The sequence below is a fragment of the Bos indicus x Bos taurus genome, chromosome 5 (assembly GCF_003369695.1).
Source record: "Bos indicus x Bos taurus breed Angus x Brahman F1 hybrid chromosome 5, Bos_hybrid_MaternalHap_v2.0, whole genome shotgun sequence".
NCBI classification, from domain to species: Eukaryota; Metazoa; Chordata; class Mammalia; order Artiodactyla; family Bovidae; genus Bos; species Bos indicus x Bos taurus.
The window spans coordinates 61942353-62014441 of record NC_040080.1 but is presented as its reverse complement, the minus strand read 5'-3'; the positions used below and the strand labels follow the sequence as shown (position 1 = coordinate 62014441).

At 38.2% G+C, this 72089-nt stretch overlaps 1 protein-coding gene and 2 pseudogenes across 1 annotated transcript; all 3 read right to left on the bottom strand.

Moving 5' to 3' along the window:
- Positions 1 to 13559: 13559 nt before the first annotated feature.
- LOC113893716 lies at positions 13560 to 14510 on the bottom strand (annotated as a pseudogene).
- A 29296-nt stretch (positions 14511 to 43806) lies between these two features.
- LOC113893715 (olfactory receptor 6C2-like) lies at positions 43807 to 44745 on the bottom strand. Its single transcript, XM_027543589.1, has one exon. The coding sequence runs from the start codon at positions 44743 to 44745 to the stop codon at positions 43807 to 43809; it is 939 nt and encodes a 312-aa protein (XP_027399390.1).
- Positions 44746 to 69384: 24639 nt separating this feature from the next.
- LOC113893714 lies at positions 69385 to 70327 on the bottom strand (annotated as a pseudogene).
- Positions 70328 to 72089: the final 1762 nt, after the last annotated feature.

Genomic DNA, 72089 nt, shown 5'->3' with positions numbered 1-72089 from the left:
ACAAAAACACTTGCTCCTTGGAAGAAAAGCTATGACCAACCTAGACAGCACATTAAAAAGCAGAGACATTACTTTGCCAACAAGCATCCATCTAGTCAAAGCTATGTTTTTTCCAGTAGTCATGTATGGATGTGAGAGTTGCACTGTGAAGAAAGCTGAGCGCCAAAGAATTGATGCTTTTGAACTGTGGTGTTGGAGAAGACTCTTGAGAGTCCCTTGGACTGCAAGGAGATCCAACCATTCCATCCTAAAGGGAATCAGTCCTGAATATTCATTGGAAAGACTGATGCTGAAGCTGAAACTGCAATACTTTGGTCACATGATGCAAAGAACTGACTCATTGGAAAAGACCCTGATGCTGGGAAAGATTGAAGGCAGGATGAGAAGGGGACAACAGAGAATGAAGTGGTTGGATGGTATCACCAATGTGATGGACATGAGTTTGAGCAAGCTCTAGGAGTTGGTGTTGGGCAGGGAAGTCTGGCGTGTTGCAGTCCATGGGGTTGCAAAGAGTTAGACACCGCTGAGCAATTGAACTGAACTTACCTTGACTCATTTAAAAGCCATATTTTAAAAAATTCTTAAATTGAATTTTGTCATTATCAAATAAGCTTAAGATGCTCCAAGAGAACTTATTCTTTAAAAGTGTAATGTACATAATTATTTTGTAAGGTGATTCTTTGAAAAATCAATTTTAGACATATTAAAAAATAATACTTTCCAGTTTTTAAATTGAAAGATCGTGGATTAATAATTTCAGTTGTGTAGCAAAGTGATCTATACATATATTTTTTTCTTTTTTGTTTCTTTCCCCTTATAGATTATTTATGTTTATTTTCCCTTATACATGCATGCTAAGTTGCTTCAGTCACGTCCAACTGTTTGTTATCACATGGACTACAGCCCACCACACTCCTCTGTTCATGGGATTCTCTAGGTAAGAATACTGGACTGGGTTGCCATGCCCTCCTCAAGGGTATGTTTCTGATCCGGGGATTGAACCCACCTCTATTAATGTCTCCTACCTTGGCAGATGAGTTCTATATCACTAGCACCACCTGTGAAGACACATTTTCCCTTACAGATTATTTCAAAATATTGAGATAATATATAGCATTCATTCCCTATGCTATACAGTAATCCTTGTTAATTATCTATTTTATTTGTAATGGTGTATATATGTTAATGAAAACTCAATTTATCTCTTCCTCTCTTTTCTCTTTGGTAACTGTGTTTGTTTTCTATGTGTGTGTGTCTATTTATATTATGTTAGTAAGTTTATTTGTATACTTTTTAAAGAAAATTTTGTGTATAAGCAATATTATATATTTGTCTTTATCTGTGTGGCTTACTTCACTTACTATGATAATTTCCAGGTCCATTCATGTTGCTACAAATGACACATTTCATTCTTTTTTATAGGTCAGTAATAGTCCATTGTATATATGTACCACTTATTCTTTATCCATTCATCTTTCAGCAGACATTTATGTTGCTTCCAGGTCTTACTGTAAACAGTGTTGTGATGAATATTGTGGTATATGTATGTATCTTTTCCAAGTACAGTTTTCTTTCCATATAGGCCCAAGAGTGAAAATGTAGGATCATATGGTAGGTCTATTTTTAGCTATTTAAGGAAACTTCATACTATTTTCCCTAGTGACTGCACCAGTTTATATTCCCACCAATTGTGTAGGAGAGTTCATTTTTTCCCCACATCCTCTCCACATTTATTATTTGTATTGTTTTTGATGATGGCCATTCTGATCGACATGAGGTGATATCTCGTAGTCTTGATTTGCATTTCTTTAATAGTTAGTGGTGTTGAATATCTTTTCATGTACCTGTTTTGGTCATCTGTATGTCTTTTTTAGAGAAGTATTTATTTAGATCTTCTGCCTATATTTTTACTGTTTTTTTTTTTCTTTTGATTTTGAGGTGTTTGAGGGGGTTGCATACATTGTCACAACATTTGCAAATATTTTCTCTTATTCCTTAAGTTGGATTTTCCTTTTGCTTATGATTTCCTTTGCTCTGGAAAAGCAAGTTTAATTAGGTTCCCTTAATTTATTTCTGTTTTTATTTCCATTACTCTAGGAAACAGATCTAAAAAGACCTGGCTGTGATTTATATTAAAGACTGTTCTGCCTATGTTTTCATCAAGGAATTTTATAGTATCCAGTTTTACATGTAGATCTTTAATCCATTTTGCTTTTATTTTTATGTGTAGTGTTCTAATTTCATTCTTTTACATTCAGTTGTTTTCCCAGTATCACTTATTGAAGAGACAGTTGTTTCTCCATTTTATAGTCTTGCCTCCTTTGTTATAGATTAGTGTCAGTAGCTGTACGGGTTAATGCTATAATTTTTACTTGAGTTCTTTAAAGCTTTCATAAAGGCAGCATCAATTTGTTTTACTTCCACACAAAATGTATTTCTCTTCTTTCAGTGAAACTCTGGATCAACCCATGGGACTGATTTGCATATGGAAACAATAGGTAGAACTCAGCAGAGGATGCAGTATTAAACTTCTCAGTATATTGAATAATTTTGTAAGTAATATGTGTGCTTAGTCACTCATTCCTGTTCAACTCTTTGTGACCCCATGGGCTGCAGCCCACCAGGCTCCTCTGTCCATGGGGATTTTCTAGGCAAGAATACTGAAGTGGGTTGTCATGCCCTCCTCCAGGGGATCTTCCCAAGCCAGGGATTAAAGGCAGGTCACTCACATTGCAGGCAGTTTCTTTACCAGCTGAGCTACCTGGGAAACCCTCCTTTCACTGTGTCTCTTTGCAAATTCCTCCCACATTCTCTATTTTGTCTTCTGTTTATGCGCCGCCTCACTGATCTTTTCCCCTCACGTTTTCATTTCTCCTCATTCTTCCTCTAGCTCTCTTTCTCTGCATCCTCCTCACTTCCTTGTCAGCAACTTTGCCGACCTCCCCTTTGGAATCTTCACTTCTGCAAAGCCCCAGATCCCTGAGTAGGGGAGGTGACTTGCTTTTGGGAGTTCTTCAGTCCTAAATCCCATCCTTCTGAAAAGTGTATTCTTAGGGGACAAGGAAGCCTGGCGAGCTGCAGTTTCAAGGGGTCGCAAAGAGTCAGACACAACTTAGCAACTGAACATCAGGGGGATATTGGGCCTTTTATCAAGGCGGTGGTGGGGTGGGGCGATTTCTCAGGAAGACAGCACAGTCTGCAGAATCCCAGGGCCCAGGAGAGAAGCCAGGACCCTGTGGGCCAAAAGCAATGAGGCGCAAAGTCTTTGAATCGATCTCAAAAGTCCATCTAAACAGCGGGATGTGGGAGGGGTGGTCAGTGAAGGATTCTACAGGAAAACACAGCAGGCAGGTCTAATGGCCTGAAGGCCTAAAATTCATGGGCGGGGTAGGCCTCAGAAAGATTTTAATCAAAAACGAACCGTGGACTCCGACCCAAAAGCCAAGTGGTCAAGCTTCTGGAACTCTCACCCGGATGCAGGAATTTACCACAGGTAGAAGGCGTGGGTGCAGGAATTGTAACTCAGCAGCAACCTCAAGATGCCAGGAGTGTAGGTCTGTGGACTCACACATGCCTGAGTAAACTTAGACTCTGCTAGTCTCTTCAGCATTAAATGATGGAAGCTTATCAAAAAGACAGAGCAGGCTTAAAGGGGTTTCAGTTGAACATATCTGGAACAAACTGGAAATCATAAGGTAAAGGAATGCTTTAAAACTCTTAGACTAAGATGAAAAATATATGATGTAAAATGAATAAATATATAAAGGACGACAAAACAATTTTTCTTACAGTCATCTGTGAACTAACTAGAATAAATGTAATGAGGAAGTTAGAAAATCTCAATAGATGTGAAAATGAGTAATTAAATGCTCCATGGAATAGGATATATATAGTCATTCTCAAATTATTACTTACCTTTAAAATGAAAAGAATCCCTGGCAAGGCTGGAAGATGATGCTTATCAGGATGGCTACTCTTCAAAATATAAAAAAAATGATGACTGTTGGTAAGGTGTGAAGAAATATGACATTTGTGCACTGTTGGTGGGATTGTGAAAATGGTGGGATTGCCTCTGGGGAAAAGAGTATAAAGTGTTCTCAAAAAAATAGGACTACCAAATGATCTAGCAGTTATACTTCTGGGCAGATATCCAAAAGAATCTTTACAAGAGATATTTGCAGATTTGTGATCTCCAAAGAAGATTTAGCTTCAGTCCCAGAGAGCAGAATTGATCACTCAAGAGCTTTTGTGTATCAGAGTTTTATTAAAATATAAAAAGGGACAGAGAAAGCTTCTGACATAGACGTCAGATGGGGGGGGGGGGAGTGGAGAATGCCCCCGCTAGTCTAAGTGTGGGAGTAATACACTTTTCAGTAGGTCATTACAATAAATCAAAAGAATGTCTCAAGGTTGTAAAGATCTTAAGAGACTCCCACAATTTATATTTTAAGATAAAAGGATTAGAACTTAACAATAGAAAGACAAGAGACTCTCATAGTTTATATTTTAAGATAACAGGATTATAACTTAATAATAGAAAGATTTTACCAGACCCACTCCCATAATATACATTGTAAGATAACAGGATTCATCAAAAGGTTTTCAGAAAGGAGAAACTGTCCTCAAGGAGGATAATTTGTTGTTGTATAAAAATAGATTTAAGGGCCTAGATCTGACAGAGAGAGTGCCTGATGAACTATGGAATGAGGTTCATGACATTGTACAGGAGACAGGGATCAAGACCATCTCCATCGAAAAGAAATGCAAAAAAGCAAAATGGCTGTCTGGGAAGGCCTTACAAATAGCTGTGAAAAGAAGAGAAGCGAAAAGCAAAGGAGAAAAGGAAAGATATAAACATCTGAATGCAGAGTTCCAAAGAATAACAAGAAGAGATAAGAAAGCCTTCCTCAGTGATCAATGCAAAGAAATAGAGGAATACAACAGAATGGGAAAGACTAGGAATCTCTTCAAGAAAATCAGAGATACCAAAGGAACATTTCAGGCAAAGATGGGCTCGAAAAAGAGCAGAAATGGTATGGACCTGACAGAAGCAGAAGATATTAAGAAGAGGTGGCAAGAATACACAGAAGAACTGTACAAAAAAGATCTTCATGACCCAGATAATCATGATGGTGTGATCACTCACCTACAGCCAGACGTCCTGGAATGTGAAGTCAAGTGGGCCGTAGAAAGCATCACTACAAACAAAGCTAGTGGAAGTGATGGAATTCCAGTTGAGCTATTTCAAATCCTGAGAGATGATGCTGTGAAAGTGTTGCACTCAATATGCCAGCAAATTTGGAAAACTCAACAGTGGCCACAGGACTGGAAAAAGTCAGTTTTCATTCCAATCCCAAAGAAAGGCAATGCCAAAGAATGCTCAAACTACCACACAATTGCACTCATCTCACATGATAGTAAAGTAATGCTCAAAATTCTCCAAGCCAGGCTTCAGCGATACATGAACCGTGAACTTCCTGATGTTCAAGCTGGTTTTAGAAAAGACAGAGGAACAAGAGATCAAATTGCCAACATCCACTGGATCATGGAAAAAGCAAGAGAGTTCCAGAAAAAACATCTATTTATGCTTTATTGATTATGCCAAAGCGTTTGACTGTGTAGATCACAATAAACTGTGGAAAATTCTGAAAGAGATGGGAATACCAGAACACCTGATCTGCCTCTTGAGAAATCTGTATGCAGGTCAAGAAGCAACAGTTAGAACTGGACATGGAACAACAGACTGGTTCCAAATAGGAAAAGGAGTACGTCAAAGCTGCATATTGTCACCCTGCTTATTTAACTTATATGCAGAGTACATCATGAGAAACGCTGGACTGGAAGAAGCACAAGCTGGAATCAAGATTGCTGGGAGAAATATCAATAACCTCAGATATGCAGATGACACCACTCTTATGGCAGAAAGTGAAGAGGAACTCAAAAGCCTCTTGATGAAAGTGAAAGTGGAGAGTGAAAAACTTGGCTTAAAGCTCCACATTCAGAAAACGAAGATCATGGCATCTGGTCCCACCACTTCATGGCAAATAGATGGGGAAACAGTGGAAACAGTGTCAGACTTTATTTTTTGGGGCTCCAAAATCACTGCAGATGGTGATTGCAGCCATGAAATTAAAAGACACTTACTCCTTGGAAGGAAAGTTATGACCAACCTGGATAGCATATTCAAAAGCAGAGACATTACTTTGCCAACAAAGGTCCGTCTAGTCAAGGCTATGGTTTTTCCAGTGGTCATGTATGGATGTGAGAGTTGGACTGTGAAGAAGGCTGAGTGCCAAAGAATTGATGCTTTTGAACTGTGGTGTTGGAGAAGACTCTTGAGAGTCTCTTGGACTGCAAGGAGATCCAACCAGTGCATTCTGAAGGAGATCAGCCCTGGGATTACTTTGGAAGGAATGATGCTAAAGCTGAAACTCCAGTACTTTGGCCACCTCATGTGAAGTGTTGACTCATTGGAGAAGACCCTGATGCCGGGAGGGATTGGGGGTGGGAGGAGAAGGGGACGACGGAGGATGAGATGGCTGGATAGCATCACTGACTAGATGGACGTGAGTCTGAGTAAACTCCGGGAGTTGGTGATGGACAGGGAGACCTGGCATGCTGCGATTCATGGGGTTGCAAAAAGTCGGACACGACTGAGCGACTGAACTGAAGTGAACTGAATCTTTACTAAAGTGAAAGAAGTGAAGTCGCTCAGTCGTGTCTGACTCTTTGCATCCCCATGGACTGTAGCCTATCAGACTCCTCTCTCCACAGGATTTTCCAGGCAAGAGTGCTGGAGTGGATTGCCATTTCCTTCTCCAGTGGATCTTCCCAACCCTGGAATCGAATCCTGGTCTCCCGCATTGCAGGCAGAGGCTTTACCATCTGAGCCACCATGGAAGTCATAATCCTTCCTAAGGAATGTAGAAAAAAAGTGTATCGTTTTCTCTCCTTGATAATTTCAGACTCCTATCTGCTCCTTGAGAGTCCCCGACCCCCTTCTCCTCCTTGGGGGACCCTGGACTTCTTATTAACCTGTCTAGGAATGGAGACGTTTGGATGGCATCACTGACTCTATGGACATGAGTTTGAGTAAGCTCTGGAAGTTGGTGATGGACAGGGAAGCCTGGCATGCTGCAGTTCATGGAGTCGTAAAGAATTCGACACTACTGAGGGACTGAACTGAATTGAGGAATTGACTCTCTAAATACTTACAGTAGAGGTATTCAATTTTCCCAGAGGTGGAAACAACCCATACATTTGCTAACAAACTAATACATAAACAAAATGTGGTAAATGCATACAGTGGACTATTATTCAGGCTAAAAAGGAAATCCTGTCACAAGCACAGTATAAAGAAACTTTGAGGACATTATGCTAAGTGAAGTAAACAAAACCACACCTACTGTATAATTCTACTTATATGAGGTATCTAAAAAATTCAAATTCATGGAAAAAGAAAGTAGAATGGTTATCAGGGCCTGGGGAAAAGGAGAAAAGGGCAGTTGTTTAATGGAAGTAGACCTTCAAATTTGAAAAACATAAAATACTGGAGATTTGTTTCACAGTGTGATTATACTTAACGGTATTGAACCATACATTTATAAATGGTCAGAATGCTAACTTGATGTTATGTGTTTTTTATCTCAATAAGGAAATAAATATATAGTTTTTTTAATTTTAATATTTTTTTATTTTTATTTTATTTTTAAACTTTACATAATTGTATTAGTTTTGCCAAATATCAAAATGAATCCGCCACAGTCATACATGTGTTCCCCATCCTGAACCCCCCTCCCTCCTCCCTCCCCATACCATCCTTCTGGGTCATCCCAGTGCACCATTCCCAAGCATCCAGTATCGTGCATCGAACCTGGACTGGCATCTCCTTTCAAACATGATATTTTACATGTTTCAATGCCATTCTCCCAAATCTTCCCACCCTCTCCCTCTCCCACAGAGTCCGTAAGACTGTTCTATACATCAGTGTCTCTTTTGCTGCCTCGCACACAGGGTTATTGTTACCATCTTTCTAAATTCCATATATATGCGTTAGTATACTGTATTGGTGTTTTTCCTTCTGGCTTACTTCACTCTGTATAATAGGCTCCAGTTTCATCCACCTCATTAGAACTGATTCAAATGTTTTCTTTTTAATGGCTGAGTAATACTCCATTGTGTATATGTACCATAGCTTTCTTATCTATTCATCTGCTGATGAACATCTAGGTTGCTTCCATGTCCTGGCTATTATAAACATGCAAACTAGTACAGCCACTATGGAGAACAGTGTGGAGATTCCTTAAAAAACTGGAAATAGAACTGCCTTATGATCCAGCAATCCCACTGCTGGGCATACACACTGAGGAAACCAGAAGGGAAAGAGACACGTGTACCCCAGTGTTCATCATAGCACTGTTTATAATAGTTTTTTTTTTTTTTTTTTAAACTGGGCTTTTACGGAAGTTCTTTTAGAAAAGGTCAAGGTATTTAAAACTGGAACAAATGTTGAAAATGGAGCTTCTTGGTAATAAATCTATATTGTTAGCTAAGAAATTTCTCAAAACATTAAAATGATCTGACTTTCATGAAACTGTATAAAAAAAGAAAGAACAGTAAAACTAATATTAAAACTGCAACTTGAAACATTATGAGTACTGAGAATTAAAGGGTTTTATTTCTTTCTATGAAAAGTTTCCATAGCACTTTAGTTATGAGTCAAATTTAAGTTTAAAATTCAAGTAAATGACACCTATGTTATTTACTTATATATCATTATTGACCAAAGTTAGAGTCATTGTAAACTTTTTTTATTGTAAAATTTTGTTCTTTATTATTTTCTGGGGGATTTATTAAACTATAGCTCATTAAAATCTAATTTGAAAAGCAGCACTATGATCATTTACTACCTGGGATCCACTAGCATACTAAGAATAAAATAGACAGGGAATTGTAAAATACAATATTTGAATTTACAGGGAAGTGTCATGTTTATGGAAGGTAGATAGCAAAAACAACTGATCCTCCTTCTATCCACAGTCACTGCAATGTGTTCTTTAATTCCTTCCATCAATAAATAATTCTACTTGTCTCTCTGAGTCTTGGCTGGTCCTGTGACTAGTTCGGTGAATAGAATGTGGTAGAAGGGATATTGAGCCTAAGACTCTGGAACCTTGCATGTTTCCATTCTCTTCCTTGGAGTTCAATGTTCTTACATGAGATCAGATAAAGCACCATCTGGAAGAAAGCTCAATTATTTAAGGTAGTAGTAATTAAACTGTTAGAGTTGTGAATGAGGTCTAACTAGAATGCAAGACCCAGTCATTCATAACGACAATCCTATGAACAAACCCAGCCAAGAACAACTGATGTCTGCTCAAACTGGCAGAAACACCCAGTTGGTCCAGAAACTCAAGTTTTAAACCACTGATTTGGGAATGATTTGTTATTGCATGATAACTAACTATAGAAAGTGACAGGTGCACATGAGGGTTCCACAGAGAGGGCTAGGGAGGGATACAGGGAAGGAAGTCTTTGTAGGAGGCGATGCCTTGAATACAGGTCGAGAAATGAAAGTCAAAAACGTTCCAGTCTGGACCATTGAGGTTTATGGTGAAAAATGTGAAAGATAGTAAGGTATAAAATAAACAAATGTAGAACATCTTTCTTAGAAATATTAGTGTGCCGGGAGCCGGCGTGAGGAACTCCAGCCTTGGCAAAGGTCATGAGGAAGGAGGCTCGGCAAAAGCAAAGGCGGGATTGAGCCTCAGGAGTCCCCCTGGATATTCTCGAGCATCTACCCCCCAAAACCAGAGTCTGCCTACTTTACTGCTTTGTGCCCTCACCTCTGACTTCACTGGGGGCTGTCCCTGACCACCATCTCGCTCTCTCTGATAAAGAGTTAGCTTACAGCTCCAGTTAATAAAAGTCCTGGGCATTAGGAGTGTTTAAATCCAAACCCCTCAGATAGCTCTCTAACTCGCCTGACAAGTTTACTCGGACTCCTACAGCTATGCATACAATTGTTTACAGTCTCCCAGCCTGGAGAGGCTCGGGAAACTTAAGATATTCAAATAGCTTAGAGCCTCTCAGAGAGTTAGAAACTGTCAGAATAAAACTAGTAAAAGATTTCATTGATGAGCCAATGCTTGCTGCCAAGTTTCCACATCCCCTGCATTGTATCCTTGAATGTGTATTAATTAATATAGTTGGCATGTAGAAAAAATAAGTAGTGGCCTTGGTGTTAGCAACTTTAGACCCTTTAAGGTAATGAATTCTTTCCTTTGTTGTAAACCCACTGCACCTCTGCCCTATAGGAATACAACTTTATCTAACACCTTCGGAGGATGGCGCCAAACCTTAAAATAATTACTCTTAGAGAAAATAAGTCTTACAGTTGACAAACCTTTGTCAAAAGTCATAAAATGTTAATAGGCCTTCTGGCCAGCAGATGATGTAAATCACCTAAACCATTTGTATACAATAAATTTGCAGGAAAGAAACCCTGGTTTCAATAAGGATCAAAGACTGCTGACTGCATGATTTCACATCCCCTATTATCCTCTATGTACAACTTATGGTATAAAAGCCCCTGTTGAAAATAAAGCTACGGGCCTTGCTCACCGAAGCTTGGTCTCCCTGTGTCATTCTTTCTTGTTTCCTTTTCCTCCTTTTCTCTTCTGTTCTTCCTTCATACCAAAATAATTTGGAGCACAGGGATCCTCTGCGACCACTTATTTGCCTGGGCTTCTAAGACCCACTCGAGAAGGTGCCTAAGGTGGGGCACCTTCCGCTATTCAAGAGGGCGCCTGCAGCCTCTGTGGTCAGAGCAAGTTTGGTGTCATGAACTTTATTGATTTACCGCATAAACCAGTTATTATTGAGCATCTGATAAATCTCTCAGCCTTTGCTATCCCTTAATCGCCGACGCCGTCATCCTGAGGGAATCCCTGGATCCAACCGGGGCTGGACTCCAGCATTAGTGAAGGTCATACCTTCTGTTTTTTTTGATGTTACAGATAATCTTTGAGGAGACAATATGCCTTCTTATTGAATTCCTTGTCCATAACCCAGGGCTTCCTTGTATTTTGCTAGTTTAACTTTCTCAATGTCTTGGAGAAATTTGCTGAGATTTGCTGGCTTCTGTTGGCTTAATTTAGCTATATTTAGAAATTTCATTGTATTATGTATTTCAGCACTAGTTGTGCTGTATGAGCATATTGTTGCTGGTAACTCACTAGGTCATGTCCGACTCTATGCAACCCTGTGGACTGCGACATGTCAGGCTTCCCAGTCCTTCACAGGGAGGCCTGGCATGTTGCAGTCCATGGGTTGAAAAGAGTCAGGCACAACTGGGTGACTGAACAACAACCACCACCACCACAACAAAGGAAACTAGGTGCAAAGTCTAGCTTCTGCCATGAAGAGGGCAGAAAAGTGAACAGTTACACTGTTCAAAAGTGAACAGTTGCCTTCAGAGTTAGGAGGCATTAAAGAAAAAAAAAATGTTCAGGCCTGCTCACTGTTCTGTTTATATTCTTTGTTCTCAGGAAATGAAGACATAAAAACTCATTCTGCTTTTTTCCTTTTCACTGCAACACTGTCAGTGAATATTCACGGTTGATTTCCTTTAGAATTGACTGGCTTGATCTCCTTGCAGTCCAAGGGACTCTCAAGAGTTTTCTCCATTACCACAGTTTGAAACCATCAATTCTTCGGCACTCAACCTTTTTTATTGTCTGTCTCTCACATCTATACATGACTACTGGAAAAACCATAGCTTTGACTATATGGATCTTTTGTAGGCAAAGTAATGTCTCTGCTTTTTAATATGATGTCTAGGTTTGTCATTGCTTTTCTTCCAAGGAGCTTGTGTCTTTTAATTCTATGGCTGCAGTCACAGCTTGCAGTTATTTTTGGAGCACAAGGAAATAAAACCTGTCACTGTTTCATTCCCCCATTTACTTGCCATGAAGTGGTGGGATTGGCTGCCATGAACTGAGTGTTCTGAATGTTGAATTTTAAACCAGCTTTTTTACTGTTCTCTTTCATCCTCATCACGACCCGTGGTGGATTCATGTTGATGTATGGCAAAACCAAGACAATATTGTAAAGTAATTAACCTCCAATTAAAATAAATAAATTTAATAAAAAAAAAAAAAGGATAACCAACAAGGACCTACCGTTAGCATGGGGAACTTTGTTTAATTTAGTGACAATTTACTGCTACTGTTAGCACAGGAGACTTTGCTCTATTTAGTGACAACCTAAATAGGAAAAGAACTTGACTAGAAGTATATACATGTACATGCATAACTGAGTCACTTTGGTTATACCTGAAACTACCACAACACTGTTAATCAACTCTATTCCAATATAAAATAAAAAGTTTTTTAAAGGGAAAAAAAAGAGGCTGTTTATATCTTTAGTTCCTCTTTACTTTCTGCCATAAGGGTGGTGTCATCTGCATATCGGAAGTTATTGATATTTCTCTTGGCAGTCTTGATTCCATCCTATGAGTCATCCAGCCTGGCATTTTGCATGATGTACACTACATAGAAGTTTAATAAGCAGGGTGACAATATACAGCTAGATACACTCTTTTCCAAATTTGAACCATATGGATGGTTTTATTATCTCAGCAGATTTTCAGATCACTGCCACCTGGGTGATAAGTTAATGTAGAGGCTGTGCTCTTCACTTTAGAGATAATCCAATGAATCTAAACCTATATATTTGGGCTTTAAAGTTCCTTTTCCAAAGTCGATGTGGATCTCCAGGGATCTAAACTCATGTTTTTTCCTCTCCAGGGTTAAAACTCATTCGTTTTTTTGCTCAAAATAATTAATCATTTTCTTGAATATTTAATTCCTGCTTGAGGAGAGTAACTGTAATGATCTAAACACTTTTTGTATATTTGCATTGAAAAAAAAAAAAGGATACTATTACTCCATTATTTCCATATGAGCTCAAGAATTCAATATTTCCACATAAGATTTAATAGATTTAATAGTTCTTTTATTGATCAGAGCCAGGTTAGAGTTTAGGTAAGGACCTTTTTGGGTTTCCCAAGTGGTGCTAGTGGTAAATAACCCACTTGCTAATGCAGATAGACAAAGAGACATGGGTTCTATTCCTGGGTCAGGAGGTCCTCTGGAGGTGGGCAAGGCAACCCACTCCAGTATTTTTGCCTGGAGAATCCCATGGACAAAGGAGTCTGGTGGAATACAGTCCATAGGTCACAAAGAAGTGGACATGACTGAAGTGACTTAACACACACACAAGGGCTTTTTCTTGGAAATCTAATTTCATATTCTCTTGATAAGAGATATAATGTAGGAGAAAATTTATTTTCAACAATAATTGATATGCCTCAATTTGTTTATTTTAATAAGAACTGAAATTATGATTTGAGGGCTGAAATTTCATAATAACAGAGTATAAGCCTGTTAGTATGAACAGACAATAGACTAGTGTACTAGTCTAACAAATGAAAATTGTGGCCTTCTGGGCCACTATTCTTTTTAAATTTATATTTTACACATAGTTTCAACATATCTTTACTTTCTTGAGATCAGTGAAATTCTTGTGATTAAGTCGTAAAAGCTTCTTTCACTTGTTTGTTTCTCAGGCTATAAATAGATGGGTTTAACATGGGGGCAACTGAAATCATAAGCACTAACACATACTCATTAATTGCCATTTCATCTTTTGCTGAGGGTTTGACATAGATGAAAATACAACTGCCATAGGTGATAGAAACCACAAACAAGGGAGAAGAGCAGGTAGAAAAGGCGTTCATCTTTTGCTGGGAGGAAGGGAACTTTAGGATGGCATTGATGATGTATATGTAGGACATAACGACACACAGAAATATCATGATGTTAATCAACACAGCAAGGGTAACAACCATCTGTTCTATGAACCATGTGTCTGAACAAGAGATCTTCAGCATAGCAGAAGCATCACAGAGAAAATGATCAATGACATTAGAATCACAGAATTCCAGGTTTAAGCCCAGGCAGAGTGGTGGAAATATGACCAGCCAACCTGCTATCCAACAACAGATAACAAGCCAAACACAGACTCTACTGTTCATGATGGTTGAATCATGATGGTTGAATAATGTAAAGGTTTGCAGATGGCCACATAGTGGTCATAAGACATGATGGTGAGGAGAAAAAATTCTGTTCCTCCAAAAGGAAAATAAAAAACAGTTGACTAACACAAGCATTGTAGGAAATAGTCTTGTCCCCAGTTGATAAGCTGTATAAGAATCTGGGAATGCACATCGTAGTGAATAAAGTTTCTAAAAAGGAGAAATGTTTGAGGAAAAAGTACATGGCAGTTTTAAGGTGAGAATCTATTAAAGTGAGTATAATGATGGTCAGGTTCCCAGTGACACTCAGTAAGTAGGAGACAACCAGAAATGTAAAAATCAGAACCTGCATTGGAGGGTCATCTGTCAGTCCCAGAAGTATGAATATAGACAATGATGTATGGTTTCTCATCATTGACTTGTACTTCTCAAACTCATCACAAAGTCAATGACACTGAACTGAAAAACTTGTATGAAATTATGAGGCTATGGCCATGGGGTAGGAAAAAATCCAATCAATGCAATGAATAGTCATTTTCTTCTTTAACTTGATAATGATTGGTCAAAATTGTGGTGTTCTCAGCTCTTTTGATGGAGAAGGAAATGGCAACCCACTCCAGTGTTCTTGCCTGGAGAATCACAGGGACGGGGGAGCCTGGTGGGCTTCCATCTATGGGGTGGCACAGAGTCGGACATGACTGAAGCGACTTAGCAGCAGCAGCAGCAGCAGCAGCTCTTTTGATGTACATATATAAATCCTCAAGATCATATTTTTCTGAAATAAATTTACTACAGTTCATACTTTTATACTCCATTCATGCACTCAGATCTCTGTTTTTCAGTTCATCTAAATTCTGCCCTATATTCTCTGAAATGTATTTGTCTATAGAATTAGAAAGCATTGTCTATGTGATACGATTTTGTGAGTATTATAATGTTCTTTGGTCCTAATAATTCTTCATTATTTCCAAGTTTGAATGAACTCACAAGCTGTTTGAGGAGTGGCTTCCTCTTAAATGCAAATAAATGACTGAGTTTGACATTTATACAGAGCATATCAGCCACACATGGAGTATTTCAATGTTTGCTGATATTGCAATGACTAAAATGTTATTTCACTTTATTTTGCTTTGGTGTGAGAATCGCCATCCAAATAACATCATTACTTACCAGTTTTCCTATTTATCTTAAAGGTTCTAATCAGTACCCGACTTTTCTTCCATTTTCACTCCGATAGAACAGTGTTCGACTAGAACTACATAAGCAACCACCTGCAGTATTGGGTAAAGAAATTAGTATAAGCAGAAAATAAAGAAGACCTGAAAAGTTTAATCTCAATTGTTTGTGCTTCCAAGGTCACAAAAGACAAGGGGATACAGTATGTGACACAGGTTGGAGGAGACCAAGGACACATGACCTTTTCTTAACAAATAGTAACTTGAATTGCGTCCTGCAACATAAAAATGTCAGTTCAAAAACTAGGAAAATCCAAATAAAATCTGTAGTTAATTATTTTAAATTTATTTTATATTATTATTATTATTTCTTTTCCAGCTATTCTTTTGCTCCTCTGTGACCGTCCAAGGACTTCCCTCATAGCTCAGTTGGTAAAGAATCTGCCTGCAATGCAGGAAACTCGGGTTAGATTCCTAGGTCGGGAAGATCCCCTGGAGAAGGAAACGGCAACCCGCTCCAGTATTGTTGCCTGGAGAATCTCATGGACAGAGGAGCCTGGCAGGTTACAGTCCATGGGTTGCAAGAGTCGGACACGACTTAGAGACTAAGGAGAGAGAGAGACAGACCCTCCAAGCCAGAGCCACAAGTGCACTCCTCCCAGCGCCACTGGGGATTGGTGATGAGGTTGGCTGCACCGCGCATGCTCAGTCTGATGTGCCAGGATAGCGAGCCAGGAGCCAGTGTGCGACTCGGTCGGCAGGGGGAGCCAAGAGCGCGCGAGGGATCTGCTGTGGTGGTGGTGACACCGTGTATCCCTGTCCCCTGACCTGGCCACGACCTGGATCCATCTGTCCTTAAATCTCTCTTTTAATTATTAGTGCTAGTATTATTAATATTTAATTACTAATTATTAGTATACAGTGTTAATTCCTTAGTGTTAATAATTCCATTGTGATTATTAGGAATTTACATTTTGGGAGAGCTGGTTGAAGGTTATTTGGGTACAGTTCACTATTTTTTCTACACTTGTATGAGTACAAAATTATATTATAATTAAAAGTTTACCAAATTTTAGAAATAAAAAAGATAGAAAACCAAAACAGTAAACGGCAGTTGCTGAGCACTTTACCTCTGGCAGTATGCTGGGGCATATGGTCACATGAATTATTTGTATGGTATACATGTCTTCTCCTCCAGTCCCTTCTGCCGCTTCAGCTGTATTTTTGTGGTGATATCCATTTTATCATATCTATGCGTATATAAGATACCATTTGAAATAAAAGTTGGCAGTTACATTTAGGGTTTAATGTTAATCAGCAGTACCTCAATTGCGTGGATTCTGTGTATACTTAAAAGCCAAAATTATGGCTTCAGCTAATAGTGCATGCAGTTTTTGACCCACTGATAGTACACTCATGTGATGAAGATGTCCATGTTCAGAAAGGAATGTTACCTGTGGAACAGCTCTTCAGAGTGCTTCCACCAGAGTGGGGCATTCACTTTCCACAAACTGAAACAATATCTCTGCCAGTTTGAGAGGAGTCTGTATCCTGATACAACTCTGTTCATTACCAGCTTCCCACTCCTGTTTTTCCCTTCACTAGCCTGATACTTGTAGGTTTATCAAGTTTCAGCTTAGTGTCAGTTGCTATGAAACACTTTCTTGAAACTTCATCTTGTATGATCTTGGCTTCTATTTTTTGTCCCTCTAGCTCACTATGCTTATCTCTTTCTTACCAGTAAATATGTGAATGTAATGTTTGAGACTGGGTAATGTTTTCTTTATCGAGATACCACAGCAGCTAGCCTTATTCAGAGTTTATTAAGAGCTCAATAAATATGTTTATTGTAAAATTCATGAATTCTATATGTACTCTTCTGACTCAGAAAAAGTCAGTTTTCTCATGTGGTGAAATTTTCATTCCCATTTACGGTACATTCTTTAATGAAAGTATGCAATCGTGCATGGGGGTCAATTAGATTCCTTTGTGTTTTAAACTTTTTGAGGTATAAATGATATAAAAAATGCCCACTCTTAATATATATACCATATATAATCTCTCTTGTTTATTTTCCTTCACTTTAAAAATGAGGGCTTTTAAATATTAAAATCATTCTTTGTTTCCTGGCAATACAAAAAAATGCTACCTTTCATATTTAGTCCTAGACCAAAAAAAAAAAAAGTCGTTACAATTCTTTTGATCTGACCAAATGTATTATATACTTGGTCTTCTCTCTCATTACTTACATAGCAGCTAAATCAAATATTCCTTGTCTCTCAGTTATTGTCAGGATACTTTGTCACTTTCTTCCATTGCTGAATCAAAAGGCATTTGCCCTTAGAGGCTTCACTTAAATGAATATTTGGAGTTTCACTTGGTTACTATAAAATATTCCATTCCTAATCTTTATGAAAGGCAGATATCAGCTCCCACTTAGTACCTAGTCCCACTGTTTATCCTAAAGTGCATATAGAAAAACAGAATAAGAGAAGTACAGGGAATGTTTTGCCTAAAAGTTAGCCTCCCCACCTCAATACCAGGTTAAAGGTCACACAGGGACAGCACAGAGTTTCCAGTGGTGGGACAGGAATGAATTGTCTGTAGCCCAGGCACCTCCCCTCAGTTTTGTCAGAATGACTCCAGGTACCTGACTCTCCCAAGCACCTCAGGAAGCCTGTGTGTCCTGAGGAAAGAGATTAATCTTTTTGTCCAAAAATGCCACTTTTTTTTTCAGTCATTCATATTTCTATTCAGTCATTCATTCATGTCATATTAACAACACTCATGATACAGATAGAGATGTTAAAATTGAGTTTTCATTAAAATGTGAAAGACTTTTAGAGGAAGGGGTCATTGAGTTATAAAGCATAAACAAATGAGTCACTTAATAGAGATATAGGTCACCTATTTTATATACAATTTTTATTTCAAATGAGGATGAAGTTATGGCAGAGAACACATGGGAGTGTCCCTCTAATATCCACTGCATTCAGATGATCTTCATCATATTCATACATGAAAGCAGCTAATCAATGACTGTCTTGTACTTGCCACTCATACTGTGAAGCCACACTTCATAAGTGGTTGTTGAAACCTTTCACATAATTTTAAAGTGACAAATCATATAAGTTATGCTGGTATACATACATTGCTCAGAAGAAAGCATCATTCTAGAGTTCAGAAAATAGAAAATTAAAAAAAAAAACAAAACACATCTCTGATACTTGTAGCCTCAGATGTTTGCTGAATCCCAAAGTTGCAAAGAGTGAAAAAAGTCCTCCAGGAAGGCCTTTTAATGGAGAGAGGAAGGTGGACTCTGACCATTCGTAGGAGCAAATACAAAACTCATAGCGGTCTCCATAGTTGGAGCGTTTCACTAAGTCATCCTCCACTCACACAAGATGAAGATTTTCTCAAGAGAAAGCCTGTCTCCCCCTGAGCCCAGGGAGTTTTTACCCTGGAACTACAGAGCTAACAGTAGTTTAAATGGTTAGGAAAGAATCTTTTTCTGTAGTTGGGAAAATAGATATTCAATTGTTTCTGGCAGAAGAACATATTTCTAAACTGAGAGAATTTCCCTTAAAAAAATATTGAGCAAATTTTCAATTATGTGCAACAAACAAACATGTCCTTGGATTTATTTTATCATTATCAATGAATCTCTGGTGTAGTAGACTTTGGGGATAGAGGAGGAAATACAGATCTGGGGAAAATGTCCTCAGAGAGGCAGGTGTAAGTAACATTAGCACCAGAAGCAGTGCAGGTATGCAATAATAAGTATCAGATTACAAGACAAAAGGCAACCATGTGTTATTTTATTTCAACAGTATGTTAGGCATTTGTAATATGATACAGACAATTTATCCATTTATTAATCCTATAAAGCTGTACTTAATGTTTAGTGTCAGTATAAATATTCACATAATAATAGAGAAAAATATTTTATCAAAAGAAAAAGCAAAGTGATAACTTACATTGAACATTTTCAGAAATACCTCCCAGGTATTTATATCTAATTTTTTTACTTTACAATATTGTATTGGTTTTGCCATACATCAACATGAATCCACCATGGGTGTACACATGTTCCCAAGGCTGAACCCCCCCTCCCACCTCCCTCCCCATACCATCCCTCTGGGTCATCCCAGTGCACCAGCCCCAAGCATCCTGTATCCTGCATCAAACCTGGGCTGGCAATTCGTTTCTTATATGATGTTATACATGTTTCAATGCCATTCTCCCAAATCATACTCCGACCCCCCCCCCCCGCCCCGCTCTCCCACAGAGTCCAAAAGACTGTTCTATACATCTATGTCTCTTTTGCTGTCTCGCATACAGGGTTGTTGTTGCCATCTTTTAAATTCCAAATATATGCATTAGTATACTGTATTGGTGATTTTCTTTCTGGTTTACTTCACTCTATATAATAGGCTCCAGTTTCACCCACCTCATTAGCACTGATTCAAATGTATTCTTTTTAATGGCTGAGTGATATTCCACTGTGTATAAGTACCACAGCTTTCTTATCCATTCATCTGCTGATGGACATCTAGGTTGCTTCCATGTCCTGGCTATTATAAACAGTGCTGCAATGAACATTGGGGTACACATGTCTCTTTCAATTCTGGTTTCCTTGGTGTGTATGCTCAGCAATGGGATTTCTGGGGCGTATGGCAGTTCTATTTCCAGTTTTTTAAGGAATCTCCACACGGTTCTCCATAGTGGCTGTACTAGTTTGCATTCCCACCAACAGTGTAAGAGGGTTCCCTTTTCTCCACATCCTCTCCAGCATTTATTGCTTGTAGACTTTTGGATCACAGCAATTCTGACTGGTGTGAAATGGTACCTCATTGTGGTTGTGATTTGCATTTCTCGGATAATGAGTGATGTTGAGCATCTTTTCATGTTTTTGTTAGCCATTTGTATGTCTTCTTTGGAGAAATGTCTATTTAGTTCTTTGGCCCATTTTTTGATTGGGTCATTTATTTTTCTGGAATTGAGCTGCAGGAGTTGCTTGTACATATTTGAGATTAGTTGTTTGTCAGTTGCTTCATTTGCTATTATTTTCTTCCATTCTGAAGGCTGTCTTTTCACCTTGCTTATAGTTTCCTTTGTTGTGCAGAAGCTTTTAATTTTAATTAGGTCCCATTTGTTTATTTTTGTTTTTATTTCCAACACTCTGGGAGGTGGGTCATAGAGGATCCTGCTGTGATGTATGTCGGAGAGTGTTTTGCCTATGGTCTCCTCTAGGAGTTTTATAGTTTCTGGTCTTACATTGAGATTTTTAATCCATTTTGAGTTTATTTTTGTGTATGGTGTTAGAAAGTGTTCTAGTTTCATTCTTTTACAAGTGGTTGACCAGTTTTCCCAGCACCACTTGTTAAAGAGATTGTCTTTTCTCCATTGTATATTCTTGCCTCCTTTGTTAAAGATAAGGTGTCCATAGGTGCATGGGTTTATCTCTGGGTTTTTAATTTTCTTCCATTGATTTATGTTTCTGTCTTTGTGCCAGGACCATCCTGTCCTGATGACTGTGGCTTTGTAATAGAGCCTGAAGTCAGGCAGGTTGATTCCTCCAGTTTCATTTTTATTTCTCAAGATTGCTTTGGCTATTCGAGGTTTTTTGTATTTCCATACAAATTGTGACATTATTTGTTCTAGCTCTGTGAAAAATACTGTGGTTGCTTGATAGAGATTGCATTGAATCTATAGATTGCTTTGGGTAGTATACTCATTTTCACTATATTGATTCTTCCCATCCATGAACATGGTATATTTCTCCATCTATTAGTGTCCTCTTTGATTTCTTTCACCAGTGTTTTATAGTTTTCTATATATAAATCTTTTGTTTATTTAGGTAGATATATTCTTAAGTATTTTATTTGTTTCTTTGCAATGGTGAATGGGATTGTTTCCTTTATTTATCTTTCTAATTTCTCATTATTAGTGTATAGGAATGCATGGGATTTCTGTGTGTTGATTTTATATCCTGCAACTTTACTATATTTATTGATTAGCTCTAGTAATTTTCTGGTGGAATCTTTAGGGTTTTCTGTGTAGAGGATCATGTCATCTGCAAACAGTGAGAGTTTTACATCTTCTTTTCCAATTTGGATTCCTTTTATTTCTTTTTCTGCTCTGATTGCTGTGGTCAAAACTTCCAAAACTATGTTGAATAGTAGTGGTCAAATTGGGCACCCTTGTCTTGTTCCTGACCTTAGGAGAAATGCTTTCAATTTTTCACCATTGAGAATAATGTTTGCTGTGGGTTTGTTATATATAGCTTTTATTATATTGAGGTATGTTCCTTCTATTCCTGCTTTCTGGAGACTTTTTATCATAAGTGGATGTTGAATTTTGTCAAAGGCTTTCTCTGCATCTATTGAGATAATCATATGGCTTTTATTTTTCAATTTGTTAATGTGGTGTATTACACTGATTGATTTGCGGATATTGAAGAATCCTTGCATCCCAAGGATAAAGCCCACTTGGTCATGGTGTATGATCTTTTTAATGTGTTGTTGGATTCTGATTGCTAAAATTTTGTTAAGGATTTTTGCATCTAGGTTCATCAGTGATATTGGCCTATAGTTTTCTTTTTTTGTGGGATCTTTGTCAGGTTTTGGTATTAGGGTGATGGTGGCCTCATAGAATGAGTTTGGAAGTTTACCTTCCTCTGCAATTTCTGGAAGAGTTTGAGTAGGATAGGTATTAGCTCTTCTCTAAATTTTTGGTAGAATTCAGCTGTGAAGCTGTCTGGACCTGGGCTTTTGTTTGCTGGAAGATTTCTGATTACAGTTTCAATTTCCGTGCTTGTGATGGGTGTGTTAAGATTTTCTATTTCTTCCTGGTTCAGTTGTGGAAAGTTGTACTTTTCTAAGAATTTGTCCTTTTCTTCCACGTTGTCCATTTTATTGGCATATAATTGCTGATAGTAGTCTCTTATGATCCTTCATTATATCTCTTTTGTTTTTGTATCACATAGGGCTTTGTGAAAAATTGAAGTAGAGTTGATTTACAATGTTGTGTTTATTTCTGCTTTATAGCAAAGTATTTCAGTTATACATACACATATATTATTTTTTATGTTCTTTCCACTGTGGTTGTTTCACAGGAGATTGAATATAGTTTCTTCTGTAATACAGTGGTATAGTATTATTTATACATTCTATTTCTACTTATTTGTTCCTGCTAACCCCAAATATCCACTCCATTCCTCTTAATGTCCCTCATAGCAACTACAAGTCTGTTCTCTATGTCTGTGAGTCTGTTTCTGATGTACAGATAAGTATATTTGTGTCATATTTTAGATTTACCATGTAAGTGATATCATATGTATTGACATTCCTTTTCTGCTTTACTTACTCTCATAATCTCTAATTGCATTCATGTTGCTGCAAATGAAATGATTCATTTTTTTAAGGCTAACATTCCATTCTATATATATACCATATCTTCTTCATTCATTCATTTATTGGTGGACATTTAGGTTGTATCTCAAGGGTCTTCTTATATCTATATTTATGATCTTATTTTATTTCATTAAAATTAATAAGTATTTTTGCATTTATGCTTACATATACTTTATATTCATAATTATATTTTTTAATTTTTAGTTTGCTTTATTTTGTTGTTTTGTCACTAGTTTGTGTCCAATTTTTTGTGACCCCATAAACTGCAGCACACCAGGCTTTCATGTCCTTTGCTAACTTGCAGAGTTTGCTCAAACTCATTTCCACTGAATCAGTGATGCCATCCAGATGGGAGGAGCTAAGATGGCGGAGGAGTAGGATGGTGAGAACACTTTCTCCCCCACAAATTCATCAAAAGAGCATTTAAACGCTGAGTAAATTCCACAAAACAACTTCTGAATGCTGGCAAAGGACATCAGGCACCCAGAAAAGCAACCCAAGTCTTCGAAAGGAGGTAGGAAAAAATATAAAAGACAAAAAAAGAGACAAAAGAGGGAGGGACGGAGTTCCATCCCAGGAAGGGAGTCTTAAAAAGAGAGAAGTTTCCAAACACCAGGGAACCTTCTCACTGCTGAATCTGTGCTGAGCCTTGGAACCACAGAGGGCAACATAACAGGGAGGAAAAATAAATAAACAATTAAAACCCGCACACTGCGAGCCCTACGGTAACTCCCCCAGCGGAGAAGCAGCGCAGACTCCTGCATCCGCCATTAGCAAGCGGGGGCTGGGCAGGGAGGCGCGGCGCGGGCTGCATCGCAAGGATCTGGCCTGAATACCCCGAGCGCTATCTGAGCGAAATAATTTGGGCTAGCAAACCAGACTGTGGGATATCTACCACGCGAAAAGCCAGCCCTAACCTAAGACACCGCCAGGCCCGCTCACGGAACAAAGGACTGAACAGAGATAGCTGGTGGCAGACCATACCCCTCCGGTGACAGGCAGCCAGAGCCGGAAGGGGACAATCGCAGCCCCAGAGAGACATTATCTATAAAACTGTAAGCAGGCTTCTTTGCTAACTAAAACTTCTTGGGGGTCTGGACAGTAAACATCTGCCTGAGAAGGTGTGCGGGTGCACACCTAGATAACGGAGCGGCGGGGAGGCCATAAGTCACAGCAATCATGCGCGCCAAACAACTCATCACCTGAGCTGCTTGGATCTGGGAAGGGCACAAAACGCAGGCCCAACTGAGAGCCTGCGCCTCTGAGGGCTACCCAAGTGCCTGAACCTGAGCGGCTTGGACCTGGGAAGTGCAGGCAGCCCAGAGCTGGCCATGGATAGTTCCCGTTGGAACAACCTAGAGCCTGAGCAGTGTGGGCAGAGAGGCTACAGGCACCGTGAATGGGGAGCAGACCCAGTGTGGCTGAGGCACTGCGAGCACATGCCAGTGTTATTTGTTTGCAGCATCTGTCCCTACCTCCCCTCAGCGGGACTGAACAAGTGAGCCTTAAAAAAAAAAAAAAAAAAAAGTGTCCCCACCGTCCCCTTTGTGTCAGGGTGGAAACCAGACACTGAGGAGACCAGCAAACAGAAGCAGCTATAACAGAGGGTACCGCCTTGGAAGCTACAGGCATATTAAAACCCTGTGGTTACTACCAACTGCATAGGAAGGGCCCTAAAGATCTTGAGAAATATAAGTCGGACCAAGGAACTAGCCAAAAATGAACTGAACAACAAAACTGGAGAAAGTCCTAGATATATTTTTACTATTTGTACGATCATTCATTCTTTCTCTTTTTTTTAATTATTTTTTTTAATTTAAAAAAAATTTAAGTCCTCTATTATTCCTTTAATTTTCACTTTTATAACCGATTACTTTGCAAAAAAAAAAAAAAGACGCTATTTTTTTAAAGCAAACTTCATATATATATTTTTTATAATTTTTTTGACCTTTTTTTTTTTTTCCTTCTTTTCTTTAACATTGTATTTTTGAAATTCCAAACTCTACTCTAAATTTTTAATTTTAGCTTTTTGGTATTTGTTATCAATTATGTACCTATAGTTTTTTTTTTTTTTTTTTTTATAATTTCTGTGACCCTTTTTTCTTTTTGTTTTTCTCTGTTTCTTTCTCTTCTTCTTTTAAATAACATTGTATATCTGAAATTCCAAACTCTACTCTAGATTTTTAATTTATGCTTTTTGGTATTTGTTATCAATTTTGTACCTGTATTTTTTTTTTTATAATTTATGCGACTTTGTTCTTGTTTTTTTTTTTTTTTCTCTCTCTTTCTTTTTCTTCTTCTGTTTTTAACATTGTATTTTTGAAATTCCAAAATATACTCTAGATTTTTAACTTTTGCTTTTTGGTAGTAGTTATCAATTTTGTACCTATATTTTCTTTATAATTTTCGCGACCTTGTTTGTTTTTGTTTGTTCGTTTTTTCTCTCTTTCTTTTCCTTCTTCTTTTCTTTAACATCGTATTTTTGAAATTCCAAACTCTACTCTAGATTTTTAATTTTTGCTTTTATGTATTTGTTACCAATTTTGTACCTTTAAGAACCCAATCTTCAGGACCCATTTTTCACTAGGGAGTGAGATTACTGGCTTAACTGCTCTCTCTCCCTTTGGACTCTCCTTTTTCTCCACCAGGTCACCTGTGTCTCCTCCCTAACCCCTCTCTACTCTACCCAACTCTGTGAATTTTTGTGTGTTCCAGACGGTGGAGAACACTTAGGGAACTGATTACTGGCTGGATCTGTCTCCCTCCTTTTCATTCCCCCCTTTTATCCTCCTGGCCACCTCTGTCAACTTTCTCCTTCTTCTCTTTTCTCTATAACTCTGTGAACAACTCTGAGCGGTCCAGTTGTGGAGTGCACATAAGGAAGAGATTACTGAATAGCCCACTCTCTCCTCTGTTGATTCCACCTCATCTCATTCGGGTCACCTCTAACTCCCTCTTCCCTCTTCTCTTTTCCATATAACGCTGTAAACCTCTCTGGGTGACCCTCATGGTAGAGAAACTTTTCATCTTTAACGTAGATGTTTTATCAATGGTGCTGTATAGAAGGAGAAGCTTTGAAACTACTGTGGAAATGAGACCGATAACTGGAAGCAGGAGGCTTAAGTCCAAACCCTCACTCCAGGGAGCTCCTGACTCCAAGGAACATTAATTGACAGGAGCTCATCAAATGCCTCCATACCTGCACTGAAACCAAGCACCACACAAGGGCCAACAAGTTTCAGGGCAAGACATACCAAGCAAATTCTCCAGCAGCAAGGAACAGTCCTGAGCTCCAAGATACAGGCAGCCCAAAACGATAGACATCGATAACTCATTACTGGACATTTCATTGCACTCCAGAGAGAAGAAATACAGCTCCACCCACCAGAACACTGACACAAGCTTCCCTAACCAAGAAACCTTGACAAGCCACCTGTACAAACCCACACAGAGCGAGGAAATGCCACAATAAAGAGAACGCCACAAACTGCCAGAATACAGAAAGGACACCCAAAACTCAGCAATTTAAACAAGATGAAGAGACAGAGGAAGACACAGCAGATAAAGGAACAGGATAAGTGCCCACCAAACCAAACAAAAGAGAAAGAGATAGGGAATCTACCTGATAAAGAATTCCGAATAATGATAGTGAAATTGATCCAAAATCTTGAAATCAAAATGGAATCACAGTTAAATAGCCTGGAGACAAAGATTGAGAAGATGCAAGAAAGGTTTAACAAGGATCTAGAAGAAATAAAAGAGAGTCAATATATAATGAATAATGCAATAAATGAAATTAAAACACTCTGGAGGCAACAAATAGAATAACAGAGGCAGAAGATAGGATTAGTGAATTAGAAGATAGAATGGAAGAAATAAATGAATCAGAGAGGATAAAATAAAAACGAATTAAAAGAAATGAGGACAATCTCAGAGACCTCCAGAACAATATTAAACACTACAACATTTGAATCATAGGGGTCCCAGAAAAAGAAGACAAAAAGAAAGACCATGAGAAAGTACTAGAAGAGATAATAGTTGAAAACTTCCCTAAAATGGGGAAGAAAATAATCACCTAAGTCCAAGAAACCCAGAGAGTCCCAAACAGGATAAACCCAAGGTGAAACACCCCAAGACACATATTAATCAAATTAACAAAGATCAGCTTTTTAATATGCTGTCTAGATTCATCATGGCTTTTCTTCCAAGGAGCAAGCATCTTTTAATTTCATGGCTGCAGTCACCATCCACAGTGATTTTGGAGCCCAAGAAAATAATTTGTCACTGCTTCCACTTTTTCCCCATCTATTTGCCATGAAGTGATGAGACTGGATACCAGGATCTGAGGTTTTTGTTTTTTGTTTTTTTTGTCTTTTTCTTTTTTTAAAAAATTTTATTATTAATATTATTTTACTTTACAATATTGTATTGGTTTTGTCATACATCACTGGGATGACCCAGAAGGATGGCATGGAGAAGGAGGTGGGAGGGGGGTTCAGGACTGGGAACACATGTACACCGTGGCAGATTCATGTTGCTGTACCAACTCAATGGACATGAGTTTGAGCAAACTCTCAGAGATACTGAAGGTCCGGGAAGCCAGGCATACTGCAGTCCATGGGGTTGTAAAGAGCCGGACATGACTGAGCAAGTAAACAACAGCAAAGTGTGGTAAATAGACAGCTACTGGGAAGCTGCTGTACAGTACAGGGAGCTCAACTCCGTGCTCTTTGATGGCCTAGTGGGGTGGGATGGAGGCTCAGGGGAAGGGGATACATGTATCAGTTCAGTTCAGTTCAGTCAATTCACGTTGTTGTAAAACAAAAACTAACACAACATTGTAAAGCATTTGTACTCCAATTTAAAAATAAATAAAATGTATTGGTTTAGCCTCCAATTAAAATAAATAAATTTAAAATAAATAAATAAAAAATTAACAAAGATCAAACACAAAGAACAAATATTAAAAGCAGCAAGGGAAAAACAACAAATAACACACAAGAGAATTCCCATAAGGATAACAGCTGATCTTTCAATAGAAACTCTTCAAGCCAGGAGGGAATGGCAAGACATACTTAAAGTGATGAAAGAAAATAACCTACAGCCCAGATTATTGTACCCAGCAAGGATCTCATTCAAATATGAAGGAGAAATCAAAAGCTTCTCAGACAAGCAAAAGCTGAGAGAATTCAGCACCACCAAACCAGCTCTCAACAAATACTAAAGGATATTCTCTAGACAGGAAACACAAAAACGGTGTATAAACTCGAACCCAAAACAATAAAGTAAATGGCAATGGGATCATACTTATCAGTGATTACTTTAAACGTAAATGGGTTGAATGCCCCAACCAAAAGACAAAGACTGGCTGAATGGATGCAAAAACAAGACCCCTATATATGTTGTCTACAAGAGACCCACCTCAAAACAGGGGACACATACAGACTGAAAGTGAAGGGCTGGAAAAAGATTTTCTATGCAAATAGGGACCAAAAGAAAGCAGGAGTAGCAATACTCATATCAGATAAAATAGACTTTAAAATAAATGCTGTGAAAAGAGACAAAGATGGTCACTACATAATGATCAAAGGATCAATTCAAGAAGAAGATATAACAATTATAAATATATATGCACCCAACATGGGAGCACCACAATATGTAAGACAAATGCTAACTAGTATGAAAGGAGAAATTAACAATAACACAATAATAGTGGGAGACTTTAATACCCTACTCACAACTATGGATAGATCAACTAAACAGAAAATTAACAAGGAAACACAAACTTTAAATGATACAATAGATCAGTTAGACCTAATTGATATCTATAGGACATTTCATCCCAAAACAATAAATTTCACTTTTTTCTCAAGTGCACACGGAACCTTCTCCAGGATAGATCACGTCCTGGGCCATAAATCTAGCTTTGGTAAATTCAAAAAAATAGAAATCATTCCAAGCATCTTTTCTGACCACACTGCAGTAAGATTAGATCTCAATTACAGGAGAAAAACTATTAAAAATTCCAACATATGGAGGCTGAACAACACGCTGCTGAATAACCAACAAATCACAGAAGAAATCAGAAAAGAAATCAAAATTTGCATAAAACTAATGAAAATGAAAACACAACAACCCAAAACCTGTGGGACACTTTAAAAGCAGTCCTAAGGGGAAAGTTCATAGCAATACAGGCGTACCTCAAGAAACAAGAAAAAAGACAAATAAATAACCTAACCCTACAACTGAAGCAACTAGAAAAGGAAGAAATGAAGAACCCCAGGGTTAGTAGAAGGAAAGAAATCTTAAAAATTAGGGCAGAAATAAATGCAAAAGAAACAAAAGAGACCATAGCAAAAATCAACAAAGCCAAAAGCTGGTTCTTTGAAAGGATAAATAAAACTGACAAACCATTAGCCAGACTCATCAAGAAACAAAGGGAGAAAAATCAAATCCATAAAATTAGAAATGAAAATGGAGAGATCACAACAGACAACACAGAAATACAAAGGATCATAAGAGACTACTATCAGCAATTATATGCCAATAAACTTGACAACGTGGAAGAAATGGACAAATTCTTAGAAAAGCACAACTTTCCACAACTGAACCAGGAAGAAATAGAAAATCTTAACACACCCATCACAAGCACGGAAATTGAAACTGTAATCAGAAATCTTCCAGCAAACAAAAGCCCAGGTCCAGACAGCTTCACAGCTGAATTCTACCAAAAATTTAGAGAAGAGCTAACACCTATCCTACTCAAACTCTTCCAGAAATTGCAGAGGAAGGTAAACTTCCAAACTCATTCTATGAGGCCACCATCACCCTAATACCAAAACCTGACAAAGATCCCACAAAAAAAGAAAACTATAGGCCAATATCACTGATGAACCTAGATGCAAAAATCCTTAACAAAATTCTAGCAATCAGAATCCAACAACACATTAAAAAGATCATACACCATGACCAAGTGGGCTTTATCCCAGGGATGCAAGGATTCTTCAATATCCACAAATCAATCAATGTCATACACCACATTAACAAATTGAAAAATAAAAATCATATGATTATTTTAATAGATGCAGAGAAAGCCTTTGACAAAATTCAACACCCATTTATGATAAAAAGTCTCCAGAAAGCAGGACTAGAAGGAACATACCTCAACATAATAAAAGCTATATATGACAAACCCACAGCAAACATTATCCTCAGTGGTGAAAAATTGAAAGCATTTCCTCTAAAGTCAGGAACAAGACAAGGGTGCCCACTTTCACCATTACTATTCAACATAGTTTTGGAAGTTTTGGCCACAGCAATCAGAGCAGAAAAAGAAATAAAAGGAATCCAAATTGGAAAAGAAGAAGTAAAACTCTCACTGTTTGCAGATGACATGATCCTCTACACAGAAAACCCTAAAGACTCCACCAGAAAATTACTAGAACTAATCAATGATTATAGTAAAGTTGCAGGATATAAAATCAACACACAGAAATTCCTTGCATTCTTATACACTAATAATGAGAAAACAGAAAGAGAAATTAAGGAAACAATTCCATTCACCATTGCAACGGAAAGAATAAAATACTTAGGAATATATCTACCTAAAGAAACTAAAGACCTATATATAGAAAACTATAAAACACTGGTGAAAAAATCAAAGAGGACACTAATAGATGGAGAAATATACCACGTTCATGGATGGAAAGAATCAATATAGTGAAAATGAGTATACTACCCAAAGCAATTTATAGATTCAATGCAATCCCTATAAAGCTACCAATGGTATTTTTCACAGAGCTAGAATAAATAATTTCACAATTTGTATGGAAATACAAAAAACCTCGAATAGCCAAAGCTATCTTGAGAAAGAAGAATGGAACTGGAGGAATCAACCTACCTGACTTCAGGCTCTATTACAAAGCCACAGTTATCAAGACAGTATGGTACTGGCACAAAGACAGAAATATTGATCAGTGGAACAAAATAGAAAGCCCAGAGATAAATCCACGCACATATGGACACCTTATCTTTGACAAAGGAGGCAAGAATATACAATGGATTAAAGACAATCTCTTTAACAAGTGGTGCTGGGAAAACTGGTCAACCACTTGTAAAAGAATGAAACTAGAACACTTTCTAACACCATACACAAAAATAAAGTCAAGATGGATTAAAGATCTAAATGTAAGACCAGAAACTATAAAACTCCTAGAGGAGACCATAGGCAAAACACTCTCCGACATACATCACAGCAGGATCCTCTATGAACCACCTCCCAGAATATTGGAAATAAAAGCAAAAATAAACAAATGAGACCTAATTAAACTTAAAAGCTTCTGCACAACAAAGGAAACTATTAGCAAGGTGAAAAGACAGCCTTCAAGATGGGAGAAAATAATAGCAAATGAAGCAACTGACAAAAAACTAATCTCAAAAATATACAAGCAACTGCTACAGCTCAACTCCAGAAAAATAAATGACCCAATCAAAAAATGGGCCAAAGAACTAAATAGACATTTCTCCAAAGAAGACATACAGATGGCTAACAAACACATGAAAAGATGCTCAACATCACTCATTATCAGAGAAATGCAAATCCTAACCACTATGAGGTACCATTTCACGCCAGTCAGAATGGCTGCAATCCAAAAGTCCACAAGCAATAAATGCTGGAGAGGGTGTGGAGAAAAGGGAACCCTCTTACACTGTTGGTGGGAATGCAAACTAGTACAGCCACTATGGAGAACAGTGTGGAGATTCCTTAAAAAAACTGGAAATAGAACTGCCTTATGATCCAGCAATCCCACTGCTGGGCATACACACTGAGGAAACCAGAAGGGAAAGAGACACGTGTACCCCAATGTTCATTGCAGCACTGTTTATAATAGCCAGGACATGGACGCAACCTAGATGCCCATCAGCAGATGAATGGATAAGAAAGCTATGGTACATATACACAATGGAGTATTACTCAGCCATTAAAAAGAATACATTTGAATCAGTTCTAATGAGGTGGATGAAACTGGAACCTATTATACAGAGTGAAGTAAGCCAGAAAGAAAAACACCAATAGAGTATACTAACGCATATATATGGAATTTAGAAAGATGGTAACAATAAACCTGTGTACAAGACAGCAGAAGTGACACTGATGTATAGATCAGTCTTATGGACTCTGTGGGAGAGGGAGAGGGTGGGGATATTTGGGAGAATGGCATTGAAACATGTATAATATCATGCATGAAACGAGTCGCCAGTCCAGGTTCGATGCACGATGTTGGATGCTTGGGGCTGGTGCACTGGGACGACCCAGAGGGAAGGTATGGGGAGGGAGGAGGGAGGAGTGTTCAGGATGGGGAACACAGGTATACCAGTGGTGGATTCATTTCTATATTTGGCAAAACTAATACAATATTGTAAATTCTAAAAATAAAAAAATTAAAAAAAAAAAAGGTGCCATCCAACCATCTTGTCCTGTGTTGCCCCCTTCACTTCTGGCCCTCAATCTTTCTCAGTATTAAGGTCTTTTCTAATAGGTTGACTCTTCACTTCAGGCGGCCAAAACATTGCAGTTTCAGCTTCAGCATCAGTCCTTTCAATGAATATTCAAGGTTGATTCCCTTTATGATTGACTGGTTTGATCTCCTCTGTCCAAGGGGCTCCCAAGAGTCTTCTTCAGCACCACACTTTGAAAGCATCAAATCTTTGGTGCTCAGCCTTTATTATGGTCCAAGTCTTACATCTATACATGACTACTGGAAAAAAAATAGCTTTGCCTATACGGACCTTTGTCAGCAAGTAATGTCTCCACTTTCTAATATGCTGTCTAGGTTGGTCATAGCATGCCTGAGGTCAGGGCAGGCGGCCAAGAGGAGCAACCCAACCTCCAAGGAGCAGTGGCTGCATGGGCGCAGGAGGGCCAAGAGGAGCTACTCCATGTTAAAGATCAGGAGGGGTGTCTGTGAGGAGATATCTCTCATCCAAGGTAAGGAGCAGCAGCTGTGCTTTGCTGGAGCAGCCGTGAAGAGACACCCCAAGTCTAAGGTAAGAGAAATCCAAGTAAGATGATAGGTGTTGTGAGAGGGCATCAGAGGACAGACACACTGAAACCAAAATCACAGAAAACTAGCCAATCTGATCACATGAACATCAGTCTTGTCTAACTCAATGAAACTAAGCCATGCCCTGTGGTGTCACCCAGGACGGGCGGGTCATGGTGGAAAGATCTGACAGAATGTGGTCCACTGGAGAAGGGAATAGCAAACCACTTCAGTATTCTTGCCTCGAGAACCACATGAACAATATGAAAAGCAAAATGATAGGATACTGACAGAGGAACTCCCAGTGTCGGTAGGTGCCCATATGATACTGGAGATCAGTGGAGAAATAACTCCAGAAAGAATGAAGGGATGGGGCCAAAGCAAAAACAATACCCACCCGTGGATGTGACTGGTGATAGAAGCAAGGTTTGATGCTGTAAAGAGCAATATTGCATAGGAATCTGGAATGTCAGGTCCATGAATCAAGGCAAATTGGGAGTGGTCAAACAGGAGATGGCAAGAGTGCACATCAACATTCTAGGAATCAGTGAACTGAAATGGACTGGAATGGGGGAATTTAACTCAGATGACCATTATATCTACTACTGTGGGTAAGAATCCCTTAGAAGAAATGGAGTAGCCATCATGGTCAACAAAAGAGTCCGAAATGCAGTACTTGGATGCAATCTCAAAAACGACAGAATGATCTCTGTTCATTTCCAAGGCAAACCATTCAATATCACGGTAAATCAAATCCTATGCCCCAACCAATAACGCTGAAGAAGCTGAAGTTGAACGGTTCTATGAAGACCTAAAGACCTTTTAGAACTAACACCCAAAATATATGTCCTTTTCATTATAGGGGACTGGAATGTAAAAGTAGGAAGTCCAGAAACACCTGGAGTACAGGCAAATTTGGCCTTGGAATATGGAATGAAGCAGGGACAGGCTAATAGAGTTTTGCCAAGAGAACACACTGGTCACAGCAAACACCCTCTTCCAACAACACAAGAGAAGACTTTACACATGGACATCACCAGATGGTCAACACCAAAATAGAATTGATTATATTCTTTGCAGCCAAAGACGGAGAAGCTCTATACAGTCAGCAAAAACAAGACCGGGAGCTGACTGTGGCTCAGATCATGAACTCCTTATTGCCAAATTCAGACTTAAGTTGAAGAAATGAGGGAAAACCTCTAGACCATTCAGGTATGACCGAAATCAAATCCCTTATGATTATACAGTGAAAGTGAGAAATAGATTTAAGGGACTAGATCTGATAGAGAGAGTGCCTGATGAACTATGGATGGAGGTTTGTGACACTTTCTGGGAGACAGGGATCAAGACCATCCCCATGGAAAAGAAATGCAAAAAAGCAAAATGGCTGTCTGGGGAGGCCTTACAAATAGCTGTGAAAAGAAGAGAAGTGAAAAGCAAAGGAGAAAAGGAAAGATATAAACATCTGAATGCAGAGTTCCAAAGAATAGCAAGAAGAGATAAGAAAGCCTTCCTCAGCGATCAATGCAAACAAATAGAGGGAAACAACAGAATGGGAAAGACTAGAGATCTCTTCACGAAAATTAGAGATACCAAGGGAACATTTCATGTAAAGATGAGCTCAATAAAGGGCAGAAATGGCATGGACCTAACAGAAGCAGAATATATTAAGAAGAGGTGGCAAGAATACACAGAAGAACTGTACAAAAAAGATCTTCACTACCCAGATAATCACAATGGTGTAATCACTGACCTAGAGCCAGACATCCTGGAATGTGAAGTCAAGTGGACCTTAGAAAGCATCACTACGAACAAAGCTAGTGGAGGTGATGGAATTCCAGTTGAGCTATTCCAAATCCTGAAAGATGATGCTGTGAAAGTGCTGCACTCAATATGCCAGCAAATTTGGAAAACTCAGCAGTGGTCACAGCGCTGGAAAAGGTCAGTTTTCATTCCAATCCCAAAAAACGGCAATGCCAAAGAATGCTCAAACTACCGCATAATTGCACTCATCTCACATGCTAGTAAAGTAATGCTCAAAATTCTCCAAGCCAAGCTTCATCAATACGTGAACTGTGAACTTCCAGATGTTCAAGCTGGTTTTAGAAAAGGCAGAGGAACCAGAGATCAAATTGCCAACATCTGCTGGATGATGGAAAAAGCAAGAGAGTTCCAGAAAAACATCTGTTACTGCTTTATTGACTATGCCAAAACCTTTGACAGTGTGGATCACAATAAACTGTGGAAAATTCTTCAAGAGATGGGAATACCAGACCATCTGACCTGCCTCTAGATAAACCTATATGCAGGTCAGGAAGCAACAGTTAGAACTGGACATGCAACAACAGACTGGTTCCAAACAGGAAAAGGAGTACGTCAAGGCTGTATATTGTCACCCTGCTTATTTAACTTCTATGCAGAGTACATCATGAGAAACGTTGGGCTGGAAGAAGCACAAGCTGGAATCAAGATTGCTGGGAGAAATATCAGTAACCTCAGATGACACCACCCTTATGGAAGAAAGTGAAGAGGAACTAAAAAGCCTCTTGATGAAAATGAAAGAGGAGAGTTAAAAATTTTGCTTAAAGCTCAACATTCAGAAAACGAAGATCATTCCATCTGGTCCCATCACTTCATGGGAAATAGATGGGGAAACAGTGGAAGCAGTGTCAGACCTAAGTTTTTGGGGCTCCAAAATCACTACAGATGGTAATTGCAGCCATGAAATTAAAAGACGCTTACTCCTTGGAAGGAAAGTTACGACCAACCTAGATAGCATATTCAAAAGCAGAGATATTACTTTGCCATCAAAGGTTCGTCTAGTCAAGGCTGTCGTTTTTCCAGTGGTCATGTATAAATGTGAGAGTTGGACTGTGAAGAAAGCTGAGTGCCGAAAAATTGATGCTTTTGAACTGTGGTGTTGGAGAAGACTCTTGAGAGTCCCTTGGACTGTAAGGAGATCCAACCAGTCTATTCTAAAGGAGATCAGCCCTGGGATTACTTTGGAAGGACTGATGCTGAAGCTGAAACTCCAATACTTTGGCCATCTTATGTGAAGTGTTGACTCATTGGAAATGACCCTGATGCTGGGAAATGTTGACAGCAGGAGGAAAAGAGGACAAGAGAGGATGAGATGGCTGGATGGCATCACCTACTCGATGGACATGAGTTTGGGTAAACTCCTGGATATGGTGGTGGACAGGGAGGCCTGGCATGCTGCAATTCATGGGGTCACAAAGATTCGGAGACGACTGAGGGACTGAACTGAACTGAATTGAAGAACCTATGATATGGCTGGTTATGCTGTAGATACTAAGAATAAAAAGAGTGAAGAGATATCTGACCCATCTCTAATGGATGTATATATTTTGAATGAGACTAATCCTTTCAAATTTCCTTTTTCTGTGACCAAGTATCATTAGAAATAATTATTTGCTTTTTGATCATGGTTTAGTAGTTAAGTTATGTCCGACTCTTATGACCCCATAGACTGTAGCCTGCTAGGTCCCTCTGCCTATGGGATTCTCTAGGCAAAAATACTGGAGTGTGTAGCCATTTCCTTTTCTTCTTTTCTTCTTTTTGGATCTATACAAATTAATGTAATGCCATCCTTGAGTTTACGTATATATGTCTGATAGGTTTCACAAATCAAGGAACATGAATGGTGAATGAAGAAAGAAAGTGGTTACCAAAGAAGAACATATTAATACTTATTCTAATGGAAGATTATGGCTTCAGTTGACTGTGTAATTTTCATCATCCCCAAGATGAAATCAAACATATAAATGGTCTCAAATGTATGCACAAATGCCCCTTTCATGAGGACATACACATTCACAGACAGTATTGTGCAGTGGATAGTACTCTCTGAGTTGCCAACTGACCCTCATTAAGATTCTTTTCCACTTAGACGTAGAAAACAATGTCTTATAACTTAAAGCTGAAATTAAAAATAATTTATTTTAAGTGTCTGAGAATATAAAGTGATTCTGAGAAGATTTGATAGTGATAATTTCTGATTTCTCTCAACAAGAGCAGATTTTTCACAGTGAATGTAATGAATGCTTTATTATCTCAGACTCTTATGGATGTACAGGAGCCCGATGTTTGGATAAATATAGAGTCCTTACTGACTAAAGCTCAAACATGACTAATGAACATAATATGCAGTAAATTTTGACAAAACACCTGACAGAGGCAGCAATGGGAAGTGGGTCTTTGGAAACTGTAGAATGCAATGACTTTATTAGACACATTCCAAGTGCAAAACTGTAATTTTCTGATGCAAAGAGACTCTTGAATCCACAGATAACAAAGTGTTAAGAAAACACAACAAGGTTGCTTTATGTCTATGTTTTCAATGTGAAAATATTTACATTTGTATGTTTACATATGCACCTGAAAAAAATGCAAAAGTGCAAAATGGCTGTCTGAGGAGGCCTTACAAATAGCTGTGAAAAGAAGAGACTGCTACTGTTACTGCTAAGTCCCTTCTGTCGTGTCCGACTCTATACGACCCCATCCATGGCAGCCCACCAGGCTCCCCCAGCCCTGGGATTCTCCAGGCAAGAACACTGGAGTAGGTTGACATTTCCTTTCCAATGCATGAAAGGGAAATGTGAAAGTGAAGTTGAGCAACTTCACTCGTGTCCGACTCTTCGCGACCCCATGGACTGCAGCCTACCAGGCTCCTCTGACCACGGGATTTTCCAGACGAGAGTATTGGAGTGGGTTACCATTGCCTAAAGCAAAGGAGAAAAGGAAAGATATACCCATTTGAATGCAGAGTTCCAAAGAATAGCAAGGAGAGGCAAGAATGCCTTCCTTAGTAATCAGTGTAAAGAAATAGAGGAAAACACTAGAACGGGAAAGACTAGAGATCTCTTCAAGAAAATTAGAGATACCAAGGGAACATTTCATGCAAAGATGGGCTCAATAAAGGACAGAAATGGTATGGACCTAACAGAAGCAGAAGATATTAAGAAGAGGTGGCAAGAATACAGAGCTATACAAAAAAGATCTTCATAATCCAGATAATCACAATGTTGTGGTCACTCACCTAGAGCCAAACATCCTGGAATGTGAAGTCAAGTGGGCCTTAGGAAGCATCATTATGAACGAAGTTAGTGGAGGTGATGGAATTCCAGCTGAGCTATTTCAAATCCTAAAAGATGATGCTGTGAAAGTGCTGCACTCAATATGTCAGCAAATTTGGAAAACTCAGCAGTGGTCACAGCACTGGAAAAGGTCAGTTTTCATTCCAATCCCAAAGAAAGGCAATGTCAAAGAATGCTCAAACTACCGCACAATTGCACTCATCTCACACGCTAGTAAAGTAATGCTCAAAGTTCTGCAAGCTAGACTTCACCAGTACATGAGCTGTGAACTTCCAGATGTTCAAGCTGGTTTTAGAAAAGGCAGAGGAACCAGAGATCAAATTGTCAACATCTGTTGGATCATTGAAAAAGCAAGTGAGTTCCAGAAAATCATCTGCTTCTGCTTTATTGACTACATCAAAGCCTTTGACTGTGTAGATCACAACAAACTGTGGAAAATTCTTCAAGAGATGGGAATACTAGATCATCTGACCTGCCTTTTGAGAAATCTGTATGCAGGTCAGGAAGCAACCATTATAGCTAGACATGAAACAACAGACTGGTTTCAAATAGGAAAAGGAGTACTTCAAGGCTATATATTGTCACCCTACTTATTTAACTTATATGCAGAGTACATCATGAGAAATGCTGGGCTGGATGAAGCACACACTGGAATCAAGATTGCCAGGAGAAGTATCAATAACCTCAGAGATGTAGATGACACCACCATTATGCCAGAAAGTAAAGAAGAAATAAAGAGCCTCTTGATGAAAGTGAAAGAGGAGAGTGAAAAAGTTGGCTTAAAGCTCAACATTCAGAAAACTAAGATCATGGCATTTGGTCCCATTACTTCATTGCAAATAGATGGGGAAACAGTGAAACGAGTGACAGAATTTATTTTTTTGGCCCTAAAATTACTACAGATGGTGACCACAACCCTGAAATGAAAAGATGCTTAGCTCCTTGGAATATAACTCATGACCAACCTAGACAGCACATTACTTTGCCAACAAAGGTTTTTCTAGTCAACACTATGGTTTTTCCAGTAGTCATGTATAAACGTGAGAGGTGGACTATAAAGAAATCGGAGTGCTGAAGAATCGATGCTTTTGAACTGTGGTGTTGAAGAAGATGCTTGAGAGTCCCTTGGACTGCAAGGAGATCCAACCAGTCCATCCTAAAGGAAATCAGTAGTGAATATCCATTGGAAAGACTGATGTTGAAGCTGAAACTCCAATACTTTGGCCACCTGATGCAAAGAGCTGATTCATTTGAAAAGACCCTGATTCTGGGGAAGTTTGAAGGTGGGAGGAGAAGGGGACAGCAGAGGATGAGATGGTTGGATAACATCACTGACTCAATGGACATGAGCTTGAGTAAACTCCAGGAGTTGGTGATGGACAGGGTGGCCTGGTGTGCTGCAGTCCATGGGGTCACAAAGAGTCAGACACAACTGAGCAACTGAACTGAAATGAACTGAATGAAAGTTGTATACATATGACCCTTTTCTAATTCAATAACTAAGTATTTATGTGGTAAAGTACATATTTTCATTATCACTTCTGCATTATATTTTTTAATGGATAAATCATTATTTAATAAAGCTTGTCCTTTTTTAAAGAAGTGTTAGTTTCTCAGTCATTTCCAACGATTTGTGACCTTTGGATTGTAGTCTACCAGGCTTCTCAGCCCATGGAATTCTCCAGGCAAAAATACTGGAGTGGGTAGCCATTCCTGTCTCCAGAGAATCTTTCCTACTCAGGGATGGAGCCTGGGTCTCCTACATTGCAGGCAGATTCTTTACCATCTGAGCCATCAGGGAAGCCCTCTCATATTTAACTCTTAGACAATTTCATATTAAATATTTTATATAAACCTCCTTTATTTCCTTAGTTTATATTATCAGAAGAGGAATTTCTAAGGCAAGTTCCACTTATATGTTAGAATTTTGAGTGTACTAACAAATTTGCCCCAAGGTGTAATAACATATAACATAAAAGTGTCTGGGTCTCCCTTTGGCACTGTTGGGATTATGGGATCTCTAGGAATTCCACTCTTATCTTTTGCTTGAGTTCTGAGTCAACTAGCTGGTAAATGAATATGAAAATACCAGTTTTATTATAAAGGTATTGAAAACATGATTTTTAATACCCCAGTAAGAAAATCTTGATTAGTCTCATTTCCAGGTAGGCAGTGCTAAAAAACCAGAACTACCCCCACTACCTTGGACAGATCCTTTTGATAAATGACTTCAAGGAGTCTGAAATCTGTCTGCTGAAAAGATAGTTCAAAAGAGGAAATGGAATAGGTTGGGGCTTCCCTGGTGACTTAGAGGGTACAGAGTGTGCCTGCAGTATGGGAGACCTGGGTTTAATCCCTGGATTGGGAAGATCCCCTGGAGAAGAAAATGGCAACCCACTCCAGTATCCTTGCCTGGAAAATGCCATGGATGGTGGAGCCTGGCAGAGTACAGTTCATGGGTTCACAAAGAGTTGGACATGACTAAGCGATTGAACAACAATAGATGGAACAGTCAGGGTTCCCAGTAAGCAAGTTTAAAGAGAAATCGAGAAAGCCATTGTGACTGGAGAATAAATTGTGTAGATACAAATAGTATCAGAATTCAGGTTTTGTGACGATTCACCCTTCCTATTAGTTGGATTCATTGACTCCTTTTTCTTTTATGTCTTTGAGATGAGTGCAGTGTTTCTAATTGAGTTAAGAAAAACTTCGTTTACTTGCTTGTTTCTCAGTGTGTTAAATAAAGGGATTTAACATTGGTGAAATGGAACTAATAAGGAGAAAAATTACTTTATTAATAACTACCTTATTCTTGGATGAAGACATCACATAAATAAAGATGCAACTAGCATAAGTGATGAAGACAACAATCATGTGGGAATAACAAGTGGAGAAGTCCTTCTTCCTTTGCTGGGCAGAGGGAAATCTTAGAATAGTGTTGATGCTATAAATATAGGAAAGAACTACACACATGAATTGATGATGAAGGTCAGCACAGCACACAAAATAAACATCTGTTCTATCAGTCACACGTCTGAGCAAGAGATCTTCCGGATATGACAAACATCACAGTAAAAGTGATCAATTTCATTCAGATCAAAGAATTCCTTCAGTTGTTATAGATGTCTCCTCTGTAAAAGGTTATTCTTTAGTGTTTTCTAAGGTATTTATTCAGCTTTTTTTTTTAAACAAAGCAAAACTAATCACCATTGGCTTTCCATAGATTCATATACACACTAAACACATAATAGTAAACTTGAGACAAAATAAATAGGAAATTCATGACATTTAAGGGAAGCATAGTGTCTACAGAAAACAGGGTACCCAAAATGGCTACCTCTTTTCTTGCTGTTTATACCCTCTGCAGTGTGTGCCCCTAGTTCCTTCCAAGCACAGGTGATTTTGTTTTTCTTCCTTGAATGTTGACTGGTCCTATGACTTCCTTGGCTAATAGAATGTGTGCGGTAGAAGGCATAGTGTGCCTAGGAATCCAGAGGCCTTGCTTTCTTCCACTCTCTCCCCTAAGGCCTTGTGATCTTACCATGTGAACCAGTGTTAGCTAAGTGATAAAACATCATCTGGAAGAGGGTTCATTTATCTTAATAAGGAGTTGTTCGGTTCTAAGTATGAGAATGAGGCCCTATTTGACAGCAAGACTCAATCAGCTGTGAGACAGTCCTATAAACCTAGCCAGCTAAGATCAGCTGATGTTTGTGTAAACTGGAAAAAAACACAAACTCAAGGTTTAAACCACTGATTTAGGGATGATTTTTCATTGCATAATAACTAACTGCAGGATGTGACACGTACATATATGACGGCCTCCACACAGAGGGCTAGGGAGGGACATAGGAAAGGAAATCTTTGTATAAGGTGATGCCTTGAGCATGGCCTAGAAATGAAAGTCAAAAGCATTCCAGTCTGGACCATTGAGCTTTATGGTGAGAAATGTGAGATGTGGAAAGGAATAAATAACCATATGTGTAATATCTTTATTTGAGAAATATTAGTGAAGGATGTACCTCCTGATTTTTTAATGGTGAAGATAATCTTTCTGGAGACAATTATGTCTTCATATTGGATTCTTTGTTTATAACCCAGGGCTTCCTTGTATTTTGCTGGTTTAATTTTCTTGATGTATAGAACTTTAATTTACTGGGATTTGATGGCCCCTTTTGGCTTAATTTAGCTATCTTTAGGATGTGAATTGTATTATGTATTTCAGCACTAGTTTTACTTCATCATCATAAAGATGGTTTTAGTGTCTCAGCAGATTGTATCCGATCACTGCCACCTGGGTGATGAATTAATATAGACTGTGGTCTTTACTTTAGAGGGAATCTAATGAATCTAAATCCTAAAACTTTGGGCTTTGAAGTTTTTTTTACAAGGTATATGTGGATCTCCATATGTCTAAGCTTATATATTTCTTCTCCAACATTAAAATCCTTTCATTTTTGCTCAGTGTGAAGTCGCTCAGTCGTGTCCAACTCTTTGCGACCCCATGGACTGTAGCCTATCAGGCTTTTCTGTCCATGGGTTTTCCAGGCAAGAATGCTGGAGTGGATTGCATTTCCTTCTCCAGGGGATCTTCCCAACCCAGGAATCGAACCCAGGTCTCCCACATTGCAGGCAGACGCTTTACTGTCTGAGCCACCAGGGAAGTCCCAAACTAACCCACAATTTTTCTTGAATAGCTAACTCCTACTTGAGAAGAGCAATATATATATATTTTGCTGGAAGAAATATCATTAACCTCAGATATGCAGATGACACCACCCTTATGGCAGAAAGTGAAGAGGAACTAAAAAGCCTCTCGATGAAAGTGAAAGAGGAAAGTGAAAAAGTTGGCTTAAAGCTCAACATTCAGAAAACTAAGGGCATGGCATGTGGTCCCATTACTTCATGGGAAATAGATGGGGAAACAGTGGAAACAGTGTCAGGCTTTATTTTTTTGGGCTCCAAAATCACTGCAGATGGTGACTGCAGCCATGAAATTAAAAGACGCTTACTCCTTGGAAGGAAAGTTATGACCAACCTAGATAGTATATTCAAAAGCAGAGACATTACTTTGCCAACAAAGGTCCCTCTAGTCAAGGCTATGGTTTTTCCTGTGGTCATGTGTGGAAGTGAGAGTTGGACTGTGAAGAAAGCTGAGTGCCAAAGAATTGATGCTTTTGAACTGTGGTGTTGGAGAAGACTCTTGAGAGTCCCTTGGACTGCAAGGAGATCCCACCAGTCCATTCTGAAGGAGATCAGTCCTGGCATTTCTTTGGAAGGAATGATGCTAAATCTGAAACTCCAGTACTTTGGCCACCTCATGGGAAGAGTTGACTCATTGGAAAAGACTCTGATGCTGGAAGGGATTGGGGGCAGGAGGAGAAGAGGACGACAGAGGATCAGATGGCTGGATGGCATCACTGACTCGATGGACGTGAGTCTGAGTGAACTCTGGGAGTTGGTGATGGACAGGGAGGCCTGGCATGGTGCAATTCATGGGTCGCAAAAGTCAGACATGACTGAGCAACTGACCTAACTGAACTGATATATATAAACACACACACTTTTTGGATATTTGTACTTAGAAGAGAATTGATACTATTACTCCACTATTTTCCTATGAGTTAAAGGATTCGATTTTTTCCACATAAGATAATATTTCTTTTATTGATCAAAGGCAGGTTAGAATTCAGGAAAGACTTTTCTCATGGAAATATAATATCATGTTCTTTTGATTTGAGATATTATCTTGGATAAAGTTTATTTTCAACAGGAGTTGACATAACTTGTTTATATCAAATATTTAAAATATGATTTAAAACCCAGGATTTAATAATAACAGTGATATAAGCATACTAATACCAATAGAAAATAGACCAGAACACAACAGTTAAGATGAAGATTGTGACTTCAAGTCTCAATGACCTTTTCAAATTTATACTTCATTTTAACATTCCTTTACTTCCTTAAAATCAATGAAATTCTTTTGATTAAGTCAGCAAAAGCTTGTTTTACTTGTTTATTCCTCAGGCTATAAATAAATGGGTTTAACATGGGAGCAACTGAGGTAGTAAGCACTAATACACCCTTATTAACTGCCACTTCATCCTTTGCTGAAGGTTTGACATAAATGAAAATACAGCTTCCATAGGTGATAGAAACCACAATCAGGTGAGAAGAGCAGGTAGAAAAGGCCTTCATTTTTTGCTGAGCTGAAGGCAACTTTATGATAGTCTTGATGATGTATGTATAAGACAGAAACACACACAGAAATGTCCCAATGACAGTCAACACAGCAACGGTAAAAACCATCTGTTCTAGGAACCATGTGTCTGAACAAGAGATTTTTAACACAGGAAAAGCATCACAGAGAAAATGATCGATGATATTAGAGTCACAGAATTCCAGTTCTAAGCCCAGGGAAGCTGGTGGAAATATGACCAGACAACCTGCTATCCAACAGCAAATAACAAGTCCTCCACAGACTCTACTGTTCATGATGGTTGCATATTGTAAAGGTTTGCAGATGGCCACATAGCGGTCATAGGACATGATGGCTAGGAGAAAAAATTCTGTTGCTGCAAAAACGAAGATAAAAAATATTTGACTAAAACAAGCATTATAAGAAATAGTCTTGTCCCCAGTTGATAAGCTGTATAAGAATCTGGGAATGCAGACGGTGGTGAATAAGGTTTCTAAAAAGGAGAAATTTTTGAGGAAAAAGTACATGGCAGTTTTAAGGTGGGAATCTACTAAAGTGAGTATAATGATGGTCAGGTTCCCAGTGACACTCAATGTGTAGGAAGCAAATAGAAATATAAAGATCAGAACCTGCATTGGAGGATCATCTGTTAGTCCCAGGAGAATGAATGTAGGTAATGATGTATGGTTTTTCATCACTGACTTGTACTTCGCAAGCTCCTCACAAAGTCAAATGACACTGAACTGAGAAAACCTGTATGAAATTATAAGGCCATGGCTACCGGGTAAAAAAATCCAATCAATGCAATGAATAGTCATTTTCTTCTTTGACGACAATGACAGATCAAAACTTTGGAATTGTCAGCTTCTTTGGTGATCAAATTCACCTCAATAGGTATTCACCTATTCACCAAATAGGTATCCTCAAATTCAGGTTTTTCTGAAATAAGTTTGTACTAGAGTCCATATGTTTATACTCTTTGCATGTTCTCATCTCTCTATTTTTTCAATTTAAATTTTGTCCCTTATATTCTGAAATGTATTTAGCTATAGAATTAGAAAGGATCATCTGGGCCATAAAATTTTGTGGATTTGATAGTATTCTTTTTCTCCTGAGTAGTAATTCTTCACTACTCACAGGTTTGAATGAGTTCACAAGTTGCTTGAAGTGTGGGTTCCTGTTAAATGCAAATTAATAACATTTGTATAAAATGTCAAACTGGAGGCCATCTGTGCAACATCTGAATGCTTTTACTGCAGTCACCAAAGAGTTATCTCATTTTAAGTATTTTACTTTTGGTATCAGAATTGTCATCTAAATAACATAGCTTTCCAATATTGCTATTACCTTGAAATTTCTACATCAATATCTGACCTTCCCTCCATTTGCACTCTGATAGAACACAGTGTTGGAAAAATACAACATAAACAAGTTACCTGATGCAATACTGGGCAAAGAAATTATGACAAGGAAAAGAAAATCCTGAAAGAATTTAACCTCAGTTGTTTGTACTTCCAAGGTCATGAAGGAGAAGGGGAGACAGGATGAGACACAGGTTGGAGACCAAGGACACATGACAATCCCTTTTCAGGTAGTATTTGAATTGGATCCAGCAACAGAAAAATGACATAGGTGGAAAACTGTGAAGCTCCAAATAAAATCTATATTTAAATGTATTTATTTTAATCTTATTTAATTCTTTTTTCAATGAATCCTTCTGGCCTCTGAGACCCTCCAAGCTGGAGCTGCTAGCACTCTCCTCTTTGTGTTTCTGGGAACTCACAGAGAAGTCCTCCAGTGCAGTGTGTAAGCTCAGTTTCTGGGCACCTGGAAAGTGAATCAGGAGCCACTATTTTCCCATTGACTTCTTGCAGGGGGGCACCCAGAGAGCATATGAGACTCAAAAGGCAGAGGTGGAGACACTCTCACTGCCTGCTTAGTCTGGCCATAACTCAGACCTGTCCTTATGTATTGCAACACTATTTACAATAGTCAAGACATGGAAGCAACCTAGATGTTCATCAGTAGATAAACTGATAAAGAAGATGTGCTACATGTATACAATACAATGTTGTGTGTGTTAGTTACCCAGTCGTGTCTGACTGTTTGTGATCCCATGTACTGTAGCCCACCAGACTCCTCTGTCCATGGAATTCTCCAGGCAAGACTACTGAAGTGGGTTGCCATTTCCTTCTCCAGGGGATCTTCCCAACCCAGGGATTGAACGTGGATCTCTTGCATTACAGGCAGATTCTTTACCATCTGAACTATAAGGGAAGTCCCCAGTCATGTATAATTCAGCCATCAGGGAAGCCTACTATTATGTGTAATTCAGACAACTGGTGGGAAGCTGCTATAGAACACAGGGAGTCCAGCCTGGTGCTCTGTGATGGGTGGGATGGGAGAGGGGAGGGATGCTCAAAAGGTGGGGATATATACATAATTATGACTGATTCATGCTATTTTATGACTGAAACCAACACACTATTGTAAAGCAATAATCTTCCAATTAAAAAATATAGTTAAAGATCCCACATGAAAAAAAAAAAACTCTATTACTTGCACACAGTGTTAATTCCTTAGTTTTAATAATTCTTGTATGATTACTCAGGTTGCTACCATTAGGAAGAGCTAAGTGAAGAATATCCGGGAACTGGCGCACTATTTTTGTCAACTATTCTGTTAAGTACAGAATTATTTCACAATTAAAAATTTACCAAATAGATATATAAAAAGAAAGAAAACCAAAAAAGCGAATAGTAATTGCTGAGCACTTTCTATCTGCCTGGCAGAAGAACGGGGCAAATCTTCACATGGACGGTTTATCTGGTATATATGTCCTTTTCTCCAATTTTATGCTTCTTCACCCATATTTTTGGGGGTGATGTCCATTTTATATTATCTATAAGTATGGAAAATATCCTTTGAAGTTAACATTTACAGTTAAAACTAATGGTTTAATATTAATCAGCAATACCTGAATTGTGAAGATTCTGTCTATATCTAAAATCCAAAATTATAATATTAACTTCAGGCTTCCCTGGTGTCTCAAGCTGGAAAAGAATCCACTTGCAATGTGGGAGACCTGGGTTTGATTCCTGGGTTGGGAAGATCCTCTGGAGGAGGGCATGGCAACCCACTCCAGTATTCTTGCCTGGGGAATCCCTATGGACAGAGGAGCCTGGTGGGCTGCTGTCCTGGGGTCACAAAGAGTCGGAACAACTAAGAATAGCAATAGGACCCAAAATGCTTGGGATCTTTGACCCCTTGATAGTATACTCGTGTGATGAGGATGTTCATGTTTAGAAAGGAATGTTACCTGTGAAACAGCTCTTCAGAGTGCTTCCACCAAAGGGAGCATTCACTTTCCACAAACCAAAACAACATTCTTTACAAGTTTGCGAGGAGTCTGTTTCCCGATACAACTCTGTTCATTACCAGCTTCCCACCCATGTGCTTCCCTTTGCAAGACTGATACTGATACCTATAGGTATTTCAAGTCTTGGCTTAGTGTCACTTCTAGCAAAAAACTTTCTTGAAACTTCATTGTGCAAGTTACTGGCTTCTATTTTTTGCCCCTCTAGTCCACTATGCTTATCTCATTGTTACCACTAAATATGTGAATGTGATTTTACTAGCATTGAGCTATTCCTTGTTCTTTGAGATTCCACAACACTTCAAACTATTCAGTGGTTATCAAGAGCTCAATAAATATGTTTAGTGTAAAATTCATAAATTTTATATGTGCTTTTTTGACTCAGAACAAGTGATCTGTTTTCTCATTTAGTGACATTTCCACTTTCTTTTGGGCTTCCCTTGTGGCTCAGGTGGTAAAGAATCTACCTTCAGTCTGGAAGACCTGGGTTCCATCTCTGGATTGGGAAGGTCCCCGGGAGAAGGGAAATGCTACCCACTCTAGTATTCTGGCCTGAAGAATTCCATGGGCTGTATAGTCCATGGGGTTGCAGAGAGTTGGACATGACTGAGAGACTTTCACTTTCACTTCCATTTTCTTTTATGGGTAACTTTTCAATAAGTATGCAATCCCAGTTGATGGTCTTCAATTTGTTGCCTTCAAAAAGTCACTTAGATTCTTCCATGTTTTATCTTTCTTGGGGTATAAATGACATAAGAATGTACACACTTAATATATATGCTATATTTAACCTCTGTGGTCCATTTTCCTTCATTTTAAAAAATGAGGTCTTTAAAATATAAAAAACTATCCCTTGCTTCTTGGAAATGCAAAAAAAAGTCTACCTGTCATATTTCATCTTAGATTAAAAAGAAACTCATTTGAAATTTTTTTGTTTTGATTAAAATTATTATGTATTTGGTCTTTTCTTTCATTATATACCCAGCAGCTAACTCAAATATTTCCTATCCTTGTCACTGACTGAATACTTTGTTTTCCTCCACTGCTGAATCACAAGACATTTGCCTTAGAGGCTTCGTGTAAATGATTACTTGGAGTTTCACTTGGTTGCTTAAAAAAAAAAAAAAAGAATTCCTTCCTAATCAATAGATGGGGAAATAGTGGCTGACTTTATTTTTATGGGCTCCAAAATCACTGCAAATGGTGATTGCAGCCGTGAAATTAAAAGGCTCTTACTCCTTGGAAGGAAAGTTATGGCCAACCTAGACAACATATTAAAAAGTAGAGACATTACTTTGTCAACAAAGGTCTGTCTAATCAAGGCTATGGTTTTTCCAGTGGTCATGTATGGATGTGAGAGTTGGCCTATAAAGAAAGCTGATGCTTTTGAACTGTGGTGTTGGAGAAGACTCTTGAGAGTCCCTTGGACTACAAGGAGATCCAACAAGTCCATCCTAAAGGAGATCAGTCCTGGGTGTTCACTGGAAGGACTGATGTTGAAGCTGAAAATCCAATACTTTGGCCACCTGATGTGAAGAGCTGACTCATTTAAAAAGACCCTGATTCTGGGAAAGACTGAGGGCAGGAGGAGAAAGGGATGACAGAGGATGAGATGGCTGGATGGCATCACCGACTCAATGGACATGGGTTTGGGTGGACTCCAGGAGTTGGTGATAGACAGGGAGGCCTGGCATACTGTGGTTCATGGGGTTGCAAAGAGTCGGACATGACTGAGTGACTGAACTGAACTGAATCATAGGAAATGCAGATATCAGCTCCCACTTGGTGCCTAGTCCCACTGTTTAGCCTAAAGTATTCATAGAAAAACAGAATAAGGGAAGCACAGGGAATGTTTTGCCTAAAAGTTAGTCTCCCTATCTCAACACCAGGTTAAAGTTCATAAAGGGATAGTATAGTATTTCCAGTGGTGGGACAGGAGTGAATTGTCTCTGCAGCCCATATCCCTTCCCTCAAGTCCTGTTAGAAGGACTCCAGGTATCTGACTCTCCCAAGAATCTCAGGCAGCCTGTATGTCCTGAGGAGACTAAACTTTTCTTCCAAAATTGCCACCATTTTCTTCAGTCATTTGTGTTCCACCTTCTTAATAACACTCTCATGAAATTCATTGACATTGATACATATATTGAAAAATGAGTTTTTATTAAAATGTGGAAGACTTTTAGAAGATGGGGTCATAATCTTATAAAACATAAGCAAATAAGTTACTCAATGGAGCTACATTCACTTATTTTATACATAGTTTTTTTTTTTTTTTTTAATGAAGGTCATATTAAGGCAGAGAACACTTAAGAGCATCCCTCTGAAATTCCACTGCATTTAGAAGAACTTCTTCATATTGATACATGAAAACAGCTACTCAATGACTGAGAAGTCATATTTCATAAGTGGCTGTTGAAACCGTTTGTGAAATGTTAAACTGACAGATTATATAAGTCGTTTTGGTATAGATACTTTCCTCAGAGGAAAGCACCATTTTAGAGTTCATGAAAGGCACAGAAAATTATAAAAATACTTTTCTCATGGTCATAACCTCAGATATTTGCTGAACCCCAAAGTGATAAAGGGTGACAAAAGTTGTCCAGGAAGGCGTTATGGTGGAGAGATGTGGGTGGTCTCTGACCATTTTTATGAGCACAGACATACTCACAGAAGGCTCTGTAGTTGAAGGGTTTTCACTAAGTCGTCCTCCACCCTCACAAGAGGAAGATTTTCTCAACAGAAAGCGTGCCTTGCCCTGAGCCCAGGAAATCTCTACTCTGGAACTACAGAGCTAAGAGTAGCTTAAATAGCTAAGTAGGAATCTCTTTCTGTTGTTGAGGAAGAGTGATTTTCTGATTTTTCTGGCAGAAGGGCATATTTCTAAACTGACATAATTTTTCTTTAAAAAAAAAAAAAAAGGAACTGATCTAATTATCAGTTAAGTGAGCAAACAAACATGTCCTTGGTGGTTTTGTCTTAAATGTTACTAATAAATCTCTTATGTAATAGACTTTGGGGATAGAACAGGAAACACAGACCTGGACAAAATGTCTTCAGAGGGGCACTTGTAAATAACATTAGCATCAGAAGAAGGCCAAGTATGTGAAAATCAGTATTAGATTACAAGACAAGAGGCAACTATCTGTTATTTTATTTCAACACTATGTTAGGCATTTGTAACCTGATAAAGACAAGTTTTCCAATTTATTAACCCTGTAAAGTTTGTAATTAATTTTTAGTATCAGTAAAAGTATTCAATTTGATAATAATAGAAAAACACCTTTTATCAAAACAACAGACAAAGTGACAGCTTACTATTGATAGTTTTCAGAAATATCTCCCAGATCTTCATAATTCTTCTGTTTTTATATCTCTGTTTTTTATGGGGTTTTTTAGAAAAAGTGAGCCATATTTGATTTACAGTGCTGTGTTAATTTCTGCTTTACAGCAAAGTAGTTCAGTTGCACATACACATATGTTATTTTTTATATTACTTTCCATTATGGTTTATCACAGGAGACTGAATATAGTTCCCTGTGCTATACAGTGTGATCTTGTTATTTACCCATTCTATTTATATGAGATTGCTCCAGGTAACCCCAAATCTACACACTCTCACTCCTCCAATCCCCCAGCAACCACAAAGCTGTTTTCTATGTCTGTGAGTCTTTTTCTGCTTTGTAGATAAGTTTCATATTTTAGGTTCCACATATAAGTGATATTACATGTATTTATCTTTCTCTTTCTGATTTATTTATTATGATAATCACTAGTTGCATCTGTGTTGCTGCAGGTGGCATTATTTCATTCTTCCATTGTATGTATGTACCACATCTTCATCCATTCATTTGTTGATGGACATTAGATTGTTTCTCATGAGACTTTTTATTTCTATATTTATTTATGAACTTATTCTATTTCATTAAAATTTTAATCTATATTTTTGCATTGATAGTCACTATATTACATGATTATATATTTTTAGCTTGTTATATAGTCACATCTTAAAACACTTTCTGTATGGCTTAATTTTAATATGTTCTCTAGGCAAGAATACTGAAGTGCATTGCCATTTCCTTCTCCAGGGGAGCTTCCCAACCCAGGGATCGAACCCGGGTCTCCTGCATTGCAGGCAGACACTTAACCTCTGAGACACCAGGGAAGCCCCCATATTACATGATTATATATTTTTAGTTTGTTATATATTCACATCTTAAAATGCTTTCTGTATGGCTTAATTTTTATATGTCTATGTGTAATTTTCTTTGAATATCACTTTTGTGAATTCATTTAATTTTTAAGTGTATATATATAATATTTCCCAATATTTTGGAAATTTCCAGCCATAAATTATTCCTATAATTTCTGCCCCATTCTTTCTCTTTTACTGGGCTTAAAAGTACACACACAATAGAATTTAACATTGTACCATTGGTCCCAGAATATCTTGAAAAATAATTCTATTTCTCTGTTTTACAAGGGTTTCATACTTCAAATCTAATTTCAAAGTCATACCTCTTTCTTCTGTAATCTCAATCCAGTGATTAAGCTGAAGTGTGACTTTCTGCAGAAACATAATATTTTTCATTTCTAACATTTTCCCTTTAATACTATTTTCTCTGTCTTTTCTGAGAGTTCTTAACTTTTCATCTTCCTTTATCTCATATAGCACAGTTGTGTGACTGATTTAATATCTTTGTATGGTGGTGCTGTGTGTGTGTGTGTGTGCTCAGTCGTATCTGACTCTTTGTGGCCCCATGGACTGTAGCCTGCCAGGCTCCTCTGTCCATGGAATTTTCCAAGCAAGAATACTGGAGTGGGTTGCCATTCCTTCTGTAGGAGATCTTTATAACTTAGGGATTGAACCGGAGTTTCCTGTGTCTCCTTTATTGGCAGGCAGTCTTTACCACTGTGCCACCTAGGAAGCTCAACACCTTTGTATAATACTGCTAATTACTGAGTCATCTTGGCCTTGGCACCTACAGATTATCATTTCAGTTGATGATTATCTTCGGAGTGGATCACATTTTGCCTATTCTTTGTATGTGCAGTTATTTTGAATTGTCTCACACTTTGACTATTACATTGTTAAAACTCTGGATTATGTTATATTCACCTTGAAAATGTGAATAAATTTCTTTAAGCTGGCAGTCAGCTCTGTGAAACTCAAACTACAAGCTCAGTCTCATTTTTTTCAGTGCTGAATGAACTATCAGTTTAGTAATTTAAACCTTTGGTAAAACTATTTTTCTTTTTTTTTGGTGTTTGAATCATGGTTATCTGGTTCCAGGTTCATCCTGAAATGTGTGTATGCTTATATATGTTATTAAGGATATGCTCTTCTCTGACTCTTTGGTGAATTCCTGCATCTATCTCAGACCTGCCCAATACTTTCCCCTGTATACTGTTATTGTACAGAGTTTTCTATAAATGACAGTTCCAGTTGGTTGATGGATTATAGGTATCTTTTGTATTCTTGCTGGTTTTCTGTCTAGTATTTCTTTCTGCTACTAAGTGAAACTGAAAGTGAAAGTGAAGTTGCTCAGTCATGTCCAACTCTTTGCAACCCCATGGACTGTAGCCTACCAGGGTCCTCTGTCCATGGACTTTTCCAGGCAAGAATAGTGGAGTGGGTTGCCATTTCCTTCTCCAAGGGATCTTCCTGACCCAGGAATTGAATCCAGGTCCCCTGCATTGCAGGCAGATGTTTACCATCTGAGCCACCAGGATTATTTAAATTTTAAGCTATAACGGTAGATTTGTCTGTTTTCATTTCTCATGTCAATTTTTTCTACATGTATTTTGAAGTTTTGTTGTTAGGTACTCTATTATTAATAGTTTGCTAGAACTTCAGTAATAATCTAAATTATGGTGGAAAAGACAACAAAAATACATTGTCTAACAGTTCTGGATGCTAGAATTCCATAATAAGATGTTGGTAGTGTTCTTGCCTGGAGAATCCCAGGGATGGAGGAGCCTGGTGGGCTGCCGTCTATGGGGTCGCACAGAGTTGGACATGACTGAAGTGACTTAGTAGTAGTAGTAGAGGAAGCTGAGGAACAATCGCTTCCATGTCTCTTTCTGAGCTTCTGTTGCAGTCAGTATCCTTGGTGTTCCATCACTACAATTGAGATTTCTAGTTTCTGCCTGCATTATAACCTGGCCATCTTCTTCCTCTATGTCACATAATTTTCTCCTTATTTGTGTCCACTTGCATCTAAATTTATCCTTTTTATAAGAACAATTATGATATTGGGACAACTCAGTCACTCAGTCGTGTCTGACTCTTTGCAACCATGAACCGCAGCACACCAGGCCTCCCTATCCATAATCAATCCCCGGAGTCCACCCAGACCCATGTCCATTGAGTCGGTGATGCCATCCAACCACTCATCCTCTGTCATCCCCTTCTCCTCCTGCCCTCAATCTTTCCCAGCATCGGGGTCTTTTCAAATGAGTCAGCTCTTCACCTCAGGTGGCCAAAGTATTGGAGTTGCAGCTTCAACATCAGTACTTCCAATGAACACCCAGGACTGATCTCCTTTAGGATTGACTGGTTGGATCTCCTTGCAGTTCGTCTAGTCAAGGCTATGGTTTTTCCAGTAGTCATGTATGGATGTGAGTTGGACTATAAAGAAAGCTGAGTGCTGAAGAATTGATGCTTTTTAACTGTGGTGTTGGAGAAGACTCTTGAGAGTCCCATGGACTGCAGGGACATGGTCTAAAATTTCCAGAGCTATGTAATGCTCCAATTACATGTCTCCAGACTGGAAAGGTAGGTGGGTTGTGTATATAATCCTTTCCTATATTTGGAGTCTATTATCTATTTAATTATTTTAGTTATTTAACCAATTATTATTTATTGAATTTATTGTTATATGTATGATGCTCATTTTCTCGGGAATACCACCAGCTCATCTTAAATCCTGACAAGGGTTAGTCCTCTTTTTGACTCCCTAATGGGGCGTGTAAGCTCTGAGAGATTTACTATGGGAAATGGGCACATGGTGAGTAGAGACTATCTCCTTCTTCTGCAGGAAAACGAACATTTGAAAGCAATCAAAAAAAGCCTTCACATCACCAGTTAATTGGAATTGCTATAACAAATGATTGTGGGAGAGTTCCCTGTCAGTCCAGTGTTTAGGATTCGGTATCTTCACTGCCGTGGACCTGATTTGATCCCTAGGAACTGAGATCCCACAAGCTGCATGGCATGGTCAAATAAATAAATGTTTTTTAAAATGATGTTTTCTTTCAATTCCATTGATGACCTTGAGCAAGCATTGAAGACTGAAATCTTTTCAATAGATATTAGTTGGTGTTGGCTGAGGAACAATCCCAGAGCAGATATTGGTCAACATACAGAATTCAAGTCTTTAATCTTGTTTTTAAAAGTTTCTGGCAGGGATGTCGAGGAAGCATGAATAAAAACCATAAAAGGAAAGATTCAGTCTGCTGAACATAGGGATAAATCACTTAGCTCTCCTGTGTATTAACATATTGTGTTGCCATAATATACCAGGTATATGCTGAGCTGGCAGTCAGGCTACAACGTGATTTCATTTGGTACTTTCTCCACAAAATGTAAATGCCAACGAGAATCCCCTAAATTAGAATCAGAAATATGGCAAAACAGGAGTCAGGGTAGTTTTAATATTGAGTCCACATAAGAACCAATATGACTTGATCTAGATCTAAGGATCAGAGAAGGCAATGGCACCCCACTCCAGTACTCTTGCCTGGAAAATCCCATGGACAGAGGAGCCTGGTGGGCTGCAGTCCATGGGATCGCTAAGAGTTGGACATGACTGAGCAACTTCACTTTCACTTTTCACTTGCATGCATTGGAGAAGGAAATGGCAACCCACTCCACTATTCTTGCCTGGAGAATCCCAGGGACCAGGGAGCCTGGTGGGCTGCCATCTATGTGGTCGCACAGAGTCGGACATGACTGAAGTGACTTAGCAGCAAACACACATGTAGGCACCCACAAAGAGTCCAAATGAGATGGTGAAAATCTGAAATTCTTATACACTCTCCATAGGAATGTAATTGGTACATGCACTTTGTAAAATACACAGCAATTAAAATCTTAGGTATATTATCAACAGTAACATATGTAAACATAAAAAAAAAAAAACTGTATACAAGAGATTCTTATCAGTTATGGGAAACAGGAAGACCTGGTGACATGCCCTCATTGTAATGTGTTATATATCAAACTTTTAAAAAGTGAAACATTATCCTTTTTTAATTATTTTTTTCTCTTTATTTTCTTTTTTCTTTTTTTATTTTATTTTATTTTTTACTTTACAATATTGTATTATTTTTGCCATACATCAATATGCATCCACCATGGGTGTACAAGTGTTCCCCATCCTGAACTTTCCAGGAAAAAATCAAAGTGAATTCATCACCAAAAATCAAACCTAAAATAAAAAATGATAAAATGTTCTTTATAGCTAAGAAACATCATGAGGTATATTCTTGAAGATGCCATAAGTAACAAAAAATAGATATTAATATAAGGAGTGAATTGGGAGGTTGAATACACAGTGTCTGCAATAGTGAAAACAGCTTACAGGGTTTAAATATATAGAGATTTTAAGAACAACAAATATTTCTGAAAAATTAATATTTTCTGGCATAACTGTTAAAAAGATTGAGGGTTTTTAGCAAATTTCCTTTAGCTTGAATGAAGAATAAATAGAGTGGTACAATAAATTCCTTGGTTTATTATTACTTCAGAATCTTTAAAAGTAGGCAAGTTAGACTCATATTTTTTAAACTCTTGAAGGAATTCAATATAGAAGATTTTGCATCAGGCTTTCAGTTCAGTTTAGTTACTCAGTCCTGTCTGACTCTTTGTCACCCCATGGACTGCAGCACTCCAGGCCTCCCTGTCCATCACCTACTGCTGGAGTTTACACAGACTCATGTCCATTGAGTCAGTGATGCCATCCAACCATCTCATCCTCTAGCGTCCCCTTCTCCTGCCCTCAATCTTTCCCAGTATCAAGGTCCTTTTAAATGAGTCAGCTCTTTCCATCAGGTGGCCAAAGAATTGGAGTTTCAGCTTCAACATTAGTCTTTCCAATGAACACCCCGGTCTGATCTCCTTTAGGATGGATTGGTTGGATTTCCTTGCAGTCCAAGGAACTCTCAAGAGTCTTCTTCAACACCACAGTTCAAAAGCACCAGTTCTTTGGCACTCAGCTTTCTTTACAGTCCAACTCTCACATCCATACAAAACTACTGGAAAAACCATAGCCTTGCCTAGACTGACCTTTGTTGGCAAAGTAATGCCTCTGCTTTTTGATATGCTGTCTAGGTTGGTCATAATTTTCCTGCCAAGGAGTAAGCGTCTTTTAATTTCATGGCTGCAGTCTCCATCTGCAGTGATTTTGGAGCCCCAGAAAATAAAGTCAGCCACTGTTTCCACTGTTTCCGCATCTATTTGCCATGAAGTGTTGGGACCGGATGGCATGATATTGGTTTTCTGAATGTTGAGGTTTAGGTTTTGAAAAAAAAAAAATCCAAATTCTACACAAACATTAACTATCCTTTACTTGAAAATAAATTTTTGATGGGTTGTCCTCTACCTTGACTGTGATGATGGTTTAACTGATGTAGCATAAGTACAAACTCATCAAATTGCATATGTTAAGCATGTACATTTTTGTATATCAACCACATCTTCCAATAACTGATGCTGAAAAAATTATAAACTGGGGAGGAAGAATTTGTAATCATCTTTATACTTTTAATGCATTCAGGATTAGAGAAATTTGAACTTTCCTAGAAATGAAGATGGGAAAGAAGCTACCTGCAATGCAGCAGACCAGGATTCAATCCCTGGACCTGGAAGATCCCCTGGAAGAGGGCATGACAACCTATTCCAGTATTCTTGCCTGGATAGTCCTATGGGCAGAGGAGCCTGGTGGGCTACAGTCTATGGGGTTCAAGGACTCAGACATGACTGAGTGATTAACACTTTAGAGAAATTTATTTCACAAAATAGCACGTTAAGACTACAATCTAAGAACTCTGAACCTATATAGTGTAAGAACCTATACCCTGTGAGAGGTTTTAAACATCCAAATTAGACTTATCTTTAAGTTACGGTCTTTATTACTAGAGTATCCATACTGTCATTTGATCTTTGCTGTTGTTCAGTCATTCATGTCCAACTCTTTGCAACACCATGGACTGCAGCATGCCAGGCTTTCCTGTCATTCACTATTCCCCTGAGCTGGCTCAAACTCATGTCCATTATGTTGGTGATGCTGTCAAACCATCTCATCCTCTATTGTCCCCTTCTCCTCCTGCCTTCGATCTTGCCCATCATCAAGGTCATTTCCAATGAGTCAGCTCTTTGCATAAGGTGGCCAAAGTATTGGAACCTAAGCTTCAGTATCACTTCATCCATTGAATATTCAGGTTTGATTTCCTTCAGGATTGACTGGCTTGATCTCCTTGCAGTCCAAGGGACTCTTAAGAATCTTCTCTAGCACCACAGTTCAAAGGCATCAATTCTTTGGTGCTCAGACTTTTTTATTGTCCAGCTCTCACATCCGTACACGACTACTGGAAAAACAATAGCTTTGACTATACAGACCTTTGTCAGCATAGTAATGATCTTACTTGATCTTAGATGACTTGCATTAGATATCTAAACATGGTGTTGGAAAATATTAGCAAGTATTAATAAATTTTAAATTCCAGGTTTAGAGTAGCCTTGGTAATTTATTTAGTACCCTGATTTTGACTAAATTCTAAGATGTTTACCATAGTCCCAGAAAAATATTCATAAGAAGTGACAATGGGAAAATAATGCTGGAAAGATAGAATTTGTTCTGTTTTAAGAACTCATTTTCTCACTTGAGAAATATGATGATAGGTGATGTTAACCAAAGGCTTAAGAGTAAGCGGATCTGATTAAGAGAAGATATTAAGATAGGAATGTGGTAAATATTAGGAAGAAATACATAGTCCCTACTCTTTATATTCTTTTCAAATGGGTGTTTATTCTATTTTGAAATAATTTTCCTAAAGTTACATATATGAGGTGTACAATTATTTAATAAACATATGCAAAGTATTTTCTTTTATTTAAATAGTAGGACGAGCAAGATGGTATGTCTGTTGTTCCAGAGGAGAAATCAAGGAATAAATATATGATCAAAAGACTACTGCTCAATGTTGGGAAAAATTACATAGGGCATGTTCAGTGCCTTGAAGAACATAACATAGAATGAAACATTACACTTTGCTCACATCCATTTGGCTACTATTTAATCTTAAAGTCACACTCATCTGTAAAAGAGGAGGTTGAAATACTATTGTTTAGTTTTGTGCCCATATGCTCAAGTCAAAATTCAGTTAGAAGAGGGGGATAAAATGTATTCATGGAAAAGTAGCCATATTTATATCAAGTTAAATAAATATTAGGTTGGTGCAAATGCAAAAAAAAAATAAAGAAAGAAACTGAATATACCTAATACATATTGGACTGGTTAACATTTATGGTATCATTAATTAATGTGCCACTTCACAGTGTCTGGAATATATAGTAAAGTCAAATACCTACAAAATTTACTGTATATTACATCATTTTTGGATGAACCTATTTACAATCAGATTGCAAAGACAGGCAATCACTGTAAGGCTTTATTTCTAAGATTTGGACATTTTTCTCAGTCTTTTAGTTCTGCCAACTCCTGACTTGCCTCCTACCTATTCTTGGCATGATGGGTGGATTCTGAACAAGGATATGATATATTAGATCCATCCTATTCCATTTCCTGTCATGTACTGTCTGTCTACAGACAGATGTCAGACTCTCTGAAGTCATTTAGCAAAAGGATCTATCCCAGGTGGTGGGGTAGATGTGGATTTCTAGCACTGCCTACCTAGAGATATAACTCAAGATTTTCTTACAGGATATTCAAAGCTATGTTTCCAATACCTCTATATAAAACTGGTATTTTCATCTCCATTTACTTACCTACATTCTAGTTGATTCAAGCAAAAAAATAAAGGTGGAATTCCTTCAGAACCCATAATCCCAACAGTGTGAAAGAGAGACCCAGAGACTTTTTTATTATCTAAGTGATATTACAAATTGGAAGCCAAATGTGAAAATACATATCAAAATTCTAAAATGTAAGTGTCTCAGAAATGTTTTGTGCCTCAGAAATTCCTTTTCTGATAAAATAAACTAAGGAAATAAAGCACATTTATACAAAATACATAATATGTACTTTTATAATAGCTAAATATGAGAAGCTTTATTAAATAATTATGTATTCATATGAGGTACAATACAGAAAAATTATAATAAAGTATATATTTTGCCATGTAAATATTTACAGTTTTTGTCTTAGAAAATGACTGTAAGTATACAACTTTCATATATATATATATATATATAATGTACTTGTGTAAATATTTTTCCATTGAAAACATAGACATAAAGCCACTTTGTTGCATTTTCTTAATACCTTGTTGTCTATGGGTTGAAGAGTATCCAGAAATATGTTTTCATCAGGACATTATTGTTTTACTCTTGGAATGTGTCTAATAAAATGGCAGCATCCTATTTTCTTCAAGGACCTGATTCCCACTGCTGTCTCTGTCAGGTATGTTGCCAAAATTCAGTGCACATTAAATTCATTATTCATGTTTGAGCTTAAGTCAGGAACGACTCTCTTATCCAAACAGCGGGCTCCTGCACATACTTAAGAGTCTGAGACAATAAAACATTCATTTTATTCACTGTGTAAAAATCTATCCTTGCTGAGAGACATCAGCAATTACCATTTTCAAAATCTTCTAAGAATCCACTTTTATTTCTCAGATATTTTAAATAAATGATTTTTTTACTTCAGCTTTAAGACATAAGACCTTTCTTCATAGGTCTAAATGGAATAGAACCTTAATGAGAGTCAGTTGGCAACTCAGAGAGCACTATCCACTGCAAAAACTGCCTGTGAATATGTATGTCCTCAAGAGAGGGGCCTTTGTGCATGTGTTTGAGACCGTTTATACTTTCAACTTCATCTTGGGAATGATTATGATCACACAGCTTATTAAACTCATGATTACCTTCCACTGGAGTAAGTTCTTTAGTAATTTCAGTTTCTTTCTTCATTCACCATTCTAGCTCCTTGGTGTCTGCAAACTATCAGACTTATCTATTTAAAACTCAGAGATGGCAATACATTAATTTGGATATATCTAAAAAGAAAATTAGTATTTCTAACAGATTTTAGCTTTAGAAAAATTAAATTCGAAACGATTGGACTCACTGGAAATATTTATTGCATACATCATTATAGATGGGTCAGTTATCTGTTCAGTCTTTTACTTCTCAGTAGCTACGTAGAACCAGACATATCATAGGTTCTCAATATGTTCTGAAAGAATTCATGGGTACTCACTAGAACAGTAGAAACAAAGAGAAGCAACCTTCCATATGATATCACTCTTATGAATCAATACAGATTTATACCAACAAGTAATTAAAATACACTTAAAGTGCCAAATTTCGAACAGTGTTGAAATCAGTGATCAACTTATAGTGAGCTAATAATAAGTGCAAAATATTTTTGGAAATATACTAAACATAAAATAAACGAACGAAAGCGGTTTACCAGAACACTCACTTAACATCTGGGATCACAGACGGAAAGAATTGGTGACTAGAAAGTGAGGAAAGTTTGGGGATCTGGAACTATGGCCTGAGTTAGGATGCTACAGTGAAACACTGAGAGTTTCAGAATTTTCTCACCTTAGTTAAGAGGGCCAATTCCTTTATGATACTATGCAATAGAGTACCTAATTACGAGCTAGTTATTTCTCCTTTTGATTCTAGATTACTGCCCCGGTTCTATCAGTTCAGTTCAGTCACTCAGTCATGTCCGACTCTTTTCGACCCCATGAATTGCATGCCACCAGGCCTCCCTGTCCATCACCAAATCCCGGAGTTCACTCAAACTCACGTCCATTGAGTCAGTGATGCCATCCAGACATCTCATCCTCTGTCGTCCCCTTCTCCTCCTGCCCCCAATCTCTCCCAGCATCAGAGTCTTTTGCAATGAGTAAACTCTTCTCATGAGGTGGCCAAAGTACTGGAGTTCCAGCTTTAGCATCATTCCTTCCAAAGAACACCCAGGACTGATCTCTTTTAAAATGGACTGGTTGGGTCTCCTTGCAGTCCAAGGGACTCTCAAGAGTCTTCTCCAACACCACAGTTCAAAAGCATCAATTCTCCCATGCTCAGCTTTCTTTACAGTCCACCTCTCACATCCATACATGACCACTGGAAAAACCATAGCCTTGACTAGACGGACCTTTGTTGGCAAAATAATGTCTCTGCTTTTGAAAACGCTATCTAGGTTGATCATAACTTTCCTTTCAAGGAGTAAGAGTCTTTTATTTCATGGCTGCAATCACTATCTGCAGTGATTTTGGAGCCCCCCAAAATAAAGTCTGACACTGCTTCCACTGTTTCCCCATCTATTTCCCATGAAGTGATGGGACCAGATACCATGATCTTAGTTTTCTGAATGTTGAGATTTAAACCAACTTTTTCACTCTCCTCTTTCACTTTCATCAACAGGCTCTTTAGCTCCTCTTCACTTTCTGCCATAAGGGTGGTGTCATCTGCATATCTGCAGTTATTGATATTTCTCCCAGCAATCTTGATTCCAGCTTGTGCTTCTTCCAGCCCAACGTTTCTCATGGTGTACTCTGCATATAAGTAAAATAAGCAGGGTGACAATATACAGCCTTGACGTACTCCTGTTCTTATTTGGAACAAGTTGGTTGTTCCATTTCCAGTTCTAAGTGTTGCTTCCTGACCTGCATATAGGTTTCTCAAGAGGCAGGTCAGGTGGTCCGTATCCCATCTCTTTCAGAATTTTCCACAGTTTATTGACATCCACACAGTCAAAGGCTTTGGCATAGTCAATAAAGCAGAAATACATGTTTTTCTGAAACTCTCTTGCTTTTTCCATGATCCAGCGGATGTTGGCAATTTCATCTCTGATTCCGCTGCCTTTTCTAAAACCAACTTGAACATCTGGAAGTTCACGGTTCACATATTGCTGAAGCCTGGCTTTGAGATTTTTGAACATTACTTTACTAGCGTGGGAGATGAATGCAATTGTGTGGTAGTTTGAGCATTCTTTAGCATTGCCTTTCTTTGGAATTGGAATGAAAACTGCCCTTTTCCAGTCCTGTGGCCACTGCTGAGTTTTCCAAATTTGCTGGCATATTGAGTGCAGCACTTTCACAGCATCATCTTTCAGGATTTGAAATAGCTCAACTGGAATTCCATCACCTCCACTAGCTTTGTTCATAGTTATGCTTTCTAAGGTCCACTTGACTTCACATTCCACAATGTCTGGCTCTAGGTGAGTGATCACACCATTGTGATTATCTGGGTCACGAAGAACTTTTTGTACAATTCTTCTGTGTACTCTTGCCACCTCTTCTCAATATCTTCTGCTTCTGTTAGGTCCATACCGTTTCTGTCTTTACCGAGCCCATCTTTGCATGAAATGTTCCCTTGGTATCTCTAATTTTCTTGAAGAGATCCCTAGTCTTTCCCATTCTGTTGTATTCCTCTATTTCTTTGCATTGATCGCTGAGGAAGGCTTTCTTATCTCTTCTTGCTATTCTTTGGAATTCTGCATTCAGATGTTTATATTTTTCCTTTTCTCATTTGCTTTCCCCTTCTCTTCTTATCACAGCTATTTATAAGACCTCCTTTTTTTTTTTTTTTTTCTTTGTGGAGTTTTGTCCTGTTCCTTCTTCTGAAATGCATTTCTTACTTTTCTCTCTCTTTATTTCTATGTATTTGGTATCAACAACCTCATATATGCAAATGCTGCTGCTGCTGCTGCTGCTGTGAAGTCGCTTCAGTCATGTCCGACTCTGTGCGACCACATAGATCGCAGCCCACCAGGCTCCCTGGTCCCTGGGATTCTCCAGGCAAGAATAGTGAAGTGGGTTGCCATTTCCTTTTCCAATACATGAAAGTGAAAAGTGAAAGTGAAGTAGCTCAGTCATGTCCGACTCTTAGTGACCCCACGGACAGCAGCCCACAGGCTCCTCCATCCATGGGATTTTCCAGGCAAGAGTACTGGAGTGGGGTGCCATTGCCTTCTCTGTGTGTATTTGCAGTCATATGTTATTTTCATATACTTACTTCCCAAATATATATTTATTTGGCCAGACCATGCATGAGGCATGCAGGATCTTAGTTCCCTGACCAGGGATTGAACCCTGGGCCCTCAGCAATGAAATCACAGAGTCTTAACCACTGGATCACCAGGGAAGTCCCAAAATATTTATTTGTGTGAGGTACATGTTGAAGATATTTTGCTCATTTTCCTTGCTTTTCAAATCAATTTTATTTGGATATAAATTATATACAATGAAATGCATCCATTTTAACTGTAAAATTTGATAAATTTTGAAAAATATAGCCATCCAAGTAATTACCGCACCACAAGATATATAATGTCTCCCAAATCCCCAAAGCATTTCCTCATTTACTTCCAGACAGTATATAGCTCACTTTGACAGAATGTGGTCCACTGGAGAAGGGAATGGCAAACCACTTCAGTATTCTTGCCTTGAGAACCCCTTGAACAGTATGAAAAGGCAAAATGATAGGATACTAAAAGAGAAACTCCCAGGGTCAGTAGGTGCCCAATATGCTACTGGAGATCAGTGGAGAAATAACTCCAGAAAGAATGAAGGGATGGAGCCAAAGCAAAAACAATACCCAGCTGTGGATGTGACTGGTGATAGAAGCAAGGTCCGATGCTATAAAGAGCAATATTGCATAGGAACCTGGAATGTCAGGTCCATGAATCAAGGCAAATTGGAAGTGGTCAAACAAGAGATGGCAAGAGTGAATGTCGACATTCTAGGAATCAGCAAACTGAAATGGACTGGAATGTGTGAATTTAACTCAGATGACTATTGTATCTACTACTGCAGGCAGGAATCCCTCAGAAGAAATGGAGTGGCCATGATGGTCAACAAAAGAGTCCAAAATGCAGTACTTGGATGCAATCTCAAAAACGACAGAATGATCTCTCTTCGTTTCCAAGGCAAACCATTCAATATCACAGTAATCCAAGTCTATGCCCCAACCAGTAATGCTGAAGAAGCTGAAGTTGAACGGTTCTATGAAGACCTACAAGACCTTTTAGAACTAACACCCACAAAAAATGTCCTTTTCATTATAGGGGACTGGAATGCAAAAGTAGGAAGTCAAGAAACACCTGGAGTAACAGGCAAATTTGACGTTGGAATACGTAATGAAGAAAATGCACTGGTCATATCCAACACCCTCTCCCAACAACACAAGAGAAGACTCTATACATGGACATCACCAGATGGTCAACACCAAAATCAGATTGAGTATATTCTTTGCAGCCAAAGATGCAGAAGCTCTATACAGTCAGCAAAAACAAGACCAGGAGCTGACTATGGCTCAGACCATGAACACCTTATTACCAAATTCAGACTTAAATTGAAGAAAGTAGGGAAAACCACTAGACCATTCAGGTATGACCTAAATCAAATCCCTTATGATTATACAGTGGAAGTGAGAAATAGATTTAAGGGCCTAGATCTGATAGATAGAGTGCCTGATGAACTATGGAATGAGGTTCGTGACATTTTACAGGAGACAGGGATCAAGACCATCCCCATGGAAAAGAAATGCAAAAAAGCAAAATGGCTGTCTGGGAAAGCCTTACAAATAGTTGTGAAAAGAAGAGAAGCAAAAAGCAAAGGAGAAAAGGAAAGATATAAACATCTGAATGCAGAGTTCCAAAGAATAGCAAGAAGAGATAAGAAAGCCTTCTTCAGTTATCAGTGCAAAGAAATAGAGGAAAACAACAGAATGGGAAAGACTAGAGATCTCGTCAAGAAAATCAGAGATACCAAAGGAACATTTTATGCTCCTTTAATGAGCTCAATAAAGGACAGAAATGGTATGGACCTAACATAAGCAGAAGATATTAAGAAGAGGTGGCAAGAATACACAGAAGAACTGTACAAAAAGATGAGCTCAATAAAGGACAGAAATGGTATGAACCTAACATAAGCAGAAGATATTAAGAAGAGATGGCAAGAATACACAGAAGAACTGTACAAAAAGATCTTCACGACGCAGATAATCACGATGGTGTGATCACTGACCTAGAGCCAGACATCCTGGAATGTGAAGTCAAGAGGGCCTTAGAAAGCATAACTATGAACAAAGCTAGTGGAGGTGATGGAATTCCAGTTGAGCTATTTCAAATCCTGAAAGATGATGCTGTGAAAGTGCTGCACTCAATATGCCAGCAAATTTGGAAAACTCAGCAGTGGCCACAGGACTGGAAAAGGGCAGTTTTCATTCCAATCCCAAAGAGAGGCAATGCCAACGAATGCTCAAACTACCGCACAATTGCACTCATCTCACACGCTAGTAAAGTAATGCTCAAAATTCTCCAAGCCAGGCTTCAGCAATATGTGAACCGTGAACTTCCTGATGTTCAAGCTGGTTTTAGAAAAGGCAGAGGAACCAGAGATCAAATTGCCAACATCCACTGGATCCTGGAAAAAGGAAGAGAGTTCAAAAAAACATCTATTTCTGCTTTATTGACTATGCCAAAGCCTTTGACTGTGTGGATCACAATAAACTGTGGAAAATTCTGAAAGAGATGGAAATACCAGACCACCTGATCTACCTCTTGAGAAATTTGTATGCAGGTCAGGAAGCAACAGTTAGAACTGGACATGGAACAACAGACTGGTTCCAAATAGGAAAAGGTGTTTGTCAAGGCTGTATATTGTCACCCTGTTTATTTAACTTATATGCAGAGTACATCATGAGAAACGCTGGACTGGAAGAAGCACAAGCTGGAATCAAGATTGCTGGGAGAAATATCAATAACCTCAGATATGCAGATGACACCACCCTTATGGCAGAAAGTGAAGAGGAACTAAAGAGCCTCTTGATGAAAGTGAAAGAGGAGAGTGAAAAAGTTGGCTTAAAGCTCAACATTCAGAAAATGAAGATCATGGCATCCGGTCCCACCATTTAATGGGAAATAGATGGAGAAACAGTGGAAACAGTGTCAGACTTTATTTTTCTGGGCTTCTAAATCACTACAGATGATGACTTCAGCCATGAAATTAAAAGACGCTTACTCCTTGGAAGGAAAGTTATGACCAACCTAGATAACATATTCAAAAGTAGAGACATTACTTTGCCAACAAAGGTTCGTCTAGTCAAGGCTATGGTTTTTCCTGTGGTCATGTATGGATGTGAGAGTTGGACTGTGAAGAAGGCTGGGCGCCAAAGAATTGATGCTTTTGAATTGTGGTGTTGGAGAAGACTCTTGAGAGTCCCTTGGGTTGCAAGGAGATCGAACCAGTCCATTCTGAAGGAGATCAGCCTTGGGATTTCTTTGGAAGGAATGATGCTAAATCTGAAACTCCAGTACTTTGGCCACCTCATGTGAAGAGTTGACTCATTGGAAAAGACTCTGATGCTGGGAAGGATTGGGGGCAGGAGGAGAAAGGAACGGCAGAGGATGAGATGGCTGGATGGCATCACTGACTCAATGGACGTGAGTCTGAGTGAACTCTGGGAGTTGGTGATGGACAGGGAAGCCTGGCATGCTTTGATTCATGGGGTCTCAAAGAGTCAAACACGACCGAGTGGCTGATCTGATCTCATTTAATCATTGACCTGCTTTTTGTCACTGCAGGTTTGTTTTTCCCTTTCTAATGTGTTAAATTTAGGGAACACAGCATATACTGTTTTGTGTCTGATATCTTTCACTCAGCATAATGTTTTCAAAATTTTCTATATTATTTGTTTTAGCAGTTTATACCTTTGCACAGTTGAGTGGGGTTTTAATTGTATGAATAAACTAAAATATGTTTCTCTGTTTTTTTAAACAAGCATTTGACATATTTGCAATTTTGAGCGCTATGAGTCGAGTGGCTACCAAAAATCATGTATATCATTTTGGGGGATGTTGATTTCCATATTTCTTAGGTAAATAGGAGAGTACTAGCTGAGACATAGGGTAACTATGTTTAACTTTTTAAGAACCTCCCGAAATATTTTCCCAAGCAGTTGTATCATTTCACATATTCCCACCAGCACTGAATGATAGTTCCAGTTGCTCTCTGTCCTTGTGACTTACATTGTCAGCCTATATCCTAATTGTGGCCATTAGAGTGAATGTTTGACTCATTTCAATTTGAATATTCTAATGATAATGATTTTGAGCTTCTTTCCAAGTTCCTGCTGACTATTCATGTAGTTCCTATATGAAGCATCTGCTAAGTTTTCTTGTCATTTTAATCTGGTAATTAATCTTTTACCTGTTAATTATAATTTATCTGGTAATTATAGTGCTGGCTTAAACTCATTATTCAAAAAGCTAAGGGCATGGCATCCAGTCCCATCACTTCATGCAAATAGATGGGGGTATAATGGAAATGGTGACAGATTTATTTTCTTGGGCTCCAAAATAACTGTGGATGGTGATTGTAGCCATGAAATTAAAAGATGCTTGCTTCTTGGAAAAAAAAAAAAAAACTATGACAAATCTAGACAATGTGCTAAAAAACAGAGACATCACATTGCTGACAAATGTCTGGATAGTCAAAGCTATGGTTTTTCTAGTAGTTATGTGACATAAGAGTTGGATCATAAAGAAAGCTAAAGAACTGCGGTGCTGGAGGAGACTCTTGAGAGTCCCTTGGACTGCAAGGAGGAAATAAATCCTGAAAATTCATTGGAAGTACTGATGCTGAAGCTGAAGCTCCAACACTTTGGCCACCTGATGCAAAGAGTTGACTCATTTTAAAAGGCTCTGATGCTGGGAAGGATTGAAGGCAGGAGGAGAAGGGAGCTATGGAGGATGAGGTGGTTGGATGATACCATTGACTCAATAGACATGGGTTTGAGTCAACTCCAGGAGGTGGTGAGGCACAGGGAAGCCTACAGTCCATGGGTCACAGAGTTGGACACAACTGAGTGACTGAACAAAAAAGAACAATTATCATTGAGCTTTTATAGCAAATTATTAAGGATGTTTGCATGTGTAATTATAAGGAGTGTTGATCTACAATTTTATTCTTGTAATTTCTTGGCCTGGTATTTGTATCAAGTTTACATGGATTTCATAAAGCATCGAAAAGTGTTATTTTTTGTATGTTCTGTAACAATTTGCATAGAATGTGTTATTTATCTTTTTGATAGTATCCATATACATGATTTTGAGTCAACATGATTTTGGAGTTTTCTTTGTGAAAAGATTTTTAGATATTAATTTAATTTCTGAAATAGAAAGAAAGGTACTAAAAGAAAGATTCTTTATTTATTTTTGAGTTAGGCTTGTAATATTTATCTTTCAAGTAACTATTCTATTTCACTTAAGATGTTAACAATATTGGTTTAACATTGCCAATAATCATCTCTTATTAATATGTTGACATCTGGAAGCTCAACAGACTGACCATAGCTATACATATTGTGACGATGATTTTACCATGTATAAAAATATAGAGTCACTGTGCATTTGAAGGTAATAAATAGTGTATATCAACTACAATTCTAAACAAGGAAAGTCTTCTCTATGCCAATAATATAAAATATCTGGAAGTATAATTTAAAAGAAGTTAAAGGAATGACTTAATTATGGTAGGTCTGGTTAAAGAATTAAAAGTGATATATTTTGTTCTTCATAGAGCAATGTTCAATAATTAGTTCTTCAGTAAATGTATGGAAGGGAAAATTAATGATTAAATGGCTCTGAAGTCAACCTGATTGGTTTACAAGCTAAAAAATTATGGAGTTCTTTCTTAAATTTATGAAAATGAGATAGATGTGCATCTTTTGAGTTGGCTTATTGACAGGTACATTTTACTTTCTTAAGAGAAAAGCATTTTTTTTTTTTTTGAGTGAGTCATCAAAGGCTTGTTTAACTTGCTTATTCCTCAGAGTATATATAAAAGGATTCAACATTGGTGATATGGAAGAAATAAGCAGTAGTACACCTTTGTTAATGCTTACCTCTTCTTTTGCAGATGATTTGATATAGATGAAGATGCAACTGCCATAAGATATGGAAAGTACAATCATATGGGAAGAACATGTAGAAAAAGCTTTTTTTCTTTGTTGAAGAGAAGGGAATTTTAGAATTGTCCTTATGATGTAAATGTAGGAGAGAACTACACAAAGAAGAGTGATGATGAAGATCAGTACAGAACAGACTATAACTATCTGCTCAATTAACCATGTGTCTGAGCATGAGATCTTCAGGAGAGGTGATACATCACAGGCAAAATGGTCAATGATGTTTGAATCACAGAATTCCAGATGAAAATCTAAGCTGAATGGTGGGAGGATAGTCATAAGTGCTGCCATCCAGCAGCAGATGACCATTGTTTTGCACAGTTTGTTGCTCATGATCGTCATATAATGCAAGGGTTTGCAGATGGCCACGTAATGATCATATGACATGGGTGCCAAGAGAAAAAGTTCAGCTACCCCAGAGATCGGTTAAAAATAGTTGTATGAAACATGCCTTATAGGTAATCACTCTGTCCCCAGTTGATATATTGTAGAGGAATCTTGGAATATAGGTGGTTGTAAACAAGATTTCTAAGAAAGAGAAATTTTGGAGAAAAAAATACATGGGCATTTTAAGGTGGGGATCCACCAAAGTCAGGATAATGATGGTCAGATTTCCAGTTATACTCAAAGTGTAGGTGATAAATAGAAAAATAAAGAGCAAAATCTGCAACTGAGGATCGTCTGTCAGTCCCAGAAGGATGAATAGTGTTACTGTGGTGTGATTTCTCATTATTGACTCCTAGATTTTGCCAAACCTACCTGTAAATGTCAGAGAAATTTGTACTGCAGAATTCAGTGATGAAAATAGCCAACGATGAGAATTCTCTTGGTTATTTGACTCATCCAGGATCCATGGGCTTTACTTGTTGATCTAAGGAATACATTTCTTGTTTTACGTGAGCTGAGTTTCCCCATCTGTTTGTACCTAATGATGAAGTGAAACTTTTAAATATGTTTAAATTGCTGATTTACAGCCTAACGTTTCCTTTAGTAAACTCCTAAATTAATTTATAATTCATTAAGCATTTAACTTTTAGCCTGGGTGGCATATTAATTACATTAATTTTTCATTTTGTGTATTATAGCTATTTTTATATGGCCAAATGTTTTCTTTAACTCATAGGGTAAATTAAAAAAATATTAACTTCAATTTCATTCCTTTGCTTTATAATTTGGGAAATGTTAAAATCCTAAAATAAAATTTCGTGTGCTCACTCAGTTGTGTCTGACTCTTTGTGACTCTATGGACTGTAGCCCACCAGGCTTCTTTGTCCATGGAATTTTCCAGGCAACAAAACTGGAATGGATTTCCATTTCCTCCTCCAGGAGATATTCCCGGCCCAGGGACTGAACCTACATCTCTGTGTTTCCTGCATTGGCAGGCAGGTTCTTTAGCACTGTTCAACCTGGGATTTTTAACTTTTAATTTTCTCTAAAACACAATTTTTGCTTTCTAAAGATTGAGAATTCATTATAATGGCAAAACATGTCTTTATTCTAAAGCGTTTACATTTGTAATCTTAAGTTTCTAGTCTAAGCTTAACTACCTGTATCTTGGATCTTCTCATTGGATAACACTGTGTGGTACAGTCTGACTATTTTGTTGCACCCTTCATCACATTGTGAGGTAACGCTGAGTGCAATGAATGAACTGCTGAAGGACGTAAAAGGTGAACTTGATGCTTTCATTTAACACAGATTGAAGAACATTTATATATTCTATTATGGTCAAAAAATCAATACAAAAGTTGATGATTATCCTCAACATGAAACTCTCTTTCTTCCATTTTCATTTCTTTCAAATACACATTTTGCCTTCACTTTTATATGTTGCATTTATTTCTCAGACACTTACAGTCTGGATTTGAACCTCAGCAGCCATCATAAAGCACTCTATCATGTATCTCCCTAGGACTTACTTCAATCTAAGTCATATATCCATATAATTAAATATAATTACAATACTACATGTCTTAGGAAGCATCACTGTGAACAAAGCTAGTGGAGGTGATGGAATTCCAGTTGAACTATTTCAAATCCTGAAGGATAATACTGTTAAAGCACTGCACTCAATATGACTGCAAATTTGGAAAACTCAGCAGTGGCCACAGCACTTGAAAAGGTCAGTTTTCATTCCAATCCCAAAGAAAGGCAATGCCAAAGAATGCTCAAACTACTGCACAATTGCATTCATCTCACATGCTAGCAAAGTAATGCTACAAATTCTCCAAGCCAGGCTTCAACAATATGTGAACCATGAAATTCCAGATTTTCAAGCTGGATTAAGAAAAGGCAGAGGAACCAGATATCAAATTGCCAAAATCTGTTAGTTCATAAAAAAACAAAGAGAGCTCCAGAAAAATATCTGCTTTGGCTTTCTTGATTATGTCAAAGCCTTTGACTGTGTAGATCACAAGAAAATGTTGAAAATTCTTCAAGAGATAGGAATACCAGAATACCTTACCTGCCTCCTGAGAAATCTGTATGCAGGT

Coding starts and splice junctions, on each gene's coding strand:
- LOC113893715 (XM_027543589.1), bottom strand. CDS start 44,745: ATGAAAAACCATACATCATTACCTACATTCATTCTCCTGGGACTAACA.